This window comes from Oryctolagus cuniculus, chromosome 1, assembly GCF_964237555.1.
Source record: "Oryctolagus cuniculus chromosome 1, mOryCun1.1, whole genome shotgun sequence".
NCBI classification, from domain to species: Eukaryota; Metazoa; Chordata; class Mammalia; order Lagomorpha; family Leporidae; genus Oryctolagus; species Oryctolagus cuniculus.
In genome coordinates, this window is record NC_091432.1 from 131,170,061 (window position 1) to 131,242,149 (window position 72,089).

General features: G+C 43.2%; 2 protein-coding genes, 1 long non-coding RNA gene and 1 pseudogene across 12 annotated transcripts in view; 2 read left to right on the forward strand and 2 right to left on the reverse strand.

Annotated features, from left to right (window-relative positions):
• The first annotated feature begins 10,162 nt into the window (after positions 1 to 10,162).
• LOC138843756 (SRSF protein kinase 2 pseudogene) lies at positions 10,163 to 35,776 on the forward strand (annotated as a pseudogene).
• A 1,869-nt stretch (positions 35,777 to 37,645) lies between these two features.
• Positions 37,646 to 43,080, forward strand: ANOS1 (anosmin 1). Of its 10 annotated transcripts, none has more exons than XR_011378732.1 (9): positions 37,646 to 37,824; positions 39,176 to 39,223; positions 40,196 to 40,258; positions 40,377 to 40,599; positions 40,940 to 41,124; positions 41,242 to 41,371; positions 41,717 to 41,904; positions 42,111 to 42,343; positions 42,528 to 43,080. XR_011378732.1 is itself a non-coding variant. In XM_051833696.2 (8 exons), the coding sequence occupies exons 1-8, from the start codon at positions 37,681 to 37,683 to the stop codon at positions 42,249 to 42,251; spliced, it is 1,122 nt and encodes a 373-aa protein (XP_051689656.2). In that variant the 5' UTR covers positions 37,646 to 37,680; the 3' UTR covers positions 42,252 to 43,080. The 10 variants fall into 10 exon arrangements, 6 of the variants coding, with proteins under 6 accessions (XP_051689656.2, XP_051689658.2, XP_051689659.2 ...); XR_011378740.1 differs by having other exon boundaries at positions 37,664 to 37,824; positions 39,176 to 39,297; XM_051833696.2 differs by having other exon boundaries at positions 42,111 to 43,080.
• Positions 43,081 to 46,647: 3,567 nt separating this feature from the next.
• Positions 46,648 to 47,721, reverse strand: LOC138843764 (steryl-sulfatase-like). The gene is made up of 2 exons (XM_070048695.1): positions 47,576 to 47,721; positions 46,648 to 47,200 (listed from the first exon to the last, which is right to left on the reverse strand). The coding sequence occupies exons 1-2, from the start codon at positions 47,694 to 47,696 to the stop codon at positions 46,773 to 46,775; spliced, it is 549 nt and encodes a 182-aa protein (XP_069904796.1). The 5' UTR covers positions 47,697 to 47,721; the 3' UTR covers positions 46,648 to 46,772.
• A 19,955-nt stretch (positions 47,722 to 67,676) lies between these two features.
• LOC138843765 (uncharacterized) overlaps positions 67,677 to 72,089 on the reverse strand; it is a 12,712-nt gene continuing 8,299 nt past the window's right edge. Inside the window, exon 2 of the long non-coding RNA XR_011378743.1 lies at positions 67,677 to 68,070. This is a non-coding gene — a long non-coding RNA (uncharacterized lncRNA). The remainder of the gene's footprint in view (positions 68,071 to 72,089) is intronic.

Consider the following 72,089-nt stretch of genomic DNA (forward strand, 5'->3'; position numbering starts at 1 on the left):
TTAACATTCATTGAGTACAGAATTTTAATTGAAGGTGAGGAAAAATATTCTGGAGATGGATAAAGGTGATGGTTGTGTAACAATGAATCTATTTAATGCCCCTGAAGTGCATACTTACAAATGGCTAAAATGATAAATTGTATCATGTGTATTTTATAATTGTTTAAAAGAGAGAAAAAAGGAAAACTCTGAGCAAATTTGTTGAAAAGGAAAATGACATGTTTGTCTCACAACTATGAAGTCCATATGTGGATCCACCTGCAGAAGCAGCATGATCCAGGGTGAAAAAGCAAAATACTGGGTCTATGTCTTGACCTTGCATCACCTAAGGCACCTTTGGATAAGAGACAGCCTCCAATATCATCATACACCACTGCCACACTCAAGTAAGTAAGAAAGATTCATTCTTTGTGTAGGCTCAAACAGGGTGCTAAAACATCCTGTCCATTTCTTGAAGCACCAATAGTCCTTATCACACAATTACGGAAATCAGCCACTGCGGCCAGAGTGTAGAATGTGTATCTGAGTTAATTACTTTTAAAATGTGGCTCCAGGAGTTCATGAAAAATTATGGAAGGACTCACTACAGTCTTACATCTCCAAGCATTTGGTCAATGATTGCATTAGTTCTTGACTTTTCTCTGTTGCCTGACTGCACTTGAAAAAATAGGAAGAGTGCCTTGATGTTTGTTACTTTCCCAAGGCTTCCATCACATAGCACCATGCCCTGGATGATTTCACACAACATGTACACTGTCCCCCAGGTCTTGAGTCTGCAGGTCTGAGAGCAAGCTCAGCACATTTACTTATCTCTCCTTAAGCTCCAAATTTAATTAATGGAAATATCATACCACTCATCAGGAAAATATTCTCCCTATTTAGTGAAGGCTTTTTCTCTTTTGTGTTCCTCAATTCAAAGTCATTAATTTTCTATTTTACTAAGGAATTCCTAACCACAATACCCAATTTTTCTTTGATTTAAGCTTTCCTTCCTATAGTAACGTCAATAAAAACCATCTTTTATCCCAGTATCTAAACCTAGAAATAATATATACTTATACCATTCCCTAACATATAATCACTCAGTAAATTTTAGGAGATATTTCTAATATATTGTGAGTGATGTCAGGATCTCAATTTCTCTATTGTAACTTGCCTGATTCAAGATGCCATTACTCTCTCTTGCAGAACTTCTACCCTCTCCTTTTTGTATATTAGCATTTACTTGTAACATCCTACTGTCCAGTCTCAACAAAACAAGTGATTCTTTCAAAACATACATAATAAAAACCCAAGCTTAAAACCTATCAAGAAGGATCCAACATGGGAAGTGAGATACACAGCAGACCCATAGAATGGCAGATGTCCTAAACAGCACTCTGGCCTCAGAATCAGCCCTTAAGGCATGTGGATCTGGCTGAAAAGCCCATGAGAGTGTTTCAGGCATGGAAATCCAAGACACTCTGGGGGAAAAAAAACCTAAAGGAAAGATCTCCGCAAGTGAGATCCCAGTGGAAAGAATGGGTCATCAAAGAAGGAGGTACCTTTCTCTGAAGGGAGGAGAGAACTTCCACTTTGACCATGGCCTTGTCTAAATATGATCAGAGTCAGTGAACTCAGGGGGCTTCCATAGCCTTGGCAGCTCATGACAAGAGCCTAGGGTGATTACTGATGCCATAAACAAGAGTGTCAATTTGTAAAGTCAACAACAGGAGTCATTGTGCACTTACTCCTCATGTAGGATCTCTGTCCTTAGTGTGCTGTACATTGAGATTTAATGCTATAACTAGTACTGAAACAGTATTTTTCACTTTATGTTTCTATATGGGAGCAAACTGTTGAAATCTTTACTTAATGTATGCTAAACTGATCTTCTGTATATAAAGAGAATCAAAAATGAATCTTGATGTGAATGGAAGGGGAGAGGGAGTGGGAAAGGGGAGGGTTGCGGGTGGGAGGGACATTATTGGGGGGAATCCATTGTAATCCATATTCTGTACTTTGGAAATTTATATTCATTAAATAAAAGTTTAAAAAATAACTTTTCATCTTGTTTTTTATTTTCATTTATTTGAAAAATAAAATTAAATTTTTGATTTTGAAAATGAAAAATATATATCATATATATTTTTAACTTTTATTTAATAAATATAAATTTCCAAAGTACAGTTTATGGATTACAGTACTTTATCCCCCCCATAACTTCCCTCCCGCCCACAACCCTCCTATCTCCCACTCCCTCTCCCATTCCATTCACATCAAGATTCATTTTCAATTAGCTTTATATACAGAAGATCGATTTAGTATAGATTAAGTAAAGATTTCAACAGTTTGCACCCACACAGAAACATAAAGTGAAAAATACTGTTTGAGTACTAGTTATAGCATTAATTCACATAGTACAACACATTAAGGACAGAGATCCTACATGAGGAGTAAGTGCACAGTGACTCCTGTTGTTTACGTAACAAATGACACTCTTGTTTATGGCGTCAGTAATCACCCTAGGCTCTTGTCATGGGTTGCCAAGGCTATGGAAGCCTTTTGAGTTTGCCAGCTCCAACCTTATTTAGACAAGGTCATATTCAAAGTGGAAGTTCTCTCTTCCCTTCAGAGAAAGGTACCTCCTTCTTTGATGGCCCGTTCTTTCCACTGGGATCTCACTCACAGAGATCTTTCATTTAGGTTTTTTTCATTTGTTTGTTTTTGCCAGAGTGTCTTGGCTTTCCATATCTCATATATATATATATATATGTATATATATACATATATATATATACACATACACACATATATATTATTAATGAAAATTTTGGAAAGTTTATGGAGAATAAAACTAAAAGGTTAGTTGATTTTGGTGGTAGAAAATATGAAATCAATGCATAGACTGATACTTCAAAAATCATTAACAATGAGTATTATAAAAATATTCATGCATCTCAAGTTTTTGATCAAAAATATGGTATATTTGCAGGAACCATAGCCATTTTGCAGACATGTAAATTGTGGCTGATGTGCTGCATTTACCTGCAAACACAGGTATAAAGAATGTGTCACTAATGGTTGAAGTACTAGTGTACTAATCGCAACAGATGTGTTTCAGGCACAGGAATGGAGATACATGTAGTCTGATGGCTACAGGCACATAGGGATGGAAACACTGGGAGGCCAACAGGGTCTGGACATACAGAGATTGAAAGCATATGTGAGAATAAATAGGCTGCAGATAAATCAATGCACAGAGAAAACATATAGTTTAAATGAATGAATATGTTAGAATAAAATAAAATAAAACTAAAAATCAATCATCACAGCTTCCTTTTAAAGAATTAAAAAGAAAAATAAAACCTGAAAGTATATAGATAAAGGCATTCAAAAATAATAGCATATAACAATGAAATGTTTTTCAAAATGTACCACAAATAGGAATTTTTTAAATGGGAAAAATTAATATACCATGAGTAAAAGTAATTAAGGAAAAAAGAGAAAAGTAACAGTAATATCAAGTTTTAAGAATTAAAATAATTCTTCACTGATCATATATCCTTGTCAAGATGCTAGAAAAATGTGTGACACTCTTAAGAGTAAAAATTTGCTAATCGTTAAAATCCAATATTTTTTGAAAGCCAAATTTCCAAAAACACAAATACAACATAAAATGGGAAAACTCCCACTTAACCAAGCAAGTTAGATCACAATTTGAAAACTACCAACCAACCAATAAAAAATTACAGAAGAAAAATTTTGTCTATAAATGTATATATATATATATGTATATGTATATGTATATGTATATGTATATGTATATGATATTCCAAACACTTAAGGGAGAAAAAAACACACCTAAGTTTCCCAGATGTATCCAAAGTTGAAAAAGCAGGAAATATTTTAAAATTTATTTGGAAACCCAGCATAACATTGATGATGATGCAAGTTAACCAGAACTTGAAATACAAATTAAGTATAAGCATCCCTTTCATAAACAGATACATATCTTCTTAGTAAAACATTATTATAATAAATGAAATCACATATGAAACCATTATGAATTGCAAGTAAGATATTAAAAATGAAAGCTTGGTTAATTTTCATAAATAAGCCATGGAAATTTTCCATATTGGTGAATATTCCAAGAGGGATATCACATGATAATTTAGATTAAATGCTGAACTGCATTTCAAAAATTCAGCAGCTAGTAAAAACTGCTGCTAGCAGTATAGTAAAAAGTTGTGGCTTTCTTATTTGGAAGGCAGCTGTGCTCACCACTATACCACCAACGCTAACAATGACTTCCTTATTTGTATCAAGATTGTTTAAAAGGAGCCTAGAACATACAACACAATTATTACAGGAACGTTGACAGCTATTTCCCTGGAAGTAAACCTAGACCAGGATGCCTCCACTACCTCCAACTTCTTATTGCAGGAGTAGTCAGGAGGGGAAAAGAGCAAAAAGAAAAAATAAGATGTAAAATCAATTTTTAAACAGTAAATTGTCAATATATTGATATTTATATGGAGATAGTCCATAAAGTCTAAAAACAAATACAACCAATGAATGAATTTAATTTGATTGCTGGAAAGATCAATATATAAAATCCACTAGATTACCAGGTACCAGCATGAAACAAATATTAAGCATGAAAGGATAATAAGCACTCTAGAAAAGAACTATCACCATGAGAAGAGAAATAATAGGATTAAACTATGTGAAATAAAAGGATTAAATTATGTGATATATTTAAACATTCTTCAAATCAATATTAAAAACTAACACAAATGACTCAACAGAAAAATGAGCAGAAACACGAGGAAAAAGAAAGGCCCAGAAGCTTACAAATAGAACTATAACTCACTGAAGCACAAATTCCAGGCAGAACCTGCCAGGGAGAAAGGCAGGGGCCACTCAGGGCAATACCAGCAGGTGGCAGGAGCATGGAAGGGAGAGGCCCTCCTGCTGTGAGGAGGTGGAGCCCAGGAAAAAGGCAGTTTCCTACCTGAACCCAGGCCTTGCCTGTCGCTATTCCCATCCTGCACCACCTGAATTTAGGAGCCCATGCTATGGAGGATGCTGATTGGCTGCATCTTTTGTGACATTTTGTGTACTCATGACTATGCAAGCTGCCTAATCAGGCACGGTGACACCCACGCCATGTAATCACACGGGGTCTGAATGTCACAGTAGTCTTAGAGTTCTGCAAGGAAGCGAAGTGGTAGGAGTCACCTGTGCTGCCTGGAGGCTCACAAGGCTAGTTTGGATCTGCTGCTCTCCATCTTTGCTCCCCAGGGGAAACTGGACTCCTAGGAAGCCAAAAACCATAATGTGATGTGTGGGTTAGGGTGTCTGGAGAGGGGAAAGACATAGCCTATGGAAAGTGATAAAGAGTCAGGAGGATATGGGCCTCCCAGAGGTCATCTCTGGAATCTCTGGGCACCCTATTGGTGCTGTCACAGTGCTTCCTTCAGTCCCCTCAGACCCTTGGGTTAGGGAGAGGACTGGCACCTGGGACCCCGATGCCCTGGCCCTTCTCTGCTCAGCTATGTGGCATCTGTCCTGCACCTCAGTGTAGTGAGTCAAGCTGCCTGCTATGACACCAGCACCCCATATGGGCACCATTTAGGTTCAACACCTCCGTTTCAGATCCAGCTCTGTGCTATTGTTTCCAGGAATGCAGTGGAATATGACCCAAGTGCTTAGCCCCTGCATGTATGTGGGAGAACCAAATGGAGATCCTGGCTCTTGGCTTCAGCCTGACCCAGCTCCAACAATTGTGGACATTTGAGGATTGAACCAGTGGATGGCAAATCTCTCTCTGTCTCTATATCTCTTTCTTCCTACTTTTTTTTTTTTTTTGACAGGCAGAGTGGACAGTGAGAGAGAGAGACAGAGAGAAAGGTCTTCCTTTGCCGTTGGTTCACCCTCCAATGGCTGCCACAGCCGGCGCGCTGCGGCCGGTGCACCGCGCTGATCCGATGGCAGGAGCCAGGAGCCAGGTGCTTTTCCTGGTCTCCCATGGGGTGCAGGGCCCAAGCACCTGGGCCATCCTCCACTGCACTCCCTGGCCACAGCAGAGAGCTGGCCTGGAAGAGGGGCAACCGGGACAGAATCCGGCGCCCCGACCGGGACTAGAACCTGGTGTGCCGGCGCCGCTAGGCGGAGGATTAGCCTAGTGAGCCGCGGCGCCGGCCCTCTTTCTTCCTACTTTTGACAGTGGCTTCCAAATTAAAAAATCATTAAAATGTTGAAAAATTAACAAAAATCCTTCCACACCAAGAAGGTCAAATAAGGCTCTACCTGTAAAGGGACGCCCCCTGCCAAACCCCTTGCCCTTGTGGCCTCAATAAATTTCTGATTTGTTGAAAAAAGTATAGAATGAATGCTATGTCTGCATAACATTTATTTTCACATGGGCAGAATAACTTTCAAAGCCAAAGTATAAAGTGGGTGTTCATGCTATGGAATAAATATTTTAAATAATGCACAATATTTAGATTATTTTAGTAAAATTGAGTAACACAAATAACAGAGTGGCAAACTGAAATAGGAGTATTTGGTGTTAAAAGATATTTCTTAACACTTAATGAAATATAGGGACCTGCGTTGTGGTGCAGCATTTAAAGCCCTGGCCTGCAGCATCAGCTTATTGGAGTGCCAGCTGCTCCATTTAAATCCACTCCCTGCTAATGCACCTGGGAAAGTGTAGGAGAATGGTCCAAGTCCTTGCATCATTGAAGCCACATGAGGGACATGGAAGAACCTCCTGGCTCCTGGCTTTGGAATCATCCTAGTATCTAGAAATATCATTTAGCCTTGGCAGCTCATGACAAGAGCCTCAGGTGATTACTGACGCCATAAACAAGAGTGTCAATTGTTAAGTCAACAACAGAAGTCACTGTGCACTTACTCCCCATGTAGGATCTCTGTCCTTAATGTGTTGTACTATGTGAATTAATGCTATAACTAGTACTCAAACAGTATTTTACAGTTTGTGTTTCTGTGTGGGTGCAAACTGTTGAAATCTTTACTTAGTATATACTAAGTTGACTTTCTGTAAATAAAAATATTTAAAAATGAATCTTAATGAAGAATGGGATAGGACAAGGAGTGGGAGATGGGATGGCTTGCAGGTGGGAGGGAGGTTATGGGGGGGAAAACCACTATAACCCAAAAATTGTACTTTCAAAATTAGTATTTATTAAATAAAGTTTAAAAAGGAAAATTTCTAAAGCCAAAGGTTAAGATGCATTCCATAAATTAAACTAAAAAGCCAATAGGGAATTTGTTGAAAATTAATTAATTGCAATTAAATTAGAAGTGAAAGCAAAAATAAAAATCAATGAATGTAAAACAAGTAATGATTATTCTTCCTACTGTAATAATTTTAAGAGAAAGTGTATCTAGGGCTACACTTTGGAAAATTTCCATGAATGATATCTTTGGAATCATAAAAATCAACAAAGTTTAAAATATGTGACTTTGAAAGCATGAAAGATTAAACTTACCCTAGATGGATCAGAGAAAATATGTGAAAGACTAAACTTACCCTAGATAGGCCAGAGGTAGTGTGTACATGAATTTTGCAATGACAACTTTCAGAATTTTGAGTCACATGATCACATCACAATGAAAAAAATCAAGCAAGGTGGCCAGAGGTTCATAGTAGTAGGACTCATTAAACTAGAATATTTGAGAGAAAGAGAAAGAAAAATGGCCATAAATTCAAACACAATGCAAAAAACAAAGAGAAATGCTCATTAAATAAAATATTGTCATAAAGCAGAAAGTAAAATTGAATAACTTGAATAACTTGATTGTAGTAATCATAGAATAATTAGCAGATATAAAGTTATTTGATTAAAAATGTTCCATTATCCATTACAACAAAGTTTAACATTTTTTAGAGCTAGTGCTGTGATGTAGTAGGCTAAACCTCTTCCTGTGGTACTGGCATCCCATACGTGTGCTGGTTCATGTCCTGTCTGCTCCTACACTAATCTATCCTTCTGCTATGGCCTGGGAAAACAATAGAGAGAACGGTTCAAGTACTTGGGCCCCTGAACCCACTTGGGAGACCAAGAAGCTCTTTGCTCATGGTTTTGGATCAGCCCTGCTCCAGCCATTGTGGTCATTTGGGGAAGGAATGAGCAGATATAAGACATTTCTCTGTCTCTCATTCTCTCTGTATGTAACTAAATCTACCTCTTAAATACATAAAAATGCTTAAAATATCTTTTAAATGATGAGTCTTAAATCATGAAGAGACTTTTTCCATTGTAAATGGTATATTATAAGAAATATAGCAATGTCTAGAATGCATCATTAAAAATTTCACACACTAATGATAAAAATCTGAAAAGGTAAAAATATATTAACTGGAATGGAAGGATGAATAAAACTGGTCTAAGACTCTGAATTATATACATGAAATTTTCCAGGAGAACTTACAGAACTTTGAACAAGCTGATGAACTCATAGTGAAAATGCAAACCAATTTGGCACAGGGTCATAGTAGCACCACTGGCTTACTAAGATGTTACTGATCCACAGCTTATAGCTATAGATTAAAAAATAAAAGAAGAATGAAAAGCAGTGAATATTTTATTAAATCATGTGTTGTGATTACAACAAAAATAAAAATGGATACATCAAAAGGCCTGGAAAGATGCCCAAGACATTTATATTGTGAGCAAGATTACAACTTTCACAAGCAGTACCCATCCTCATGGAAAAAAACAAATTGTTCAGAGTATAAAATAATTAAGACCTTTTTAAAAAAGTCAACCATAACTCATAAAAGTGAGAAATTGTATTAAGGTTCAAAAGATAGAAGTTGATTTCAAATTCTTTTTCCCATTTTCCTTGTCTCTTATCTCAACCTCATCAAGCATACCTCTTGCTTCAATCCTGAGGAGAAGTGGGAGTAGGTGGAATAGATGAGGAATGGGATCCTTATTGGCCCTCTCTTCTCCCATGGCCACAGTGCTAGTGCTGCTGGCATCCCTTCCTCTGGAACTGGTCTCTTCTCAGGCAGCAGCTTCTCTGTCTTGGTCTCCATTAAATGAATGTAGGTCAAAATGGTTAATAAGCCACAGAGAACCACATTGATACCTAAGAGACTTCAAAATGTTTGTGGAAACTGGATTCAGGATACATTTATTTTGGCTCAAACTTTTTTGAAATTCATGAGTTTTTTTATAATGTACATTTTCCATGAACTGTTTTGAAAACTGTAATAAAATGTGGTCTGAAGTGTAGACTAAGGAGGAATCAGGCTGGCTGCATATCTCACCCCATGAATTATTTTCTTTGACTTGAGCAAATTAGCTTCACAGTGCCTGAAATTCCTCCTCTATAAGATGGGACAATGGCTTGTTGCAGTTTGTTCTGACAGCCTATTCTCACTGTTGCAATGATAAAATCAACTGCAGTAAGTTAAGTTTCAGTCAAAGTTTGATGCTGGAATTAGTACTAGAAAAAGTCTTTGCAAGATTCTGTTTCCTCTTTACTCTCCACACATCTACCTACCTGTCAGGGGCCAACATGTAAACAGGTCACAATTTTGTGGAAGCCTCCTGTACCAGGAAGCTGTTTTTTTTTTTTTAATCTCCAATCTCTTCCATTCTGTCTATCCCTGTTGGCACATACCAGTTTTGTATATCATCACCAGATTTTATGCACTCTGTATGAAGGAGAAAAAGTGAAACTCTTGGCACCTCCCTATTGCCACATGCTTTCAAAAGTTAAGAGGACTTCCAGAAAGATATTGTAGAAACACAAATTTGCATGAAGATCAGTGAAAAGAGTAATCACTTAAAAAGCAAACTTTCCAGGAGTTGGGCAGATAATTAGCACCACCATAAGTACCACCATTATTTGGGAAATGAGGGGATATTTTTATTATCTTGCAAGGATAAACAGTAATCATGGGGAATTTATTATTATTATCATTATTACTATCACCACCCCTATTTTACAGAGAAGAGAAAGAGGTTGCCCAAGTTCATGCAGCTTCAGAGGCAGGAACCCAGATCTCTCCTATAATGTCAACATTTATGCTTCTAAACACTAGACCACCTTGAAGGCCTCTCAAGATGACTGCACCAGAAGACTGAGGGACAGGGCAGGAAGAAGAGACATGCACAAGGTACATTGGTAAGTCGAGGTTGTCTTAGGTGGGACTCAACCAAAGGGAATCAAGTGAGCTAGCACTGTACAGCTGTGTCTGGATATTACCCTCAGAGTCAGGAGACATTCCCAAAGGATTCAAGCCTGAGAGAAACAATTTGATTCACTTCATGCTGTTTTGGTTGTGGGTGAACAAGTTGCCAAAGATAGGCAGGAAAGGAAGCTAAAAGTCTATGTATGAGGTTGCCAGCTCTGTGGCACACCAGGTTAAAGCCCTGGCCTGTAACACCGGCATCCCATATAGGTGCCAATTCTAGTCCTGGCTGCTCTTCTTCTAATCCAGCTCTCTGCTATATTCTGGGAAAGCAGTAGAAGATGGCCCAAGTTCTTGAGCCCCTGCACTCATGTGGGAGACCCAGAAGAGGCTCCTCACTCCTGGCTTTGTATTTGTGCAGCTCTGGCCATTGTGGTCATTTGGAGAGTGAACCAGCAGATGGGTGACCTCTCTCTCTGTCTCTACTTCTCTCTGTAACTCTGTCTTTCAAATAAATAAAATAAATCTTTAAAAAAGAGACCAAAAATGGAAATGTAGGTAAGACATGAAGATTACTAGGCTCAGGTGGTGGTGAGAATAGTTGAAAGATACCAGTGGCTTTTGGTTCTATTCCTACTAACCAAGTCACTTACTTCCCTGAGTCTGTCTCCTTATGAGTACAGTGGGTTCATGGTACTTACTTCACTGTATTGATGGGAGGAGCAAATGACAGGAAGCTTGAATTGAGAGTTACTACTACTGATTTCAATGTTGGGTTCTCAGGATGTTTTTTTAAACCACAAAGGCTGTGTCCTCTCTGGATTTAGGAATCCAGGACTCCTATGGTAATCTCAGTCTAGAAAGCTGAGGATCCAGTGTTAAAAAGCAGTGGCCCCTAGCAAGCATTTGTCAATCATCTTTAAAATTCAAGGTTCAAATTCAAGTGCTTCATGACTATTTTTTTGACAGGCAGAGTGGAAAATGAGAGAGACAGAGAGAAAGGTCTTCCTTTGCCATTGGTTCACCCTCCAATGGCAGCCGTGGCTGGCGCACCGGGCTGATCCAATGGCAGGAGCCAGGTGCTTCTCCTGGTCTCCCATGGGGTGCAAGGCCCAAGCACTTGGGCCATCCTCCACTGTACTCCCTGGCCACAGCAGAGAGATGGCCTGGAAGAGGGGCAACCGGGACAGAATCTGGCACCCGGACTAGAACCCGGTGTGCCAGCGCTGCTAGGTGGAAGGTTAGCCTGTTTAGCCACAGCGCCGGCCTTTTTTGTTTGTTTGTTTGTTTGTTTGACAGGCAGAGTGGATAGTGAGAGAGAGACAGAGAGAAAGGGTGCTTCATGACTATTAAAATTGATTAGATCCTGCCTTTTACCCAAGATTTCCTAAAAAACAAACAAACAAACAAAACACCAGGCAGATTGAAAATAAAACTAACACCCATATTAAGGCCATGGCCTCCTCCCACACAAGTGCCATCTCAGAACAGTGTTCCATCCCCATTGTATAATGCTTTGCACAAATAGCAGCAAAGGGTTCACACAAAATCAGCCACAGAAATACTAGCACTGCCTCTCTGGAAGAGAACCAATCAGGGATGGGCCAGTTCATTGTCAGATGGTTTGATGGGTACCCTTGTGGTGATAGCCAGTGCTCTAATGTGTCCAGGAGTACTTCTTGGATCTGCAGTCAGATTATCTGAGTGGAAATCCAGGCCCCAACTCTCAGAAGTTGTGGGCCCCTACATCAATCCCTTGACAATTAGAAGATGCTGTTTCTCCCTGTGAAAAATGTGTTTATCACCCAAGCACAATAAGTTTATGATGAGGATTAAATGAGCAACTGTACATGGAGTGTGTAGAATAATAGTTGCAAACCACAAAACTCCATACTGGGGGGTATTTCAGCTCTTTCTGGGCCAGAGCATGCCTCTTTGTAACTTTCTGCTCAGTGCTAATTGCTACCTCTGGCTCAACAGAGGATAGCTCTTCCTTCTGTTCTATGTATCATGTCTTAAAATGTTTGAAAATGACAGTAAGCTTAGATTTTTTTACTCCTCAATTTTCCTTTCTACGTCCATCCCAACACAACACTCTCAGCTGCCAATAAAAATACCAAAGACATTCTTCTCAGATCTGGAAAAAATGATGCTGAAATTCATATGGAGAAACAAGAGACCTCGAATAGCTAAAGCAATCTTGTACTACAAAAACAAAGCCTGAGGCATCACAATACCAGATTTCAGGACATACTACAGGGCAGTTGTAATCAAAAGAGCATGGTACTGGTACAGAAACAGATGGATAGACCAATGGAACAGAATTGAAACACCAGAAATCAATGCAAACATCTACAGCCAACATATTTGTTCAAGGATCCAAAACCAATTCCTGGAGTAAGGACAGTCTATTCAATAAATGGCACTGGAAAAACTGGATTTCCATGTGCAGAAGCATGAAGCAAGACCCCTACCTTACACCTTACACAAAAATTCACTCAACATGGATTAAAGACTTAAATCTATGACCCAACACCATCAAATTATTAGAGAACATTGGAGAAACCCTGATAGATATAGGTACCAGCAAAGACTTCTTGGAAAATACCCCGGAAGCACAGGCAGTCAAAGCCAAAATTAACATTTGGGATCGCATCAAATTGAGAAGTTTCTGTACTGAAAAAGAAACAGGAAAGTGAAGAGGCAACCAACAGAATGGGAAAAAAATATTTGCAAACTATGCAACAGATAAAGGGTTAATAACCAGAATCTACAAAGAGATAAAGAAACTCCACAACATCAAAACAAACATCCCACTTAAGAGATGGGCCAAGGACCTCAATAGACACTGTTCAAAAGAAGAAATCCAAATGGCCAACAGACACATGAAAAATGTTCAAGATCACTAGCGATCAGGGAAATGCAAATCAAAACCACAAGGAATTTTCATCTCACCCCGGTTAGAAAGGCTCACATTCGGAAATCTACCAACAACAGATGCTGGCAAGGATGTGGGGGAAAAGGGACACTAACCCACTGTTGGTGGGAATTAATACTGGTTAAGCCACTATGGAAGTCAGTCTGGAGATTCCTCAGAAACTTGAATATAACCCTACCATTCAACCCAGCCATCCCACTCCTTGGAATTTACCCAAAGGAAATTAAATTGGCAAACCAAAAAGATGTCTGCACCTTAATGTTTATTGCAGCTCAATTCACAATAGCTAAGACCTGGAATCAACCCAAATGCCCATCAACAGTAGACTGGATAAAGAAATTATGGAACATGTACTCTATAGAACACTGTACAGCCATCAAAAACAATGAAATCCAGTCATTTGCAACAAAATGGAGGAATCTGGAAAACATCATGCTGAGTGAATTAAGCCAGTCCCAAAGGGACAAATATCATATGTTCTCCCTGATCAGTGACAACTAACCAAGTACCAAAGGGGAAACCTATTAGAGTGAAATGGACACTATGAGGAACAGTGACTTGATCAGCCCTTGTCCCGACTGTTGACATACAATATAATACTTTATCCCTTTTAGTATTTCTTTGTTCTACTTAATACCATTGGTTGAACTCTGTAATTAACACACAATTATTATTAGGTGTTTAAATTTAACTGAAAAGTGATCTCTGTTAAATATGAGTGGGAATAAGAGAGGGAAGAGATGTACAATTTGGGACATGCTCAATCTGACTTTCCCCAAAATGTGGAGTTAGAAATGTGCCAGGGGATTCCAATTCAATCCCATCAAGGTGGCATGTACCAATGCCACCTCACTAGTCCAAGTGATCAATTTCAGTTCACAATTGATCATAATGATAGGTCTAAGAGTCAAAGGGATCACACAAACAAGACTAGTGTCTGCTAATACTAACTGATAGAATAAAAAAGGGAGAGAACGATCCAACATGGGAAGCGGGATACACAGCAGACTCATAGAATGGCAGATGTCCTAAAGAGCACTCTGGCCATGGAATCAGCCCTTAAGACATTCATATCTGGCTGAAGAGCCCATGAGAGTATTTTAGGCATGAAAAGCCAAGACACTCTGGCAAAAACAAAACAAAACAAAACAAAACAAAACAAAACAAACAAACAAACCCTACCTAAATGAAAGATCTCTGTGAGTGAGATCCCAGTAGAAAGAGCAGGTCATCAAAGAAGGAGGTACCTTTCTCTGAAGGGAGGAGAGAACTTCCACTTTGACTATGACCTTGTCAAAATGAGATCGAAGTCGGCGAACTCAAAAGGCTTTCATAGCCTTGGCAACTCATGACTAGAGCCTAGGGAGATTACTGATGCCATAAACAAGAGTGTCAATTTGTTAAGTCAACAACAGGAGTCACTGTGCATTTACTCCCCATGTAAGATCTCTGTCCTTAATGTGTTGTACTATGTGAATTAATGCTATAACTAGTACTCAAACAGTATTGTACACTTTATGTTCTGTGTGGGTGCAAACTGATGAAATCTTTACCTAATATATACTAAATCCATCTTCTGTATATAAAGCTAATTGAAAATGAATCTTGATGTAAATGGAATGGGAGAGGGAATGGGAGATGGTAGGGTTGCGAATGGGCGGGAAGTTATGGGGGGAAGCCATTGTAATCCATAAACTGTACTTTGGAAATTTAAATTTACTAAATAAAAGTTAAAAAATTAAAGTTTAAAAAAAGTTTCAAAAATTATTTTCATGCATCAAGATTTTTAAGGAACTATATAGTTATCTGGTGACCAAATGAAGACATGGGTTGATGTGTCATGTGTGAGGTAGACAAGGATAGTGTCTGTGATGGAATGATTGGAATACGCTCTCCCTGGTGCTGGATACTCTATTGTTCTCTTCACCATTGCTCTGCTAGGTGTATGTCATCTTCCTCCCTGTACTAATGAGGAAGGTAAGGCTCAGAGCTGTTGCCTACCCAAGGACACTTCTGGTAAGTTCAGACTTTTACAGGAGAGAAAGAGTCTTGGGACTGTTTGTGCAGAGCTCTTGTGTTTCCCATACTCATGAGCTTGATCAAAAACAGCTACAGCAACCTGGCCTTCTGAGTATCTTGACATCTAACTTATCAATGAAATTCTTATCAGATTTGCTTTCTAGCTCAGACCTTCTTCCTGGCAAGGCTCATCAAATGCTAGAGATTGCAAGAGGGGCCCCTTTGTTCTCTCTACATTTTATTCATTCCTTCTCTGACTCCTTTCAAGAGGAAAGCACAGAAATCTAACATAATTTAAATATTCTATAAAATTAGGGCTAAGTCTATAAAGCATGGTGTTTCCCAGTTGCAAAGAAAAAGCAGCTTATGAGGGAACTTTTCCTAGTTAAAAGATGAAAACTCCATTATGAATAAAGTCCCTCATTTATTGAAGTAATAAATTAATAAGCCAAAGTAACATGCCCATTCATAGATAAAACTTCAAAATACATAGGACAAGAGCATAATTAAAAGATGACTTATTCCTTCCTTCCTTCCTTCCTTCCTTCCTTCCTTCCTTCCTTCCTTCCTTTCTTTCTTTCTTTCTTTCTTTTTTTTTGGACAGGCAGAGTTAGACAGTGAGAAAGAGAGAGAGAGAGAGAGACAAAGGTCTTCCTTCCATTGGTTCACCCCCCAAATGACCACTACGGCTGGTGCTGGACTGATCCGAAGCCAGGAGCCAGGTGCTTCCTCCTGGCTCCCTGGTCTCCCAAGCAGGTGCAGGGCCCAAACACTTGGGCCATCCTCCACTGCCTTCCCAGGCCACAGCAGAGACCTGGACTGGAAGAGGAATGACCGGGACTAGAACCCGGTGCCCAAATGGGATGCTGGCACCACAGGTGGACAATTAACCAAGTTTGCCATGCACCAGCCCAAAAGATGATTTCATATAGCCCTTGCCAAAAAGTGACTCTAAAACCATGGGTAAACTAACTATTAATTGACTAAATAAAAGCAGTGCACCAGGGAAGAGAATGTCATATTTTTACTGATTCATGGACAATGATAGATGGCTACATGGAAGCCTATTTAAAAGGAAAAAATAGAAAATTCATGGACAAAAATTATGAAAATGATGATAAAATACATGGGGCAGTGCTTAAAATAGTATTATCTCAGTTTTTCATGTATATGCCCATGCTGCTATGAATTTGCCTGAACATGAATACAATGCACAAATTGACAGATGGGCTAAAATCACATCAAATATGGCCAAACAACCAGAATAATATTTCCTGGAAAAATGGGCTCATCATTTTTCAGGTCACCTTGGAGTCCAAGCTATGCCAAGGTGGGCCTTTGCCATAGAATTGTTACTTTACCTATCTCTTTCAAAGCAAGTTAAAAATGTAAAATATTTCAAAGTGATTTGTAAATATCCCATTCAAAAGAAGACCCTGCAAAGGAATATCTAAAGCCCCAAATGTCACCATAAGCTAGGAATTTATTCTACCAATATTAAATTAAGCCAAAAGTTTGGATAAAGAGGCATGATGAATATAATCTTAAGGCCACTGAAGTAGTTACTGTAAATAAAATGAATGAATGAATTAATTAATTAAATTGTAATAGTCCCTTATTCAGGTCAAGATAAAATATTGCCTACTGCTCAATTATTTTTTAAAAGCTTTATTTTATTTGAGATGTAGAGGTACAGACAGTGAGAGGGAGAGACAGGAGAGTAAGGTCTTCTTTCCATTTGTTCACTCCCAAAATGTCAGAGCCATGCTGATCTGAAGCCAGCAGCCAGGCACATCTTCCCCATCTCCCACATGGGTTCAGGGGCTCATGGTCTTGGGCCATATTCTATTGCTTTCCCAGGCCTTAGCAGAGAGCTGGATTGGAAGTGGAGCAGCTGGGGCTAGAACCAGCGTCCATATGGGATGCTGGCACCACGGCTGGAGGATTAACCTACTGCACCTCTGTGCCAGCCCCAACTACTGCTCAATTCTTTACTCATGAATAGAAAGTATTTTTGCAGGACTTCTCTTTATGAGTTAGAATTTTGATTTGCAGATATGGACAATGAAAATTCTCTTCATTTCCTGTCATAATATGAGATGTTTTCAGGATGAATTGGCTCTTCCAGGACCAGACAAAAGAAACTTAATTGCAATGATCACTAAATTTGTTATGTTTTAAATATGGCCCTGAAAAAAAGTAACATTAACTAGGAGAAAAGTTCTTCATGCATCTATGAAACATGTTTTATGGCTGAAGAAAATATTACTGTAACTGTAGAGTCTCAATGTTGCAGTGGATTTGTTTCTGAGAGGAGCAGCATGGTGGGGGCAAGAGGCGTGGAGTCACCACACAGACCCCGGGAGTCGGGTGAAAGCAGGCTTGAGGCGAGCAGCTGGCAGACTCATTTATTTCAGTTGGTACAACAGCTTATATAGCCAAGACCAGCCAATCTGGTCAAGGGGCGGTCTATGCCCCAACCAATCACAGCCTGTTGCCAGGCAGTTTCCAAAGCCAGGTGGGTTTCAAAGCCATTCCTGAGTAACTGACATTCACTTGCCAGTGGCCACCTTGGCATGGCCTTCTCATTCCACCACATATCAATACCATCTGCTGCAATTATACTTCACAGATTGGTTTTTTCAAATACACCTTGAAAAGCAGATATTACCTTTAAACAACAATGTCAAATAGTTCCAACAATGTTTAATTTTATTTTTGTATATTATAATTCTCAGTTGTCATTTTGCTTTGAAACATGTTCTTTTATAAGATGGGCAGATCACATTAAATTATGCTTCCCCTAAAATACAGGAGCATTCTATTATTCAGATCCCCAAATCATATGTAAATACAATTCAAAATGTACAAAAATAGATTTGAAGCATGTATAAATAGCCACTATGACATTGCCTAAAATTTTCTAAAATCTTGTAATAAAAACAAAAGAACTAGTACAATACTTTTTTGGTGGAGCAAAAACAGATTTATGTATAGTTAATTCTGTAAAGTTTGAAAGCCAGGCCAATAGGCTGTGCAGTGTTGGACAGGATGTTACTCAAGTTTTGGTAGTTAGTGCCCAATAGTTGCCCATGATGATTATTCTCCACTAAAGTAACCTTAACATTGAAAAAGACTTTCTAACTATTTGTCCATCCCATAATAGCCAATCTGGAAATAACTACTAATTTTACTAAAGTTTCTCAATTTTATGATGTGTTCCCTACTAAATATGCCTATGTTAATTCACAATAAAGTGCATAATACCTGTTAACCACCAGGACAGGTGTTAAATGAAAAAAAAAATATTTTTCTAATATATACCTGCAGAGGATTTGTTAACTTTAGATAATAAACAGGAAAATTATATTGGATTTTTTTTGTATAGGGACCATATAACATTGCTGTGTATACTCAACCCAAGTACTGTGTCAATTTCATGTTATTTCTTTTATATTACTTCAATATTTTCACTTTACCCCACATAATTGGAACATATACGGGCCCTGATAATCTTAATAACTATCTCAGTGTACAGCAATCTGATCATGGATTGACATGTGAATGACATAGTAGACAAATTACAACATACTTATTAATGCATTCTTCTAATCTATGTGTTTTACATTGTATCCTAATACTAACTTTTCTGTGCTATATAAAATATCTCCTCAATAGTTTTTTATAAGTAATAACAAAAGAAAGCAAAGGATCAAGGTAAAGTAGTTCCTTTTGTTGGGTGTCTGCTGCACCTTGAAATTCTCCACTGGCAAGAATCTTTTTATACCTCCCCTGATTAGGTAGATGGTGTCATTTCCTGGACCTCTAAATCCTCACCCCTTTGTAATATTTAATGTTTCATTATGATCCCTTGCAAATATATTATGGAATGCTTCTCTGGTATCTGCCTTCAGCTAATAGCAATTAAATTAATTATAAGTTAGAACTCACATAATTGCCAAAAAACTAAGATATTTCACCCTTAGTTATTAATGACAATAATTCTCATTGGTATGATTTCCTTTTTTAAATCACCTACTGAAAAAAAATTTCTTTTCAATCTTTAATTCTTTAATTCTTTTTGTTAAACTTGTTATTTTTTGTAATGTTTATCCATACACCAAAATGAATATATATATGTATATATATATATGCATCCAACTGCAGCACCAGCATCCCATACGGCTGCTGGTTCAAGTCTTGGGTGCTCCTCTTTCAATCCAGATCTCTGCTTATGGCCTGGGAAGACAGTAGAGGATGGCTCAAGCACTTCAGCCCATGCACCCATGTGGGAGACCCAAAAGAAGCACCTGGCTCCTAGCTTCAGATTGGCTCTGCTCCATCCATTGTAGCCATTTGGGGAATGAACCAGTGGATGAAAGACATTTCTCTCTTTCCCTCTCTCTGTCTATAACTCTGCTACTTAAATAAACAAATAAAATTTTAAAATGTTTAGCTCAAAGTTATGTCTGTCCTATGCAATGAACCTCTCTGATCTTAAAGGTTAGTGGAGGGTTAATATTAAATTAAGGATCTTGGGTGGTGCTGTGTTGTAGTGGGTAAAAGCCACCACCTCCAGTGTCAGCATCCCATATGGGCACTGGTTGCAGTCCTGGGGCTGCTGCATTTCCAATCCTGCTCTCTGCTTTTTTTTTTTTTTTTTTTTTTGGACAGGCAGAGTGGTTAAGGTCAGGTAAGGAATTACATAAGGATATAAAAGTAAGAATTAAAACAAATGAAGGTGGGGTGGAACTGATTGCTTTCCAAATGCTACATGTGTTGCCCATGATGCTTTATTCCAGTGCTGTGGTTGTATCTAATGGATGAGAGTCTTTGTAAATAAATCTTATCTTTCCACTTTCATGGGTACATGGATGTTTGTTCATGAATCAAGCCTCTAATATTGAAGTCTGTGCACAACTCTTGGCCAGATCACTATCTGGTCAAAACAAGCAGAGAGGCTGGTGCCACGGCTCAATAGGCTAATCCTCTGCCTTGTGGCACCAGCACACCGGGTTCTAGTCCCTGTTGGGGCTCTGGATTTTGTCCCGGTTGCCCCTCTTTCAGGCCAGCTCTCTGCTGTGGCCAGGGAGTGCAGTGGAGGATGGCCCAAGTGCTTGGGCCCTGCACCCCATGGGAGATCAGGAGAAGCACCTGGCTCCTGCCTTCAGATCAGTGCAGTGCGCCAGCCGCAGCAGCCATTGGAGGGTGAATCAACGGCAAAGGAAGACCTTTCTCTCTGTCTCTCTCTCTCACTGTCCACTCTGCCTGTCAAAAAGAAAAGAAAAGAAAAAAAATATCAGAAATGAAGATTCTGGAGATAGTACACAGAAGAGACTTGATAGGAGAAGAGTTAGCATGGGTACTTAGGGAAATGTCCAGGACACAGAAGACACACAAAAGTGATGGCACTGGAAGATGCCTGCTGGATTTAAAGCAAAGAATTGTCATAAAAATTTAAGTGGGCCAGGGTCCAATTTGCTAGGCACAAGACCCCTGGTGATGTCATGGTTAGCCACAAGCCTGTGGTTAGAGCCAGAAGTCCAATAATAGCCCTACTCACAGCCTTGGCATAAAATGTCAACATCATCTGGTCTTAGAAAAAAGTCTTTATTTTTTCCAAGAATTTTTTTTTCAAAATTCATTTATTTGGGGTGGTGGTGCATGGAGACAGAGACACTTGGAGAGGCTTCCACCAGCTTGCTTAATCTCCAAGTGTACAGATTGGCTGAAGCTGTGTTTGGGTCTGGCTGGAATTAGGATCCAGGAATTCAATCCAGGGCTCCCATGTGGATGGAAGGGACCCAAATATTTAAACCATCACCTGCTGCCCCCAGGGGTTTTATTAGCAGAAAGAAGGAAATTGAACCCAAACACTCTGATGTGAGCATCTTAACTGCTAGGCTAAAAATCCTCCCCTATAAGAAATCTTGTCTTGACCAAAAGAATAACAGGATAGTGTTCATCACCCTCCCCTGCTGTGCCAGATTTTCCCATCTGTCTTCAGAGGCAGCTGTAAGGATGAAACAAGGCAGGGGAAGGGAAGCAGTGTTGTGTTGGTGACAGGTGAGTGGAGTCAGTAGCGATGGAGTTGAGTGTTTTTCTAATTGACTATTGGCCAGGTGTAGGCCCTAGATCACAATCTAAATGAATTCCATCATCCACCTCTTAGAAGGCTCAGTCAGCACCCCAGTCTGTGGGTTTGCCTTCTAGGAGTCAACCAACCACAGATCAAAAACATAAAAACATCGTGTTTTGGTTATTATTCCATAAATAGTAGAGCATAATGACTGTTTATAAAGCATTCACATTGCACTATAATAATTTAGAGCTGATTAAAGTATATGGGAGTATGTGTACAGGATATGTGCAAATGCTAAGCCCTTCCAAACAAGGTACCTGAGCATCCATAGGTCTGGTGCTAGTCTGTAGCCTGAGAAGCAGCTTGTGAAGGGCTTGTAAGGATGGCATCTCCCAAGCAGTAGTGTCATAAGATACTGGCCTGTGCTCCCAACTCATTGCAGCATGATTTAGCTAAAAATATTCTCAAAGTTCTGTAACAGAAAAGGCAGAAAAAGAGAGTTTTATCATCAAATTTTGAAAATGGATTCTAAGATGGTGGAATAAGGAAAAATGTTCTGCACTAGGCTAGAGAAAATAATAAGAAATGTAGGAAGTGAACTCTAAGGGGAGAATTGAGAGAAAACCCCAGTGGGAATTCTATTGAAGGAAGAGGAATGCTGTAGACCTGTGTGGAAGGTGCAGATGTGCAGCATGAACATGGACACAATACACTAAGCATCTGAAAGCCAGAGCAGTTAGCAGCTTAGAGACAGAGGTGAGACCAAACTGCAGCAGCCCTTGGTGATATAGTTGGAGGGAGACCATGATGTGAGTCCATCTGCAGCCTTAGGGGCTAATGGATACTCATGGATTCAGTGGGAAAAAGGGGGCATGTTTCTCTCACCCCATCCTTTCCACAGCAGCACCCAGTTGGGGGAGGGCAGGTGCCATTTGGGGCTTGGGAAGCAGCTGTGGTAGGCCTTGCATGCAAGCACAGCAACTGGCTCAGGCAGGGCGCCATCTTCTCAGCAGTACTGGTGATGGTGGTGGAGAGAGGGCCATGTGTGGCACTTATGCATGCATGTGATCCAGAGATTCCAGCAGATGGAAAAGTATGTGGCCCCACTGACTTTGAGCCTGGCTGGGAGGATAGATAGGGGGCTGAGTACCCATGTAGGACTGCAAGGTTCCCCCAGTCTTCCAACACACCACAAGCTCTGGGTCTCAAGCCCATGGACAGCTGATTCAGGGAACATCTGGCTCTCTGTGGACTGAACAGACTGGCAGGGCAGAGCAGAACCTCTGCATTCAGCAACTGTGGGAGCCTTGTGTGCTGAAGCTGTGGGACTCTGTGGCTGCATGAGAGGGTGCAGGGTATAACTGGCCTTCTGGACAATCATTGTGCAGTGAAGGCAAAAAACCTGCCAGTAAAATTACAAAAGAAATCCATATAAATAATAGGAATATTTTGCAAAAAAATGGCAGGGCCAAGTCATTATTTATTAATAGTAATATCTAAAGTAAATGGCCTCATGGGACTGGCTCTGTGGTGCAGCAGGTTAATGCCCTTGCCTGAAGTAGCGGCATCCCCTATGGGCACCAGTTCAAGACCCAGCAGCTCCACTTCTGATCCAGCTCTCTGCAATGGCCTGGGAAAGCAGTGGAAGATAGCCCAAGTCCTTGGGCCCCTGCACCCGTGTGGGAGACCTGGAAGAACCTCCTAGCTCCTGGCTTTGGATCAGTGCAGCTCCAGCCATTGTGGCCAATTGGGGAGTGAACCATCAGATGAAAGACCTCTCTCTCTCTCTCTCTCTCTCTCTCTCTGCCTCTCCTCTTTCTATGTAACACTGACTTTCAAATAAATAAATAAATCTAAAAAAAGAGAAAGTAGATAGCCTCAAAAATCCAGTTACAGGACACAGAAAAGCTGAATGAATTGAAAAACATGACCCATCTATTTTCTGCCTACAAGAAACAGATCTCACCAACAAAGATACACACAGATGGAAGTGAAAAGATTCAAAAGACATCCCATGCTATCAGAAAGCATAAAAGGTCAGGTATTGCCATAATATTATCAGACAAAATAAACTTAACACAAAAACTGTTTAAAAAGACAAAGAAGGGCATGGCATAATCATTAAGGTATCAACTCACAGGAAGGTGTGACTATAATAAATGTATATGTACCTAATTACAGAATTTTGGATATTTAAATTAAATGTTAGTTAACTTATAGGGAAGCATAGACATTAATATAACAGCAATGGGGGACCTCAGTACCCCACTTTCATCAATAGATGATCTAAACAGAAAGTCAACAAAGAAACAAGAGTTAGTGAGCATTATGGACCAACTTGACCTAACTGATATCTACAGAACTTTTCATCCCACAAATGAAGACAATACCTCATATCAAACATATGGGATACAACAGAAGCAATGTTAGGAGGAAAGTTTATAGCAATTGGTCCCTACATGAAGAAATTCAAAAGGTACCAAATATATGAGCTATTGATGCATCTCAAAGACCTAGAAAAAAAATAATAAACCAAACTCAAATTAATAGAATTAAAGAAATAATAAACATTAGAGAATAAATAAAAATACTGAAGCAAAAATCAATATTGATCACCAGTGGAAAAACAGAGCTTTTTTTAAAACGGTAAATATAAGTGATACACTTTTTACCAAACCAACCAAAAAAAGAGGGAGAAGACTCAAATTAATAAATTTAGAGATGAAAAATGAAGTGAAACAACAGATACCACAGATAATTCATCAGGAATTAGAACAAAGAGCTGCATGTCAACAAATTGGGAAACTCAGAACAAAATGGGTAGATTACTAGACAAATAGTCTGCCAAAATTGAGTCATGAATATATAGAAAACCTAACCAGACCAAAAACCAAGATGGAGACTGAATCAGTAATAGAGACACTCCCAGCAAATAAAAGCCCAGGACCAGATGGCTTCACTGCTGAATTCTACCAGACATTTAAAGAAAAACTAATTCCAATTCTTCTCAAGCTGTTCAAAGCAACTGAAAGGAACAGAATCTTCCCAAATTCTTTCTATGCAGCCAGAATCACATTAATTCCTAAATCTGAAAAAGATACAACACAGATAGAGAACTACAGACCTATACCCCTGCTGAACATAGTTGCAAAAATCCTCAGCAATAGAGTAGCAAATTGAATCCAATAACACACATAAAAGATGATTCACTGGACCAAGTGGGAATTATCCTTGGTATGCATGGATGATTCAACATTTCACAAACCAATCAATGTGATTCATCACATTAATAAACTGAAAAACAAAAACCATATGATAATCTCAATAGATGCAGAGAAAGCAGTTGATAAAATACAACACCCTTTCAGGATGAAAACCTTAAGCAAATTGGGTATAGGCAAATCCTCTTCCAGGATCTTATTGAATAGAAAAAATTTGGGAGCATCACCACTAAAATCCACAACCAGACAAGAACTTCCACTCTCAAAACTGCTACACAATATAGTCCTTGAATTTTAGTGAGAGCCAATAGGTAAGAAAAATAAGTCAAAAGTGTAGAAATTGAAAAGAAACAATTCAAACTATTCCTATTGTAGATGATATGATTCTATGTATAGCCTGGATGTTTGAGCCAGAGCTACTAGACAAGAAAAAGAAACCAAAGGGATAAAAATTATAAAGGAGTAATTCAAATTATCTGTACGTGTAGAAGGCATACTACAATATATTGGGGAACCAAAAGACTCTAGTAAGAGACTATTGGAACCCATGAAAGAGTTATGTAAAATGGCAGGATATAAAGCGAACATACAAAAATCAATAGCCTTTGTATACACAGACAATACCGTGCCTGAGAGAGAACTTTTAAAATCAATCCCATTCACAATAGCTACAAAAATAATTAAATACCTTGTAGTAAATTTAGCCAAAGATGTCAAAGTTCTCTAATGGAAAAAAATCATCTATATTAATGGATCGGAAGAATCACTATCATCAAAATGTCCATACTACTGAAAACAATTCACAGATTCCATGTGATCCCTATCAATATACGAATAACATTCTTTTCAGATCTAGAAAAAAATGATGCTGAAATTCATATACCAACACAAGAGACCCTGAATAGCTAAAGCAATATATTATGATAGAAACAAAGCGGGAGGCCTCACAATACCAGATTTCAAGACATGCTACAGGGAAGTTATATTCAAAACAACCTGGTTCTGGCATAAACATAGATGTGTAGACCAATGGAACAGAATAGAAACTCCAGAAACTGGTCCATGCATCTACAACCAACTTAAATTTGACAATGGACCTAAAATCAATCCCTGGAGCAAGCGCAGTCTATTCAACAAATGAGGCCAGGAAAACTGGATTACCACATGCAGAAATAAGAAATACAATCCTTACCTGACATCTTACATAAAAATCCACTGAAATCCGGTGCTGTGGCTCAATAGGCTAATCCTCCACCTGCGGTGCCAGCACACCAGGTTCTAGTCCCGGTTGGGGCACGAGATTATGTCCCGGTTGCCCCTCTTCCAGTCTAGCTCTCTGCTGTGGCCTGGGAAGGCAGTGGAGGATGGCCCAAGTGCTTGGGCCCTGCACCCCATGGGAGACCAGGAGAAGCACCTGGCTCCTGGCTTTGGATCAGCCTGGTACACTGGCCACAGCATACCAGTCACAGCGGCCATTGTGGGGTGAACCAACGGAAAAGGAAGACCTTTCTCTCTGTCTCTCTCACTGTCCACTCTGCCTGTCAAAAAAAATCCAGTGAAAATGGATCAAACATCTAAATCTATGACCCAATACCATCAAATCACTAGAGAATATTGGAAAAATTCTGCTCAACATTTTTATAGGCAAAGACTTCTTGGAAAAGATCCCAGAAGCATAGGCAAGCAAACTTGAAATTGAGAAATGGGATTGCATCAAGCTGAGATGCTTCTGCACTGCAAAAGAAGCAGCAAAGTGAAGAGACAACTGACAGAATGGGAGAAATATTAGTAAACTATGTATCTGATAAAGGGTTAATATCCAGAATCTATAAGTAGTTCAAGAAATTCTACAAAAACAAAACAAAGAATCCAGTTATGAAATGGGCAAAGGACTTGAACAGGTATTTTTCAAGAGCGAATACCAAATGGCCAACAGATACTTGAAAAAATGTTCAAGATCACTAGCCATTATGGAAATGCAAATCAAAATGACAATGCAGTTTCAACTCACCCCAATTAGAATGACTCCTTTACAGAAATCAATAACATCAAATGCTTCTGTGGATGTGAAGAAAAGGTATCCTAATTCACTGCTGGTGTTAATGTAAATTGATGCAGCCACTGTAGAAGACCATATGGAGATATAGAAATCTGAACAGAGACCTACCATTTGCTCTGTCCATCCCACTCCTGAGAATTATCCAAAGCAAAAGAAAGAAATCATCATTTGAAAGAGCTAATTATACCCCCAAGTTCATTGCAGCTCAATTCATAATAGCTAACATATGTCCATCAACTGAAGACTGGATAAAGAAACTGTGGTATATATACACTAATGGAGTACTACTCAGCTGCAAACAAATGAAATCCTGTCTTTGCAATAAAATGGATGCAACTAGAAACCATTATACTTAGTGAAATAAGCCAGCCCCCAAAAGAAAGATATCATATATTCCATGATCAAGGGTAGCTAATAGAGTACCTAAATGGTAATGTATAGAACTGAAATTGACATTTTCAGATTTGATGATTGTTTACAGTCCTGGTCTCTTCTGTTGAGGAAGTGTTTTTTTCTTCATACTATTTGTTAAACTCTTTTACTTAGAGTAGGGTTAACCTTATGGTAATTAAGTAAATTGAAAGTAGCCTGGCGCCGCGGCTCAACAGGCTAATCCTCCACCTTGCAGCGCCGGCACACGGGGTTCTAGTCCTGGTCGGGGCAACGGATTCTGTCCCGGTTGCCCCTCTTCCAGGCCAGCTCTCTGCTGTGGCCAGGGAGTGCAGTGGAGGATGGCCCAAGTGCTTGGGCCCTGCACCCCATGGGAGACCAGGAGAAGCACCTGGCTCCTGCCTTCAGATCAGCGTGGTGCGCTGGCTGCAGCGCACCGGCCGTGGTGGCCATTGGAGGGTGAACCAACAGCAATGGAAGACCTTTCTCTCTGTCTCTCTCTCTCTCACTGTCCACTCTGCCTGTTAAAAAAAAAAGAAAGCAGATCTTTGTAAAAATTAAGATTGGGAATGTTAGAGGTAGGAGGAAGAACAGTTGGAGCATGGGTGGGAATGAAGGAACTATCACTATGTTCCTAAATCTGTATATATTAAATACATCAAATTTCTGTAGCTTAAATAAAATTTTAAAAAATAATAAAAGAAATAGTAATGAAGAAGAAATCAAATAAAAATGAATAAAATGGCCTAAACTCTGTGAATTCACTTCTTTTTGCCCTATTTTACTGGCAAGGTATCCATAAATTGACAAAGCCAAGCATCTTTACTCTCTTTGCTTTATTTTCTGGTTGGGAGAGAAAGCTGTAACCTGATATTTGTTTTCAATACTTTCCTGGTCTCTTCAGAGTTCTGGACTAACATTTTAGCCTAAAAAGGAGAGACATACTTAAATGGAAACATGGTTTCCTGAAGTCAGAATGAGAAACGCTTCTTCCAATGAAGCCAGTGTTCCCTCCATCTTCCAGGCATTGTGCTTACAGAACTCACTGTCTTCAACTGAGGTTCTTTCCTAAAGATCATGCTAAAGGATGCTGGCAAGAGGGTGAAGAAAGGCATTGAAAAGTTCATTGGAAATTCTTCATGTGCACAAGCTCTGTACCTGGGAGACATGCAGAAATGAGTACTCTACTCTTAGCTTAGCTGCCACCGCCAGCACCTTCCCCACATCTGCCAGACCCCACACCCCCAGAGTCAGAGGAAGAGATCCTGGGATCAGAGGATGAGAAGCAAGAGGACCCCAAGGACTGATGAAAAGGTGCCTATCATTCAGTGAAAATTGGAGACCTCTTCAATGGCTGCTCTCATGTTATTAGGAAGCCTGGATGGAGGCACTTCTCTACTGTGTGGTTGTGTTGGGATACGCAGGGGAAAAGATCTATTGTTATGAAAGTTGTGAAAGGTGCCCAGCATTATACAGAAACAGCTTTGAGTGAAATAAAATTGTTCAAATGTGTTTGAGAAAGTATTTTCAGTGACCCACAGACATGGTGGCCCAGCTCATCAAGGACTTAAAGATTTCAGGAATGAATGGAATGCATATCTGCATAGTATTTGAAGTGCTTGGCCACCATCTCCTTGAGTAGATCAGCAAGTCCAACTATCAAGGCCTCCCAGTGTGCTGTGTGAAGAGTATCATTTGACAGGTCCTTCAAGGGTTAGTTTATCTGCACAGTAAATGCAAGATCATTCACACTGACATAAAGCCGAAAAACATACTGATGTGTGTGGATGATTCCTATGTGAGAAGAATGGCTGCCGAGTCCACTGAATGGCAGAAAGCAGATACTCCTCCTCCTTCAGGGTCTACAGTAAGTACGTCTCCACAGCAAAAACCTATAGGAAAAATAACTAAAAACAAAAAGAAAAAGCTTAAAAAGAAGCAGGAGAGGCAGGCAGAATTATTGGAGAAACGCCTGCAGGAGATAGAAGAATTGGAGCACAGAGCTGAAAGGAAAATAATAGAAGAAAACATCACCTCAGCTGTATCTTCCAATGAGCAAGATAGTGAATACCACCCAGAAGTGCAACTAAAAGTGGCAGAATTGGAGGAGGCCACTGAGGAGGAGACCGCGAAGGACAGTGGTAAAGCTGAGGACCAAGGCAAGAAAGAAGACACCAAAAAAGGAAACATTGAGAAAGATGAAGATGTCAAACAGGAACTTGCAAACCTAGATCCCACATGGATAGAGTCCCTGAAAACCAACTGTATAGAGAATGGACCCTCTCACTGGAGCAGCAGCTGGAGGAGGAGGAAGGTGATGAAGATGACTGCCCAAATCTCAAGGAGTATAACCCTGATAAGCCAAATGCAGAAAGCGATTACACATATGCACATATAGCAGCTCTCACAAACAGTTCAATGGTGAATTGCCAAATGGGTGATACAAAATTCCCGAGTCACAGCTTCCCGAGTTTTCTACTTAGCTGTTCTCAAGGTACTAAGAACCTGTGGTCTGTGGCTCTGTCCTGACAGAGGTATCACCACTGGCCAAGCAAGAGGAAAGCAGTCCATCCCATGACAGAAACAGGACTGTTTCAGCGTCCAGTACTGGGGATTTGCCAAAAACAAAAACTCAGGCAGCTGACTTGTTGGTGAACCTCTGGATCCTTGGAAAGCTGGATCCTTGGAAAGTTGTTAATCTAGGAAATGCTTGTTGGGTGTATAAACACTTCGTAGAAGACATCTAGACATGGTAGTATAGGTCCATAGAGGTTTTGATAGGCACAGGTTACAGTACACCTGCTGACATTTGGAGTACAGCATGCATGGAGAACTGTGGCACTTCACCAGGCTGAAGCCCTGGAGCCTGTTTGATGTACTTGTGGAAGGGTATGGCTGGCACCATGAAGATGCTGCACAGTTCACAGATTTCCTGATCCCAATGTTAGAAATGGTTCCAGAAAAGCAAGGTGAATGCCTTTGGCATCTGTGGTTGAATTCTTAGCAAATTCTACGAATATAGCATTCTGTGCTAGCAAATGCTTTCCAGTACGTTGAACCTAAATGATGACTCTCATTCTTTAACAGGATTGCAAGTGAGCTGGCTTCATCCTCAGACCTTTATTTTGCTTTGAGGTACTGTTGTTTGAGATTTTTCTTTTTGTGCACTGTGGTCCTGGGGAAGGGTAGTCTTTTGTCTTCAGCTAAGTAGTTCACTGCCCACTCTCTTCTGGTCTCTAAGCATTGTTTCCTGTGTTGTGTGACATTCAGGTGTCATTTATTTGAATAAAAAATATTTTCCCATTTGTGTGTTGGCAGGTTTTGTAACTATTTATGAAGAAATATTTTAGCTGAGTACTCTATAACTTAAATCATAAGATATTATCAAGTTGGAACCAAAAAATAGCAAAGGAATGTACAATTTTACCTTCTGCCAAAGGGACATCACTCCTATATTATAGTGTATGTAAATGCACTCTGTAAATGTTAATTTTCATTAGAAATGGGATGGGGACTCAAATGCAGAAAAGCTACCAAGTCTTGAGTGCTTTATAGCCTGAGTTGCATATAGCAGATTTTAACTGCTCCAAGGCATTGTGCAGACTTTCATTCCATAACAGTCCTTTTACCTTGGACTTGAAACAAAGTGGCTCTGGGTTACAAGATGCCATTCCCCATATGGCACTTTAAAGAGGGAAAAGACATGATTCTCATTCTAAAATATGCATTAAGATTTAGCAGCCCTATTTGTATGTTTTTGCATATTTCTAAAAGTACTTTTAAAGGTGATTTTCCTTTAAAAATATGATGACCGTGTACCATGTGGTGTGCCTCCTCCAAACACTATAAGGTTAATTTAATGTTGTAATCAATTATGATGTCATAAACCACCAATAGGATGCTAACATCAGTCATATTATAAAAACCAGTGTGGTTTCATAAACCAACATTATAGCCAGCTCCATGACTTACTTGGCTAATCCTCCACCTGAGGCAACAGCACCCTGGGTTCTAGTCCTGGGTTGGGGCTCCCGGTACTAATCCTGGTTGCTTTTCTTCCAGTCCAGCTCTCTGCTGTGGCCTGTGAGGGCAGTGGAGGATGGCCCAAGTGTTTGGGTCCCTGCACCTGCATGGGAGACCAGGAGGAAGTACCCAGCTCTTGGCTTTGGATCAGTGCAGCGCCAGCCGTAGCGGCCATTAGGGGAGTGAACCAATGGAAGGAAGATCTTTCTCTGTTTCTCTCTCAGTGTCTATAACTCTGTCTCTCTCTCTCACTGTCTAACTCTGCCTGGCAAAATAAATAAATAAATAAATAAATAAATAAATAAATAAACTAACATTATATCATAAAAACATTGTGATATAATAAAGCTATCATGGGGACATCACAATCAATTATGATGTCACAACAATCATTGTGATGCCATAAAGCAGTACTATGATCTCATATATATATAAATTGTAGTGTCAAATCAATCATGGACTCATTAAAATTGTTACACTATAACCTATTATGCTGTCATAAACCACCACTGTGACTTCATGGTTAATTGTGATGTGATAAAATCATTTTGATATCAAACAGCTATCATAGTTGTATCATAACCAGTTGCCATCTCATAAATTACCATTGGTTTTAAAATAAAATCAATTTTGACATCATAAAATAATTGTTATTTCAAAGTCTGTTGTGATGTCATAAAAATGCAATGTGATATCATAAAACTACCATTGTTATGTCATAATAATTTGTGATGCAGGACACTTTTGATCTCATAATTTATTGAGATGTAACAAACTGCCATTGTGATATCATAAGCCTAACACTATAATGTCATAATCAATTGTGATGTCATAAACACCACTGTGAAGTTAAAATCTATTGTGATGGCATAAATGATCACAGTGATTTCAAAATCAAGTATGAAATTAAAAAAAAATCAGTGTATCATAAACCACAATTTGTAGTAGATTTGCAAGTCATAATCAATTGTAATGGCATAAGCCACTATTATTATGTTATATTCTATTGTGATGTCATAAGACCCACTGTGATTTTTTTTTTTTTGACAGGCAGAGTGGACAGTGAGAGAGACAGAGAGAGAAAGGTCTTCCTTTGTCGTTGGTTCACCCTCCAATGGCTGCTGTGGCTGGCGCACTGCAGCCGGCGCATCGTGCTGATCTGAAGCCAGGAACCAGGTGCTTCTCCTGGTTTCCCATGCGGGTGCAGGGCCCAAGCACTTGGGCCATCCTCCATTGCACTCCAGGTCCACAGCAGAGAGCTGGCCTGGAAGAGGGGCAACCGGGACAGAATCCAGTGCCCTGACTGGGACTAGAACCTGGTGTGCCAGCGTCACAGGCAGAGGATTAGCCTATTGAGCAGTGGCGCCAGCCCCCATCATGATTTTATAAACCAGTATTATGACATAAAATCAAGTCACCATTCTTATTTATTAATCAATTGTGAGGTTGAAAAATCAGCTGAGATGTTATAAATCATGATTGTGCCATAAAACTATCATTGTGATGTCACAATCATTTATGAAATCATAAAAAACATTATAGGGGCCGGTGCTGTGGTGCAGTGAGTTAAAGCCCTGGCCTGAAGCACACAGCATCCCATATGGGTGCCGTTTCTAGTCCTACCTGCTCCTCTTGCAATCCAGCTCTCTGCTATGGCCTTGGATAGCAGTGGAAGATGGCCCAAGTCCTTGGGCCCCTGCAACCACGTGGGAGATAGGAAGGAACTCCCTGCTCCTGGCTTCAGATCAGCTCAGCTCTGGCCATTGCGGCTATCTGGAGAGTGAACCAGCAGATGGAAGATCTCTCACTCTACCTCTCTCTGTGACTCTCTGTCAAATAAATAAAATAAATCTTTAAAAAAACACTACAACATTATAAACAAGCATAATGAAGTCAAAATCAATTGTGATGCCATACACCATCATTGTGATCACAAAAACAATGACTAGAAGACTACTATTGCGAGGTCATAATTAATCGCAAAGCTGTTAAAATAATTGTGGTGTCATAAACCTACCACTGTGGTATAGTAATAAATTGTGATGTCATGAATAACTTTTGTGTTGTTACAATGATCTTTGTGATATTATAAAACTACCTCTGTGGTGAAAAAGGGGCACTAACCCACTGTTGGTGGGAATACAAACTGGTTAAGCCACTATGGAAGTCAGTCTGGAGATTCCTCAGAAACCTGAATATAACCCTACCATACAACCCAGCCATCCCACTCCTTGGAATTTACCCAAAGGAAATTAAATGAGCAAACACAAAAGCTGCCTGCACCTTAATGTTTATTGGAGCTCAATTCACAATAGCTAAGACCTGGAATCAACCCAAATGCCCATCAGCAGTAGACTGGATAAAGAAATGGGACATGTACTCTATTGAATACTATACAGCCATCAAAAACAATGAAATCTGGTCATTTGAAACAAAATGGAGGAACCTGGAAAACATCATGCTGAGTGAATTAAGCCAGTCCCAAAGGGACAAATATCATATGTTTGCCCTGATTGGTGACAACTAACTGAGCATCAAAAAGGAAACCTGATAAAGTGAAATGGACACTATGAGAAACAATGACTTGATCAGCCCTTATCATCACTGTTGATCTACAACTTAATACTATATCCCTTTTAGTATTTTTGTTTGTTCTACTTAATACCATTGGTTGAGCCATGTAATTAACACACAATTATTCTTAAGTATTGAAATTTAACTGAAAAGTGATCTCTGTTAAATATAAGAGTGGGAATAAGAGAGAGTGGGGATCTACAATTTGGGACATGCTCAATCTGACTTGTCTCAAGTGGTGGAGTTAGAAATGTGACAGGGGATTCCAATTCAATCCCATCAAGGTGGCATGTACCAATGCCACCTCACTAGTCCAAGTGATCAATTTCAGTTCACAATTGATCATAATGATAGGCCTAAGAGTCAAAGGGATCACACAAACAAGACTAGTGTCTGCTAATACTAACTGATAGAATAAAAAAGGGAGAGAACGATCCAACATGGGAAGCGGGATACACAGCAGACTCATAGAATGGCAGATGTCCTAAACAGCACTCTGGCCTCAGAATCGGACCTTGATGCATTCGTATCTGGCTGAAGAGCCCATGGGAGTATTTTAGGCATGAAAAGCCAAGACACTCAGGCAAAACAACAACAACAACAACAACAACAACAAACACCTAAATTAAAGATCTCTGTGAGTGAGATCCCAGTGGAAAGAATGGGCCATCAAAGAAGGAGGTACCTTTCTCTGAAGGGAGGAGAGAACTTCCACCTTGACTATGGCCTTTTTATGATGACCTATTATCAATTCACCTAGTGATCTTATAGTTAGCCTTACTCTAAGTAGAGTATTTCAGCAAATAGTGTAAAGATAAAGAAAACAAAACAAAATAAAGCAAAACTGAAGATTGTTCATAAATGGAAGAAACCAGGGCTATAAACAATCACCCATTCTCCAAATGACTATCTTGCTTGAATACATTACATTTCAGGTATTCTGTTAGTTGAATCAGATCAGGGAAAACATATGGAATTTCTTTTTTGGGGGGACTTGCACATTTCACTAAGTATAATGGTCTAAGTGGTGATCATCTTGTTGCAAAATAAAGGATTTCATTTTTTTGTTTGCTTTTACAGCTGAGTAGTACTCCATAGTGCATATATACAATATATGTATATGGACAGCTGGGTTGATTCCACATCTTAGCTATTGTAAATTGGTCTGCAATGAACTTGGGGGTACAGGTATCTCTTTCATGTACTAATCTTTTGATTTGGTTAAATTTCAGGCATGAAATGGCAGGATAATACGGAAGGTCTATACTCAGGTTTCTGAGTTATCTCCATACTGTCTTCCACAGTGGTTGCACCAGTTTACATTCCCATGAGCAGTGGATCAGAGTACCTTTTTTGCCACATCCTTGCCAGCATTTGTTGATTATTGTTTTCTGTATGAGAGGCATTCTAACTGGAGTGAGACCAACTTCATTGTGCTTTTGATTTGCATTTCCCTGATGGTTGTGAACCTGAGCATTTTCCCAAGTGTCTCTTTCCCATATAAATTTCCTCTCTTGAAAAACACCTGTGTATGTTCCTTGCCCATTTCTTTATTGGATTGTTTATTGTGTTGTTGTTGAATTCCTTGAGCTCTTTATATAATCTGGATGTTACCCTTTATCAGTTGCACAGTTTGCAAATATTTTCTCCCATTCTGTCAACTGCCTCTTCATTTTGCTGAGTACTCCTTTGCAGAGCAGAAGCTTTTCAGCTAGATTAATCCTATTTGTTGATTTTGGTTTAGATTGCCTGTGCTTCTGGGGTCTATCCAAGAAGTCTTTGCCTATGCCAATGATTTGCAGAGTTTACTCACTGTTCAATAATAATTTGATGATATTGGGTCATAGATTTAATTCCTTTATCCATTTTGAGTGGATTTTTGTGTAGGGCATAAATTAGGAGTCCAATTTCCTACTTCTGCACTTGGAGGTCCAGTTTTTCCAGCATCATTTGTTAAAGAGACTGTCCCTGTACATGGATTGATTTTGCTATTTTATTAAACCTAATAACATCACAGCTTTCTGTAGACACATGGATTGAATTTGGGAGTTTCTATTCTGTCCCATTAATCTATACTTCTGTTTTTCTCCCAGTACCAGGCTATATTGATTATCCTGTAGTTTGTTTTGAAATCTAGAATTGTGAGGTCTCTAGCTTTGTTTTTGTTGTACAAGATTGCTTTAGCTATCCAGGTTCTCTTGTGTTTCCATATGAATTCTAGCATCATTTTTTTCTGGATCTGAAAAGAATGTCATTGAAATTTTGATTGATATCTTATTGAATCTCTAAATTGATTTTGTAAGTATGGATATTTTGGTGATGTTGATTCTTCCAATCCATGAATATGGGAGATTTTTCCATTTTTAATGTCTTCTTCTATTTCTTTCTTTAGTGTTTTATAATTTTCATCATAGTAATCTTTGAATTCCTTGGTTAAGTTTATTCCAAGATATTTGATAAATTTGATTCTTTATGGAGCTACTGTGAATGGCACTGATCTCATAAGTTCTTTTTCAGCCATGGCATTGTCTGTGCATACAAAGGCTCTTGATTTTTCTGTGTTGATTTCATATAGCACCGCTTTACCAGCTCTTTTATGAGTTCCAATAGTCTGAGTGAAGATTTTTGGATCTTCTAAGTATAGGATCATGTCATCTGCAAATAAGAATAAAATAAGAATAACTTGAGTTCCTCTTTTCTAATTTCTACCCCTTTGATTTTTTTTCTTGTCTGATGGCTCTAATTAAAACCTCCAGAACTATATTAAATAACAATAGTGAAGGCCGGCGCAGTGGCTCACTAGGCTAATCCCCCACGTGCAGCTCTGGCTCCCTGGGTTCTAGTCCCGGTTGGGGCACCAGATTCTGTCCTGGTTGCTCTTCTTCCAGTCCAGCTCTCTATTGTGGCCCGGGAGTGCAGTGGAGGATGGCCCAAGTGCTTGGGCCCTGCACCTGCATGGGAGACCAGGAGAAGCACCTGCTCCTGGCTTCAGATCAGCGCGGTGCACTGGCCACAGTGGCCACTGGGGGGTGAACCAAGGAAAGGAAGACCTTTCTCTCTGTCTCTCTGTCTCTCTCACTTACTCTGCCTGCAAAAAAAAAAAAAAAAAAAAGAGTCGACATCCTTTTCTGGTGTCAGTTCTGGGGGGTGGGATGTTGACAGTTTTTCTCCATTCAATAGGATGCTTGCCATGGGTTTGTCTTATGCTGCCTTGATTGTGCTGAAAAAGGTTCCTTCTATACCCATTGTTCTTGAGGTTTTCAATCATAAAAGATGTTGTATTTTATCAGACGCTTTCTCTGAAACTATTGATATTATCATATGATTTTTATTCTTATTATTTGTGAATGTGGTTTATCACATTGATTGATTTGTGAATATTGAACTATCGCTGCCTTCCGGGGACAAATCCCATGGGGTCAGGGTGCATTATCTTTGTGATGTGTTGCTGGATTCGACTAGCTAATATTTTGTTGAGGAGTTTTGTGTCTACGTTCATGAAAGAAATTGTTCTATAGTTCTCTTTGTTGCATATAGTTTCCAGGTTAAGTATTAGGATAATGCAGGCTTTGTAGAAGCAGTTTGGGAGGATTGCCACCCTTTCAATTGTTTTGAATAGCTTGGGAAGAATTTAAATTAATTTAGTCCCTGCATCCAATGGCGCGGCCTCCTCTGGGCGCCGGCCCCGCCCCCGAACCTGTCACTCAAATCTCTGCAGCCAATGGCACAGCTGCCTGTCACTCACACTCCCAGCGCCCGCCTCCAGAACTGTCACTCAAGCCCCTTCAGGCGATAGTGTAGCCGTCAGTCACTCCCAGCCGCTGCGCCCGCCCCCTGACCCGTCCAGCCCCTCCGACCGATACCCCGGGGCCTGCGCACTGTCCCCACCTCTTCCCTGTCACTCAAGTCCCTCCAGCCAATGGCACAGCCGTCTGTCACTCACACTCCCGGCGCCCGCCCCTGCCTGTCAATCAAGCTTCTCCAGACAATGCCCCTGCGCGTTTGTCCCGCCTTTGGCTGTCACTCAAGCCCCTCTGGCCAATGCCTTGGCCCCTGTATTCTTTTCCCGCCCCTGATGTCATTCAAGTATCTCCAGTCAATGCTGCGGACCTTACGCTGGTCCCGCCCAGGAATTAGATTGACAGCCCCTCCAGCCAATGTCCCGGCGCCCTGGCGCGGGCCCGCCCCCAGCGCAGACGGACTACCGTGCCCATCATGGCTGCCAGCGCGGTGCTGGCGATGTATGCGGTGCTGGCCGCCGGCGCGGGTCCCGGGGCGGTAGGCGCGGGGTCGCTGCAGGCCGGGGGCGTCCAGGGCTCGCGCTGCGCGGCCCGGTGCCTGAGTCTGCGGCTGTTGCAGGTACGCGGGGCCCCGCCAGGGGGGTGCGCGACGCGGAAATCCGCCCGGAACGCGATCGCGGGGCTCCCCCGGCGCCCCCAGACCCCCAGGGACCCCCGCGGGTCTTTCTACCAGCGGCGTTCCAAACGTGCCCGGCCGTCGGCCGTCGGTGTCCCCTTAGAGGAGCCCCGGCCCCCAACCTGGAGGCTTCCAGACGCGAAAATGCGCTCGGGACTCGATCTCGGGGCTCCTCCAGCGCCCCCAGAACCCCAGGGACCCCCGCGGGTCTTCTTCAACCAGCGGCGTTGCAAAAGTGCCCGGGTGTCGGCCGTCGGCCATCTGTGTCATCTCAGAGGAGTCTCAGCCCCCAACCAGGGGATTCCCAACGCGAAAATCCTCCCGGGACGCGATCGCGGGACTCCCCCAGCGCCCCAGACCCCCACGGAACCCAGAAACCCTCAGGGACCCCCGCGGGTTTCCTTAAACCAGCGGCGTTGCAAAAGTGTCCTGGCGTCGGCCATCTGTGTCCCCCTCAGAGGAGCCCTGGCCCCCAACCAGGGGATTCCAGAGGCAGAAATCGGCCAGGACTCGGTCTCGCGGTTCCCCTGGTGCCCCCAGACGCCCACAGACCTCCGAGACCCCCACGGATCCCCGGAGATCCCCATGGGTCTCAGTAAACCGGCGGTGTTGCAAAGGTGCCCGGGCGTCGGCCTTGGTGTCCCCCTAGAGAAGACCTGGCTTTCACCAAGGGGGGGATCCCGACATGGAAATCAGGCCAGGACGTGATTGCGGGGCTCCCCCTGCGCCTGGAACCCTCCAGGTCCTCAGGGACCCCCACGGATCCCCAAGACTCCCGTAAACCGGCGTCATTGCAAAAGTGCCCTGGCATTGGCCCTTGGTATCCCCTTAGAGGTGTACTGGAGGTGAAAATCTGCCCTAAAGGCTATTGCTGGGCTCCTCCAGACCCCCAAGGCTCCACAGAGACCCCCAGCGACCCCTGAGACCCCTGGGCAGCAGCAGCTTTGAAAAAGTGCCCGGGCCTCGGCCATCGCTGCCCCCCACGCAGGGCCCCCAGAGTCTCCAGGGTTCCAGGCCTTTCTGTGGGGGCTGGGGACCAGGGGCATGGGGAGGCTCTGACTAGAGGAGACTTGAGAACCCCCCTAGGGTCCTAAGGAGATGGGGGGGCGGGTAGAAAATAAAGGAAAAAAATCACTGTAGGGTGCTGTGCCTGGGGGATGTGAATGTGTGTGTCTATTGGTTAATACTTAATGGGGTCCTGAACCTTGGAAAAAAATCACTGTGGGGTGCTGTGCCTGGGGATGGGGGGTGTGAATGTGTGCCTGTTTTTTTTTTTTTTTCTTCCCCCTCGCAGAACAACGGTTCCCTGGTTTGGTGCCAGAATGACAAGCAGTGTTCGACGGTAGGATTCCTAGACGTGGATGCAATCCATGTATGAAACACACGTGTTGGACACGGGAACTCCACAGGGAGCAGGTGCACAGTTGCCCAGGTTATTGATAGACATTCTAATGTACGATGTCAGGGATCAGCCCAGCATCTTGTCATTGACTCGGGGACCCCGTGCACCTGCTGAAGACGCAAATGGAGTCCCCGGGGACCCCGTGGACCTGCTGGAGACCAGGATGGGGCTCCTGGGAGACCCAGATGGAGTTCCTGGCGCAGGCTCAGGGCCCTGTGTACCTGCTAGAGACCCGACGGAGCTCCTGGGGGCTCCGTGCACCTGCTGGAGACTGGGATGGAGCTCCTGCTGCAGGGACAGGGTCCCGTGAACCTGCTGGAGACCCGGATGGAGCTCTTGGGGATCTGTGCACCTGCTGGGAGACCCGGATGGAGCTCCTAGGGGCCTCGTGCTCCTGCTGGAGACCAGGATGGAGCTCCTGGTGTAGGCTCATGGCCCCGTGCACCTGCTGGAGACCCGGATGAGCTCCTGGTGCAGGCTATGGACCCCGTGCACCTGCTGGAGACCCGGATGGAGCTCCTGGTGCAGGCTCAGGGCCCTGTGTACCTGCTAGAGACCCGATGGAGCTCCTGGGGGCTCCGTGCACCTACTGGAGACTGGGATGGAGCTCCTGCTGCAGGGACAGGGTCCCGTGAACCTGCTGGAGACCCGGATGGAGCACTTGGGGATCTGTGCACCTGCTGGAGACCCGGATGGAGCTCCTGGTGTAGGCTCATGGCCCCGTGCACCTGCTGGAGACCCGGATGAGCTCCTGGTGCAGGCTATGGACCCCGTGCACCTGCTGGAGACCCGGATGGAGTTCTGGGGACACTGTACACTTGCTGAGCCCCGGATGGTACTCCTGGTGCACCTGCTGAGCCCCAGATGGACTCCTGTTGCCATCTGATTAACCTCCTTCTTCTCTCCCAACAGTGTCTGGAGCCCTGCAAGCACCCGGGGGAACTGGAGACACAGCCATGTCAGAGTTTCTGTGAGGTGAGTATGTCGGTTTCTGCCCCCCCCCCCCCCCCCAGCGGCTGACTGCGGGTTTCAAAGCCTCTCATGGCCAGCTCTGCCGGTTTCAAGGCCCGCCGTCTTTCTCCCCTCCCCCCAGCCGCTGTTCCCTGTGTGGAGCCACGAGTGCCTGAGCAGCTGCACCTTCGTCCGCTCGGCGCTGGCGGCCAAGCAGGGGACGTGTCCGGCCCCTACCCAAGCCAGCGGCTTTGCCGCGGCCTGCGTGGTCAGCTGTGAGGCCGATGCCGAGTGCCCCGGGGGCCGGAAGTGCTGCCCCAACGGCTGTGGGCGCACCTGCCAGGCGCCCCGGGGGGCCTTCCGAGGTCAGCAGGGCTGTCAATCACGGTGGGGGCGGGGCGGGGTTGCTGTGAGCTCCAGGGGTCTCAGGGGTCTCCAGGGGTCTCTGTGACTCCCAGGGGTCTGTGATGGTCCCAGGGGGTCTCTGGGGGGTCCCTGGGGTTCTCTGAGGGTCTCTCTGACTCCCAGGGGTCTCTGGGGGTCTGCAAGGGACCCAGGGGTTCTAAGGGATCCCTAGGGGTCTCCGAGGGTCCCAGGAGTTCTCAGGGGTCTCTGTGAGCTCCAGGGGTCTCAGGGGTCCTTGGGGGTCTCTGTGACTCCCAGGGGTCCCCTGGGGTCTCCCTGACCCGGGCTCCTCCACCCTAGGGGTCCCCCTAAAACCCCGGAGGCAGCTACGGCTCAGGCAGCTGGGGTCAGGGCCCCTGGAGGTCCGGTGGTCGTCCAGGTTCAACGTTTCCCTGGAGCCCGTGGTGTACGTGGTGCAGCGCCGGTGGAATTATGGGATGGCGCCCAGTGAGCGTGGGGCCACTGCATGGGAGACAGTGGCCCAGGTCAGTTATTGAAATATTTAGATTGGTGGGAGGGGCCTGGTGGCCATCTTGGGTCCCCATCCATCATTTTTAATTTCCGGTTCACATCTGGGCCATTTTCTGTATCCCCTGTTCCAGACCACAGACCAGCGAGTCTGGCTGCCCGATGTCCGGCCCGGCCGCTGGTACCAGTTCCGAGTGGCCGCCGTCAACGTGCACGGTACCCGGGGCTTCACCACTCCTGGCAGGCACTTCCAGTCATCCAGAGGTCAGTGAAGGGCCCCACCCCTCCAGGCTCCTCCATGCCTGGTCGATCAGGGGCTCCGTGGCTGTGGCTTCCCCAGCCGTGGCTCCGTGGCCTCGGCCCCTGTGGCTCCCCACACCTGGTCCATGAAGCTCCTGTTGTCCGTGGCCCGCTCCATGACCCTGGCTCCCATGGGGGCCATGGGCCCCCAAACCCGGTCCACCGGAGGCTTCTGTGGCCGTGGCTCCCATGGCGTGGCTCCCCCACATCCGGTCCCTGTGGCCATGGCTCCATGGCCCATGCCCACGCTCAGACCAGCCCCCGGGTGGCTTTGTCATGCCTCACAGGCCCCTTTCCACTGGGTTGCAGCTCCGTCGGCCCCACCGGCCCCGGCCGACCTGCGTGTGCTGAACTCCACCGTGCGCGACGCCGACGGGACCGTGGCCGCCACCGTGATCTGGGAGCCCCCCGAGGACCCCGACGTCCCTGTGCACCACTACAGGGTCTCCTGGGGCCACGCGACCGAGGGGCAGTGGCGGAGGAAGACGGTGGACGGGGTGAGCGTGGTGGGGGCGGGGCTGCGGCCCCCTCGCAGGGGTCCCGGTAACCTGAGGGATCCCAGTGATCTTATCCCTGAGATCACTGGGATCCCAGGTAATCTAAGGAATCTCTAAGGAATCCCAGTATTCGGACGGATCCCACTGAGGGATTCATGTAATCTGAGGGACCCCTGGGATCTGAGGGACCTCCCCCCATTCCGCAGCGCCAGAGTTCAGTGACCCTGCAGCGCCTGCGCCCCAGTAGCGTCTACACCGTGCAGCTGCAGGCTGTGAGCCACTGGGGGCCGACGCGGCTGCGGGGCCCCAAAGCTGCCCTGCACTTCACGGCCGCCGGTGGTGAGTGACCTTTCCGGACACCGGAAGTCCTGCCCACTCCCGCTCACGGTGAGTGGCATTTCTGGACACCAGAAATCCTGTCCACGTACTTCTGCTTACGGTGAGTGACGTTTTCTGCAGTAGTCCCGCCCACTCCCGCTCACGGTCAGTGACGGTCCGGACACTGGAAGTCCCACCCACTCACTTCTGCACACTGGAAGTCCCTGTGACACCTCCTGACTCTTTTAGAGCTGTCGTCAGATGTGAATGTCATTCTGATTGACATGTGTCTATTACCTTCACAGATGTATTGTTCCCATAGGGCCCCAGCTCCAGTGCAAGTTATTGACAGAGTCAGCATCACTTGGACTTCCCAGGAACCTTTGCAGTGAGCGCTCCTGTCAATCATGGGTCATCAGCATTTTGAACGGACTTCCCAGAAGCCTTTGCAGTTGGGGCTCCTGTCAATCATACGTCATCATGGAAACGCCAAGAGGACTTCCTAGAAGCCTTTGCAGCAAGTGCTCCTATCAGTCATGCGTCATCTGTGTGCCTAATAGACATCCCAGAAGCCTTTGCGGTCGAGGCTCCTGTCAATTGGTACACAGTTCCAACTCACACACGCATGACTGCCACACCCATGAACATGCATGTGCGAACCTGGCTACATACGTGTGCACCCACACGGCAGCCACACACAGGTCCGGGATCACAACCTTTGATGGACAGGCAGCTGCATGACCATGTGACTTTTTTTATTTAATTCTCATCCCTCCCAGTTGGGCCATGTGGAAAATTGCAAGATGGCTTTCCTGTCACCCGGTTATTTATTGACTGAAATAAACGTGGTCAGGGGTTTTGGGGGTCTTTCTGTGCGGTGGCCATGTTGTCCTGAGGGTCCGGGCTGCCCCATCCATCAAATCCGGGGGTGGGTGGAACCTTCAGTTTCCTGGAGTTCACCCTTGGGCCCCTAGACTGGGGTTACTGGTTCTGAGCTGCTGCTCCATACTTGCCAAGTCATGTTTCTATACCTGCTAAGTCATGGTTTCATACCTGCCAAGTCATGATTTCTATATCTGCTGTCATGCTGAGTCATGTTTCCATATCTGCTGAGTCATATACTTGCTGAATCACCCTTCCATGCCTGCTGAGTCATGCTTTCCATACATGCTGTCATGTTTCTACACCTGCTGAGTCATGGTTTTACACCTGCCAAGTCATGCAGCTATCAGCTCTTGTGGTGACTCAGCAGAAAGTGCTCAGTGCCAGGGACTGACTCTGCTGTGCAGTGACTGACAGCATGGCTTCTCTGTGACTGACAGCTGCTCCAAGAGACCTGGGGTCTCCACCTGGGCCCCTGAAGATCCTCTGAGGGCCACCCCTGATACCTGCTCCATTCTGCACAACCAGGGCTGGATTGACGGTTTCCCAGTCCAGTCAGGGGCGGGCTCTGAGGGTGAGTGACAGGTTCCTGGTACAGTTGGGGGCAGGCTCTGAGGCAGACGGACAGGTTCCCAGTTGGTTCATCTGCATCTATAAGGAACACCTGTTGCTTCGTTTGTGATGAACACTTTATGGGAGTCATTGTGGACCCTGAGCCCAGGTTCATGTCTGTGTCAAAGATGGCCGACTGATCCATGGATGGAGCCACAGGTTCATGTCCAGGATAAAGATGGCCGACCGAGCCACACGTGGCCCCAGGACCATGTCCAAGATAAAGATGGCCAACAGCCACGGATGGAGCCAGATTTGTGTGTGTGACAAAGATGGCCAACAGCCATGTTGGGAGTGGCCCCAGCTGCCCAGCAGGTGCATGGCTACGGCCCTGAGGCCCCAGCCGCCCAGAGCTTCAGCCATGGCTTCCAGACCATGTGGGGCCAGCTGGTTGGGGACATTGGACACAGAGCCCCGGTGCTCTGCCACCACCTCTAGGATGGCCCCCAGGATTGCCTGGTGGTGCGGCTCGGTGTGTGGTGTGAGGGGCGCAGCCTCGCCAGGGTCACGGGCCAGGTTGAAGAGCAGGGGTGGGTCATAGCTCGTCATGTGGGTGGGACCCTGGCACAGGCACACGTGGGTGGGGAAGCAGCTGTTGGCGCCAGCTGGGCGGAACTTGGGCGTGAAGAAGGCCTTGAACACGGCTGAGCCTGGGGGCGGATCCAGGCTGTCAGTCATGGGGAGGGATGGGGCTGGGCTGTCAGGGTTGCGGGTGGGGCCTGGTCTGTCAGTCACAGGGAAGGGCTGGGCCAGGACTATCAGTCATGGAGGACCTGTCAATCAACTATGGATGACCTGTCAATCATGGGGATGACCTGTCAATCAATAAATCACGGGGCTGACATCTACCTCTATCCAGCATGCCCCAGGGTCCATGACCGCCCTTCCCAGCATGCCCTGGGATGCACACTCACTGTTGTATGGCAGCCAGCGCACGGCCTGCAGGTAGGCGTTGCAGTAGTGGAACAGGAACTCATGGGCCAACCGCTGGCTCTGCCCCCAGAGGAGGAGCATCAGGTCCCACCCATCAATCACCCTGGGGGAGTGGGGGCTTGTGCGTGACTGACTTTGGGGTCCCTGGGGGAGTCTTCCTTGAATCCCAGGTCCCATATGTCAACCACCCTGGGGGCAGGGCTTGCATCTGTCAATCACCCTGAGAGGAAGGCTTGTGTGAGATTGACTTTGGGGGTCCCATGTCCCATCTGTCAATCACCCTGGGGCAGAGCCTGCATCTGGCAATCACCTGTTGTGGGGCAGCAGCGCCCCTGTGAGCTCAGCCACGGTGGGGAAGATGTCCATGTTGCTTGTGGCCGCATCCACCTCGCATCCGGCAGGGATGACCCCAGGCCAGCACAGAATGCCCAGCACCCAGATGCCGCCCTCCCAGTTGTTGGCTTTGCCACCTGCAGGGGACAGATGGGGGAGAAGGCAGCTGCTGGATCAGCCTTATCCATGGGGTCTCATTATGACATGGTCTGGTTCCATCCTATAGGTTCAATGATTCTATGTTGAACATGACGGACTCTTATTATGACAGAGTTCCCTCTCTGACCTCATAGATGCTATCTGGACCATGGGGGACTTTTATATTGACAGTTTGCTCTAGGAGGTACTCTTATTATGACACAGACCCCTCCATGATGACCCAGAAGCCTGCAGCTCGACCCTGGGGACTTTTATTATGACACGGCCCTCTCCATAACATCTTAGGTTCAATATTGACCAGGAGGGACTTTTATTGTGATAGGATCAGCTCTAGGGGAAACTTTTATTGTGACATGACTACCCAGATGCCTGTACTTCAACCACAGGGGACTCTTATTATAATAGTGTCCTTTTCATGACATCATAGGTTTGAGCTGGACCATGGGGGAATTTTATGACAGGATCTGCTCTAGGAGGGACTGTTATTATGACACGGTCCTCTCCAGGACAAACCAGATGCCTCCATTTTGACCGTGAGGGACTTTTATTATAACGGGGCCTGCTCTGGCAGAGACACTTATTATGACAGCGTCCCCTCCAGGATGCCCCAGATGTCTCCATTTTGACCATGGGGGCTTTTATTGTGACACGGTCCCCTCCAGGATGCACCTGATGCCTCCCCCTGGGCCTTGGGGGACTCTTATTGTGACACTGTGACCCTGAGACTGGTCTGTACCCCTGCTGACCCCTGTAGATGCCATTGCTGCCCCCGTGGACCTCGCCTGTGGCCATCACCTCCTCCACGTGGGCGCCCTGGTCAGATGAGAAGTAGACGAGGGTGCAGCCAGCCAGGCCCAGCTTGTCCAGGACCTGCAGGATCCTGCCTGGACCAGAAAAAAAACAAATTATCCGGTGCCAACCAGCTCGGGGACCAAGATGGCCTACAGGGACAAATTCACATTGCAATTTGAGATTTGGCCACCTGTGGCGCCAAATTCACGTTGCAATATGAGATTCAGCGCCAGAGACACATGCGCATACCCACGCTCCAGTCTAACTCCTCCACTGCGTCGCCATAAGCCCCATGCCAGCTTCTGTGGGCAAACTCTGGGGAGGCGAACAGGGCTGTGTGCACATGGATATAGGACAGCAGCAGCAGAAAGGGCTTCTGGGAGTTCCTGGAGGGAGGTGGGCAAAAAAAAAAAAAAAAAAAAGGGCGAAATACTTGAACAGGTAATTTTTTGGTTCATAGAAGGCAATGCAAAATAGACCGGAAATAGGCAAGAGGGGTTCAGAGTATATCTAAAATGGCTGCAGGAAATGGGTATAAAACACTTACAGCCAATCTGGAATGGCCACTGGAAGTAGATGAAAAAGCATTTAGAGCCGATCCAAAGTGGGCACTGGAAGTAGGCATAAAACGCTCAGACCCTACCCAAAATGGCCACCTGAGGTGGGTGTAAAAGCCCTCAGACCCGACCCAAAATGGCCTCTGAAAGTGGGCTGAAAAGCACTCTGAGCTAATTCAAAATGGCCACCGGAATTGGGTAAAGAAGCTCAGAGCTGATCCAAAATGGTCACTGGAAGTGGGCATACAGCATGCAGATCCACTCAAAATGGCCACCGCGGACTCACCACCGTATGAACCCCGTGGCCTCCTCCGTGAGCCTCTGTGTGAGGTTCCCATAGTCCAGAGGCTGCTGGGCCACTTCGAAGTCGCACATGAGGAAGCAGTGGAGTGGCCGGAAGTAGCGTCGGAACAGGAAATGGCCACCCAGCAAGATGACCACGGGCAGCAGGAGGCCCAGGAAGGCAGCAGGCGGCAGCCGGGCCAAGCCGAGGCAGTGCAGGGCGGCCAGGGTCAGGGCAGCGGCACCCAGGGCCTGCATGGGGACCACCACGATCCAGCACACGGCGCCCTCAAACACTGTGCCAGCCCCCGGCTTGCAGTCCCGCAGGTTGGTGGCTGGGAGCCCGAAGAACTGGTCAAAGCCGTGGACCCGCGGGTGGTGGCAGAAGTCGCGCGGGTGCAGGCAGCTCAGGCCCAGGTGCCACTTCCCTGGGACCGGAAGTTCATTGGTGACAGACAGCCTGGTCCCACCCTGAGGCTCAACTTCCTGTCACGTGACTGGAAGTGCCTTCTCCTGCCTTCCCTGTCTGCATTTGACAGGGGTGAGGGCCGGTGATTGACAGCCTAAGCCCACCCCCGATGGCCAACTTCCAGTCACGTGACCGGAATGCCTTCTGCTGCCTTCCCCTGGATGGGGTCCATCCTTGCATGTTGCTGCTACTTGACCGCATTTTGCCTGCCTTTTTTATAAACGGAATTCCCGCCTACACCGGAAGTCCCGCCCACCCCAGAAGTCCCACTTCGGAAGTTCTGCCCACCCTGGAAGTCCTGCCCCCGCCCTGGGCATTCCAGAACCTTCTGTACCGACAAGCACTGTGGTGTAGCCGCGGGCTTTGGCCAGCCTAGCGAACGTGACCTCGGTGGCTGGGAGACCCCCAGATGAAGCCGGGAACAGGAAGACACCCACCCGCGACTGCGCAGCCATGCCTGGGGGGTGGGGAAGAGATGAAGCCCCACCTCCTATACCCCTGCCACGCCCCCACCTCAGAGGACAAGCCCAACCCTCCCCGGCCCTTCCCCCCACCCCAGGGCAAGCCCCACCTTTTCCCAGCCCCACCCCCGTGAGCCACAGACCCGAGCGCACCGGGTAGTGTCCAGTCAGGCTGCGAGCCTGGTGTGCACAGTGGAGCTGCAGCCAAGTGCTGGGTCAGTTTCACGCCATCACGTGCCAGCTGGTCAATGTTCGGGGTTCTAGAGGGCGGAAGAGACCCAGATGAGCCGTGGAGGCTTCAAGATGGCTAAGGGACCCGGATGACTGTGCTACAAGCTGGCCGCCATGGAGGTACAAGCTGGCCACCTGAGAGACCCAGATGAGCCCCTGAGGCTACAAAATGGCTACCAAGAGACCTGGATGAGCCCTGGAGGCTAGAAGATGGCCGCCTGAGAGACCCAGATGACAGTGTCACAAGATGGCTGCCCGAGAGACCTGGATGTCCGACCTGAGTGTCCTGTTGCCATAGCAGCCGAGGTCACCAATGCCGAGGTCATCGGCCAGAAGCAGGACGATGTTGGGGGCCGTGGTGGCAGTGTGGGTGTGGCCTTGGCTGGGACCCAGGAAGAGGAGGAGGAGGAGCACAGAGAGACAGCGGTGTCAAGGCTCCCTGCCCCTCTCCGTTTCAAGGCTCACCCTCTTGTCTTCTTCAAAGCTCTCCGCAATGACTTTCACTACAATAAAACAGGGCGTGGCTCTCAACCTTGAGTGGCGGGCTCTCCATTCCAATGATTGTCAGGAGGAGACAGGGCTTTGAGTTGATTGGTTTTCTGGCTTGCATCAGTGATGGGCGGGTCACTGAGTAGCTATGGACTACTTATTGAGTGCTTATTGTTTAATGACCAATTATTGGTTATTGATAAACTATGGACTATTGATTGGTTATAGATTATTGATTGGTTGTCGGTTATTGGTCATTGGCTGATTATTGGTGATTAATTACTGGTTATTGATTAGTTTTTAAGTTTATTTTTCATTGATCTCTGAAATTGAGGCTTAAATTTTATTCATTTTTCTGTGAGAGACCAATATCAGAAACCAATAACTGATCAATGGGTGACTGATAAGCACCAGCCACCAACCAATAGCTAATCAATAATAACTAATCTATAATTGATAACTGATGAACAGTCAATGCCCAACAGCGATAACTAAGAGCTAACCAATAACCGATAGCTAATCAACAACTAAATAATAATCGATAACTAATCAACAACTAGCCAATACCCAATAAGTAAGCAATAAGAACTAAGCAATAAGAACTAACCAATAATCAATAGCTAATCAACAGCTAAACAACGATCAATAACTTGCTAATAACTAATCAATAAGCAATCAATAGCTAATCAATAAATAAACAATAATTTGCCAATAACTAATCAATAACTAACCGATAACTGCTAATCAAAAACCAATCGCTGACCAATAAGGAATAGCTGATCAATAACCAACCAATAACTGACCAATAACCAATAACTAAGCAATGGCTGATCAATAACTCAGTGATCACCAACCCATCACTGATCCATAACTAACCAATCACGGACAAAAAACCAATCACTGATCCATAACGAACTAATCACGGACCAATAAACAATCACTGACCAATCAGCCATAGCTAATTGATAACCCGATCCAGACACGTCTTCACCGGCGGTCCTGTTATCCACAGTGGTCAGACATGGTCAGACTCGAATGCCCATTTCCTGGGTTCTAGAACCTTCTGCACTGGCCCTGGCCAGAATCTTCTGCTTCTTGGGCTGCTAATTTTACTTCTGTGATAGATGGTACTATGTTTGCTATAACTATATTGGATTTTTTAACATTATTTTTTCAATTCAGTTGAAATGGTCTGTGCTGTCATTTGGTCTATATTAACTTATTTTTATTTTTCCTCCCAAGTCATTCATTTTTTCTTACAGTGATAATAGACTTTTCACAATTGCTTGACTTTTTCAATTATATCTATTACCTGTGTGTGTGTGTGTGTGTGTGTATACACACACATATTTATTTGAAGATCAGAATTATACAGAGAGAAGAGAGGCAGAGAGGGAGAAAGAGAGAGAGAGAGGTCCTCCATCAACTGATTGTCTCCAACTGGCTGTGACTGCTGGAGCCAGGAGCCAGGAGCTTCTTCTTGGTCTCCCACATGGGTGCAGGGACCCAAGGACTTGAGCCAACTTCTGTTGCTTTCCCAGGCCATAGCAGAGAGCTGGATCAGAAGTGGAGCAGCTGGGGCTGGCACCATGGCTCAATAGGCTAATCCTCCACCTGTGGTGCCAGCACACTTGGGTTCTAGTCCTGGTCAGGGCACTGGATTCTGTCCTGGTTGCTCCTCTTCCAGTCCAGCTCTCTGCTGTGGCCCGGGAGTGCAGTGGAGGATGGCCCAAGTCTTTGGGCCCTGCACCCACATGGGAGACCAGGAGGAAGCACCTGGCTCCTGGCTTCAGATCAGCGCTGTGTGCTGATTGCAGCAGCTATTGTGGGGTGAACCAGTGGAAAAGGAAGACCTTTCTCTCTGTCTCTCTCTCTCACTGCCCACTCTGCCTGTCAAATAAATAAATAAATAATAATAAATAAAAAAATAGAAGTTGAGCAGCTGGGACATGAACTGGCGACCATACAGAATGCAGCACTGCAGGCAGCAGTTTTAACCACTATGCCATAGAATCAGCCCCACCAGTGTATATTTTTAATATCTTAGTCTGAGCCAGCACAACACTATGTGTTTAGCCTGGTTAGCTTTTTTTGAAGGCATCAGCACAAAATCTGTAGGTTTTCTGAAAACTGTCATGTACACAGTTTCTCACAGTCATGTTATTTCATTTAGCAGGTAACATGTTTTATACTTTTTGCATATTTATGAAACTCTCAATTTTGCCTTTGATTTTTAAAACTTCCACGCTATAATCCAAAATATGTAAATCTGTCCTTTCATACATATATTATAGAACATAACATGATCTTTGTATTATTTAAATTTCTGAGATTTTTTCATATTTTTAATATTAATGAAATTGTGTTGAACTATTTATCAATAACTTCTGTTATTGATAAAAAACTTTGTTTTTCAAACAATTATTTCCCCTTTCAAATGACTTATTACTTCTCACAGTAATCATATCTTATTTCATAATGTGTATGTCCATTTTTATTTTTGTCAGTAATCACACACATGTTTTTATAACAGATGTATAACCTGTGTATCACTAACATCCTAGTAAGACAGGGGTGATACTATGATCCCATGCCAATCTTGGTTTACATTTTCATTGCTAGTTCATCAGATTGCTCAAAGTTCTGTAAGATCTGGAATATTTCATGTATATACTTCAGAGTCTTGGATCAGTTGTATTCATTCTTCCTTTCCAATTAGCACATTTTACCTTTTCCAGATCTTTACCACTTGTGTATGAAATTTTCTATCATGCATTTTAGACACTGCTATAATTCCTGTACCATTCCATGTAAAATGGAAACATCATGATTTAAGGGACTCCAGTTAAGAATATTTTTAAAAGATTTTCATTCATTTTAGAGGTAGCTTTAGTTACATACAGATAGAGGGAGAGACAGAGATAAAGTTTTTCAATCCACTAGTTCACTTCCCAAATCGCTGTTACAGCTGGAGCAGGGCAAATCCAAAGCCAAGGGCAGAGATTTTCTGGGACTCCCAAGCAGGTTTGGGGCCTAAGTACTTGGCCCATTCTCTCTACTGCATTCCCAGGCCATAGCAGAAGGCTGGATTGGAAGAGGAGCAGCCAGGACATGAACCAGCACACATCTGGAATGCCAATACCACAGGCAGGGCTTAGCCTACTACACCACAGCATCAGGCCCTAAAAAATATGTTAAACTTTGCTGTAATGAACTATTTTTCATCAAATACCTTTATGTTTGCTAATTTCTCTATTATTACTCCACCAAGTTTTTCACTTTTTCTTATAGACTTAGGACAATATTTAATGTACATCTCTCTCTCTCTCTTTCTGGCCAGGAGCCAGAAGCTTCTGCCAGGTCTCCCACATTGTTGCAATGAACCAATGACTTGGGCCATTCGCTGCTACTTTATTAGGGTCAATAGCAGGAATCTGGATTAGAAGTGGAGCACCCAGGAATTCATTTGCTCCCTATATGGGATGCCATTACCAGTCCTGCAGTTTCTAATTCTGCCCTTACAGTGCACTGCCTACCCTTTTATTTTTTAACTATTAATCCCTAATCAAGTGTGGTACATCATTCCCTATTCCACCTTCATCCAGTCATCCATTAATGAACATGAAGATTGATTCCATATATTAGATATTGTGAATAGAGTGCTATAAAAATCGGGTACAGAAAGCCCTTTCTTATACCAATGTCATTTTGTTTGGGTAAATTCCCAGGAGTGGGATGGCTGTGTTATATGGTACATCTGTAGATTTCTTAGAAATCTTCATATCGTCTATAATGGTTTACATGCCCACCAACAGGGTATTAGAGTCCACTTATTCCCATATCCTCACCAGAATTTTTGATTGTGTGGAAGATAGACATTCTAATCAGGGTGATATGATACATAATTGTGTCTTACTTGCATAACTATCCTGAACATTTCATGAGTCTGTTGGCCTTTTGTATTTCATCTGTTGAAAAATGTCTTTTCATGTCCCTCACCCATTTCTTACCTGTGTTGTTTATTTTGTTGTTGTTGAGTTTCCTGTGCTTCTTATTTATCATGGATGTTAATCTTTCTTCACATGTATGAGTAATAAAAATTTTCTACCACTCTGGCTGTTCTTATTAAAACCATCCTATATGTCTTGAAGTCTGATATTTTGCCTCTGGCTTTGTTTAGTGTTTAAGATTGTTTTAGCTTTTTTTTTTTTTTTTTGACAGGCAGAATGGACAGTGTGAGAGACAGAGAAAGGTCTTCCTTTTGCCGTTGGTTCACCCTCCAATGGCCACCGTGGCAGGTGCTCAGCGGCCGGCGCACCGCGCTGATCCAGAGGCAGGAGCCAGGTGCTTCTCCTGGTCTCCCATGGGGTGCAGGGCCAAGCACTTGGGCCATCCTCCACTGCACTCCCAGGCCACAGCAGAGAGCTGGCCTGGAAGAGGGGCAACCGGGACAGAATCCAGTGCCCGGACCGGGACTAGAACCCAGGGTGCCAGCGCCACAGGTGGAGGATTAGCCAATTGAGCCACGGCTCCGGCCTGTTTTAGCTATTTGGAGCCTCTTATATTTCCATATCAGTTTTAGGATTTTTGAACTAGATATATGAAGAATGCCCTTGGTATGTTAATTGGGATTACATTAAATCTGTAAAATGCTTTGGGTATTATGGGCATTTTGATGATATGAATTCTTACAATCCACATAGAAATTCTTTTCATTTTTTTGTGTCTTTTATTTCTTTCCTTAATGTTTTGTAATTTTCATTGTAGAGATCTTTCACATCTTGGTTAAATTTATACCAAGCTATTTTAATTTTTATCTCTATTGTGAGTTGGACTGATCTTAGAAGTTCTTTCTCAGCAATGGCATTGTTTGTTTATACAAATATTATTGATTTTTGAGTATTGATTTTATAATTTGCAACTTTACCACACTCTGAGTTACAAAATTGTCTTAGTGGATTCTTTTGTTTTCCCAACAACAAAACGGGGATAATTAGATGGTATCCCTTTTATTTGTTTTTGTTTTCCAATGTAGCCAAATCCAAAACTATATTGGATAGCAATGGTGGATATAGGCATACTTTTCTGGTTCTGGATATTAATGGAAATGCTTCCAATTATTTCCCGTTCAATGTGATGCAGGCTGTTTTGTTCCTTCTGTACTCATTTTGCTTAAGGTTTTTTATCATGAAAGGAAGATGTATTTTATCAAATGCTTTTCTCTGTGTTGAGATAACCCTGCAGTTCTTATTCATCAATTTGATAATGAGATGCATCATGCTTATTGATTTCTGTGTCATGAACCATTGTTATATACTTGTTTCTCTGGGATAAATTCCACTTGCTCTGGGTGGATGATCTTTTTGACTTGTTGGATTTTTTAGCTAGGATCTTGTTGAGGAACTTTGTGCCAGTGTTCATCAGGCATATCAGTTTATTGTTCTCTTTTTATTGTATCTTTTTCCAGTTTTGGAATTATGATGATGCTGGCCTGATAGTAGTTTGGCAGGTTTCCTTCCCTTTTAAACTGTTTTAAATAGTTTAAGATGAATTTAAATTAGCTTTTTAAAAGTTTGGTAGAATTCAGCACTGAAGCCATCCAGTCCTGGGCTTTTCATTGTTGGGAGGGTCTTTATTACTGATGCGGCCTCCACTTTGGTCATTTGTCTATTCAAAATTTCTGTGTCTTCATGCCTTAATTTTGGTAGATTGTATGTACCCAGAAATCTATCCATTTCTTCTAAGTGTTCCAATTTGCTGCCATGTAGCTATTTGTAATGATTTTAATGATTCTTTTTGTTTCAGCACCATCAGTTAAAAGAACTCTTTTACATTTCTATTATTATTAATTTGGGTCTTCTGCCATTTTTCATTAGTTGGGCCAGTGCTTTATTGATTTTGCTTATTTTTTTCCAGAGGACAGACTCTTTGTTTCACTGATCTGCATCATTTTTGGTTTTCACTTTTTAAAAAATTTTCTCTAATTTTTATTATTTTCTTCTGATTTGTGCTTATTTTTCCATGTCCATGAGATTTGTTCTTAGGTTAATACTTGATGTATTTCCAAATTCTTGATGTGGATAGTAATTGCTATAATCTTTTCCCTTAATACTGTTTTTGCTGTATCACAAATATTTGCTATGCTATTTTATTGACATTCATTTCAATTTTAAACTTAAAATTTCTCTCTTTGTTTTTTTTTTCTATGACCCTTTATTTATTCAGGAGCTTTCTGTTCAGCCTTCATGTGTTTTTATACTTTCTTTTTTTTTTCATATTTTTTGACAGGCAGAGTGGACAGTGAGAGAGAGAGAGAGACAGAGAGAAAGGTCTTCCTTTACTGTTGGTTCACCCTCCAATGGCCGCTACAGCCGGTGCACTGCAGCCAGCACACCACACTGATCTGAAGCCAGGAGCCAGGTGCTTCTCCTGGTCTCCCATGTGGTTGCAGGGCCCAAGGACTTGGGCCATCCTCCACTGCACTCCCGGGCCACAGCAGAGAGCTGGCCTGGAAGAGGGGTAACCAGGACACAATCCGGTGCCCTGACCGGGACTAGAACCCAGGGTGCCAGTGCCACAGGTGGAGGATTAGCCTATTGAGCTGCGGCACCGGCCAGTGTTTTTATACTTTCTAGAGTGTCTTATTTTAGTATTTTCCAGCTTCATTCTATTGTGATAAGAAATGATACATGATGTGACTTCATTTTAAAAAATTGAGATTTGCAGCTGGAACCGTGGCTCAACAGGCTAATCCTCTGCTTTGCTGTGCCGGCATACCGGGTTCTAGTCCCGGTCGGGGTACTGGATTCTGTCCCGGTTGCCCCTCTTTCAGGCCAGCTCTCTGCTGTGGCCAGGGAGTGCAGTGGAGGATGGCCCAAGTGCTTGGGCCCTGCACCCCATGGGAGACCAGGAGAAGCACCTGGCTCCTGCCATTGGAGGGTGAACCAACAAAAGGAATACCTTTCTCTTTGTCTCTCTCTCTCACTGTCCACTCTGCCTGTCAAAAAAAAAATTGAGATTTGCGTTATTTATTAGTATAGAGTTTATCCTATAGAATGTTCAATTTACAGACGAAAACTGTGTATTCTGTGGCGGTTGGATGAAACATCCTAGATATCAGATCCATTTTGTCTATAGTGTAGATGATCTCTTTGCTTTTTGATTTTTCACTTTGTTGATCTATGCACCATGAAACTCAGGTGTTGGAGCCCTCCATTATTATCACCGTGGAGCCTCTATTTCCCTTAAATCCATTAACATTGTTGTAAGTAACTGGGTGCTCTAGCATTGAGTGGATATTCACTTAGTATAGTCACATCTTCTGTTGAGTTGATCTTTCTATTATGACATAATGGCTGCTTTCCCTCTTTTAACAGTTCTAGTTTCAAATTCTATTTTGTCTCATATTAAAAGAGTTACTCCTGCTCATTCTTGATTTACAGTTGCATGGAGCATCATTTCTCATCCTTTCACTTTTAGTATGTGTATGTTTGTGAGGTGTGTTTCTTGTAGGCAGCATATAAATGGATCTGGCTTTTTAATCCAAGCACCCTGTCTTTATATTTAAAATGGAGCATTCAGTCCATTTACATTCAAGGTTATTATTGATAAGTGGTGATTTGGTCTTGTCATTTTTCTGTACATATTCATGTTATCTACTTTGGATCTCCTTTATACTATTATTAGATTTTTCTACCTTCAAATTCTTCCAAGAAACTATCTTTATCTATTTCTGTGTGTAAGACAACCTTAACTATGATTTGTAAGTCTGGATCAACCATGACAAATTCAATTTGTTTGTTCTGGAAGGTCTTTATTTCATCTTCATTTATAAATGAGAACTTTTCTGTGTATAGCATTTTGGGTTGACAGTTTCTTATTTTTTTAGACTTGAACTATCACTCCATTCTCTTCTCACCTGTACAATTATTGATGAGAAATCTACTGTCAATCTAAATAAAGATCCTTTAAAGATAATCTGCTGGTACTGTGGTGCAGTGGGTTAAAGCCCTGCCCTGAAGCGCTGGAATCCAGTATGGGCGCCAGTTCTGGTCCCGGCTTGCTCCTCTTCCAGTCCAGCTCTATGCTGTGGCCTGGGAAAGCAGTAGAAGATGTCCCATGTCCTTGGGCCCCTGCACCCACATGGGAGACCTGGAGGAGGCTCCTGGCTCCTGGATTTGGATTGATGCAGCTCTGGCTGTTGCAGCCATCTGGGGATTAAACCAGCAGATAGAAGACATCTTTCTCTATCTCTACCTCTCTCTGTAACTCTTTAAAATAAATAAAATAAATGTTTATAAAAATTAAGATAATCTGGCAGTTCTCTAGCACATGTTAGGACAATTCAGTTTCTTTGTGTTTTAATTTTGAAAGTTTGAATATAATGTGTAGTGTTGAAGATCTACTCTGATCTGGATGTATGGGATTCTGTGTGCTTCCTGTTCTTGGTTGTCCATGTCATTGTGCAAATTACAGAAATTTTGAAATGTTCTGCTTTTATTTCACTAAATATATTTTCTGAGTCATTCTGCCTGTCCACTCCTTCAGGAATGGCCAAGAAATGTGTACTTTGTTGCTTGATGGTGCCCCATAAATCACAAACACTTTTTTCCCCCAGTTTTTTCTTGTGCTTTATTGTCTGAGAGATTTCAGAAATGTTGTCTTCCAGCTCAGCTCTTCTTCAGCCTGAGTCTGTTGTTCAGGCTTTCCCTGTGTTTTCTCTTTGACATGTTGAATTCTTCATTTCTAATATTTCAGTTAGATTTTTAACATCTTATTAGCAGAATTCCTCATCCATATAATTCACAGATTTAGCTGATGTAATTTCTCCTCTGTTTTTGAATTATCTTTCAATCTTTTGACTCCATTTCCATGCATTTCATCAGTTTCCTCATGTTCACAGTCTAATACTGAAGTCTTATGATGTTCCTTTTTGGAACCAGATTGTATTCCTTATTTACGTTTCTTATATTTCTATTCTAATTTTTATGAATCTGGATAAGCAGTTGTTGATATTTCCTGTGAATTCTTTGTTTTTGGAAATGTTCCTCTAGGCATAGTGGGATGTCAGCAACTTTGGGAGATATCTAGAAGTGTGTACTAGGTGGAGCAGGAGCTCTGGCCAACATTTGTGGTTGTGGCAGAATTCAGTGATAGCTCTCTGTAACAAGTGAGGTTGAAGAGATCATTACCCTGGCTTGTGTGATCATGCCTGTGCCCTTCTCTTTGCCAAGGTGACCCCTTTGTGCCTGCACCCCCATCGCTAAGGCACATGAACTACATAATCTGTGCATTCTGTAGTGTGAACGTTGAGCCATCTTCATTGTCCATTCCCAGCACTGTGTGAATTCTAAACTTCTGAAATTGGACTTGGTAATTGCCCAAAGACCCAGCCACACCCTATTAACTTATTGATCCCCCCACCTATTGCACAGTCACAGCATTCCCACAGTCACAGGGTGCAGTATTCCTGCAGTCACAGACTTCATGGAATCCACTCTACCCTGCAAGCCTCCCCATCCAGAGAGCCACCCCATACCTGATCTAGTCCCTGATCCAGGAGTGAAGCAACATGGCCTCTGTTCCCAGAGTTAAGTGGGCACATTGCCCTCTGCCAGCTAGTGTTCCTGCACTCAAAGTCAGTGTGGATTATGGATTTCACATTCTGACAAAATTCACCAGATATGCTTGGGCTGCTGCAGCCTTATTCTGGTAAAATGGAGCTGTCCCATCTAGCTGATGCATAACCTGGTTGAGGGGTGAAGAGAAAATAAATATGCCCCCCATTCAAAAATTTTAGAACTCTTTCCACTGCCAACTCCTCTGCCTGGATCCAGTGGTCATTTTCCATGCATGTCCTGACCAGTTCTCAGCTACAGTACTCCAGGGTACTCCTACTCATCTCAGGTCTACTCAGTGTGCACATAATTCCTTTTTGGGGGCACATTTAAATCTGCCTTCATTTTCATTTTCATTTCTTTTTTTATTTTTATTTTTGCCAAGCAGAGTAGTGAGAGAAACAGAGAGAGAGTTATAGACAGTGAGAGAGAGACAGAGAGGAAGGTCTTTCTTCTATTGGTTCACTCCCCTAATGGCCACTATGGATGGCGTGCTGCACCCATCTAAAGCCAGGAGCTGGGTACTTCCTCCCGGTCTCCCATGTGGGTGCAGGGACCTAAGTACTTGGGCCATCCTCTGCTGCCCTCCCGGGCCTCAGCAGAGAGCTGGACTAGAAGAGGAGCAACCGGGACTAGAACCTGGGGTGCTGGTGCCGCAGGCAGAGGATTAGCCTAGTGAGCCATGGCACCAGCGCATTTTCACTTCATTGATTGTAAAAGTTGCTTTTTTATTTTGGATAATGCATATATTCTTTATCATAAATGACTTTTGTGAGTATTTTCTTTCAGTTTTGACCCTTTTTCCTTGACATTGTCTGTAAGAAGAGATGTTTCTCATTTTCATAATGTCCAGTTAGTAATAATTTATTTCATATATTATGCCTTCAGTGTTGTATCAAACCTCAACATCACACCTAAATTTTTCTACAAAATTATTTTTTGGATAGATTTTCATTGAATTATACGGTCAATGTTTGTAGCAAGATTATTTCTGATCCATTATTTTGTATTCACTCCTTTGTCAGTTTACTACCTACACTTGGAAAGGTCAGGAAGCCATGACTGGGAGTGGAGCAATATATTAAATTCCAGCCCCTCCAATATAGGATGTAGGCATTTTAACCAATGCAAAACACACACCACTTTATTCATTTCCTTTAAGATATAGGCCTATTCAGAATGCATACTTTTTCTGGTGTGAGTTGAAACACATAGTTTTTCTAGGAACTTGTGTGTTTCTTCTAGGTTACAAATCTAATACCTTAAAGGGCAATTTAATACCATTAATCCAGGATTATATATGCTTTAAGTGGGAAGGCTGGTCAGTGCTACTCCAGCATAACCAAAGGGAATAGACAGCTTTCTTTGCCTCCTGTGTTTACATTTGTTCTTATAAGCCATCTTGTCTGAACAAATCTGGGCTTATTTAGTGTTGATTTCCAAAGTATTTTAGTAAGTTATAAAATAAGTCTGCTTACTGCTAATATAAAAACTTCCATGATCTCATTTAGATGCCTTTAGTGTTAACAATATGTTAACAATGTCTTTGTTGGGTTAGACTTCAGATAATCCCTAAACTAAATATCTTGTAATCTAGCTGTTCTCCTCCATCCCAATAAGTTCACTCCATTGAGCCTCATGTAGTTCACCTGATCCATGCCCATCCACCCCTTGATCATGGACTTGTAGGGACTCAAGCTTTCATCTTTGATGTTTCCCCCTCTTTAACTTATTTCCTGTACAGATTAGAGATATATTAGCTGCCCCAAAATTTGACAGCTTCTGCAGTTCTGTACTGACAAGTTGTGCCTGAAATCCAGCCCATTGTGCAGTAGGAAGCTGTTTTCCCAGAATTACCCAAAAAAGCTATATTACCTGATTTGAAATTTTCTGCCCAGTTGCCCCAAACATATATTTCCTGCTGTCATGCTGTTATGGCAGGAGATTACAACTAGGCATTGAAAATAAAATTATCTGATATGATTTCTACATCCATATTTTGATCCATTGAGAGTATATGCTGGTTTGTCATATGAGAAAACATGTATTTTTTCAAATATATTTTGATACAATTTAAGATTCTAAAATCTTAGTTTTATGAATTTTAACTCTTGAAAATTTGACAGAAGTTAGATGATTTCTAGTTTGGGAGGGGGCTTTAGTTGTTTCTGTATACTTTTTAGCATTCTTTAGATTTTTAATTATGTATTATTTTAATTATTCAAAAGTAATATAATGCAGTGGTTAAGAACATAAAATGAGGTATTACTACCGTGAAATACAACTTTGCCTACCACCAAAATTCATGTTAAACTTCTAACCTAAACAGGGATGCTGTTTGGTATCGAGGCCTTTGCGGGAGAGATAATTAGTTTTAGATGAAATCATGGAGGCTCCATGATGAAATTAATGATTTTTTTGAGAGGACAATGGAGACAATGGTTTATTCTGTACCCCATGAGGATATGGAAAGCAGTTGTCTGCAAGCCAGGGAGCAATAATTTATCAAGAACAGAATCTGCCAACATCATGACCTTGTACTTCCCAGTCTCCACAGCTGTGAGATAATTGTCTATTTCTTAAGCCACCCAGTCTATGGTATTTTGTTATAACAGCCAGAACTGACTCATGGAGATTTTTATAAAGGGTTTCACATGGTATCCAGTTAGGAGATCCAGATGCTTCTGTGATCAATTACAATAATGAATTCTGTTCTTATTTAATAATTATCCCCTTTAGACCATGAACTCCCACAAGCACAATCTATGTCTGTCTCATTCATAGAACAGTGCTGTCAAAGTAAAGCCACATCAAAAGTTACCTGATAAATGAGTGAATGAACCAGTTAAAGGAGTAGGAAGAGACACACATGCACACATGCACACATGCACACACACACACACATGCACCTTGAAAGTTTATATGTGATAAGGAAGTAGTTGTGCCATCTGTTGTTTCTTCTAAACTCTTCCATGGGATGAAGGGAGCCAGCCAGGAGCTTCCACCCCACTCTCAGCTCAGAAAGAACCCCTATTCTTTCTAGGAGCTGCCACTCACCTCCCACCCCGGATGAGTCCTAGAGCTCATATGAACATTTTAAAACAATATAGCAATTTCCTAATTGAACACTTTCTATTCTTCAGTCTTAAGACAAAATCCAAATAATTAATATGATCATGTAAAGTTGTCAGATCCAGTCATGGTCCACCTCAGTTTCCTCCATTCTTGCCCCACCCCAGCCCCATCTGAAGTATTGTTCTACGTCATATTGAGGGGCAGGACTTGTGCATTGAGTCTTCACTCTGCCTTAGACAGTACAGACCCCAGAGCTTGATATTAGTACTGCTTCTTCTTAAAAGACTTGCAGATCACACACGTAATCTTCCCAACCTGGAAGCACGCTGGGCCCCCTTGATTTACTCTTTCAAAAAACCTGGACTTCTTTTCCAAACAGTAATAATTATACACTCTTTCATGCAGTAATTTGTGTGATGTCTGTCTCCTCTAGCAAGCCACTAGCTCAATTATAGCTCCAACTCAGAGTATGGCACATTTGCATGTGCTCAGTTATGGCTGGTAGAATGAACAGAAATGTCCATTAGAGATGTGTCCCTAAAGCTGTCCCAGCCTGGGAAATGCAGTGTTAAATGAGCCATAGTGGCCCTCTGGAGCAGCTCAGGTTTTAGGATGACAACAAAAACAGGCTTCATGGGACAGTGGTGTAGTGCAGTAGGTTAAGCCACCATCTGCAGTGCTGGCATCCCATGTCATAGTTCCAGTGTTAGCACTGGCTGCTTTGCTTTCAATACATCTTCCTGTGAATGTTGGAGAAAGCAGTGAAATATGGCCTAATCCTTGGGCCATAGCTCCCAATGGAGAGACCTGAATGGAGTTCCAGGATCTTGGCTTTGGCCTGGTCAAACCCTGCTGTTGCGACCATTTTGGGAAAGAATCAGTGGATGGAAATCTCTTTCTCATTTCCTTTCTATCCACTTCATGATTCTACCATTCAAATAAATAAAATAAATGTTAAAAAAATCAACACTGTAATAATGGAGACCAAAGTCATTTCTAAAAGAGTCTTAACATGTGTGTGACTGTGGAGGAAGTCTAGAGATAAGGTGAATCAGGTAAGGCCATTGGAGCTGAGGAAGTTATTTTCTTTACATTTGGGGGCTAGAGGCAAACAAATTGAATTTGTCCTATGTACTCTTGAAAGGCCAGAGCTTTTCAGGCTTTCCAGATTAGGCTCATGAATGGCAAACATTTTAAGCCTATAGCATATGCACATATAAATATGCATATGCTATTTACTAACTTCATCTGTACACATTAAAAATCAATAGAGGTGTGGGTGCTGTGGCATAATAGTTTAAGCATCTTTCTGTGGTGCCAGCATACCATGTGGGCATTAGTTTGAGTCCCAGTTGCTCCACTTCCAATCCAGCTCCCTGCTGATGATCTGAGGAAATACTGTGGTATGGCCCAAATTCTTAGGCACTTGCATCCACACAGAAGACACAGAAGAAACTCCTGGCTTTGAAATGGCCCAGGTCTAGCCATTTCAGCCATTTGGGAGTGGGCCAACAGATGGGGAGTCTCTCTCCCTCTCTCTGTAACTCTGCCTCTCAAACACATAAAATAAATGTTAAATAAAGAAAAGGCACTGCAGTGATGGTGAAGGAGAAAGCCTAGGCTATTGCACAGCATGCAGTGTGTGTGTGAGGGTGGGAGTTGGGTGGGGTGGGAGCAAGGGACCTGCACAACTTCCATGGTGACAGTAAAGTCAAAGCAATTTGGTGTTGCAGAACATTGTAGAAATAAAGATAGGAAATGGAAGGACAATTGGCAAGAAGGTAAGTGGGAGAGACAACTAGGGACAACTGTGCATGGAATGAAAGGATGCCATAGCAAAGTCTGCAGGAGTTTGGCTGTGTCCCACAGGACCTGTGAAGAAGTGATCACATGACAAAAGGTGACTGGTCTTCACCCAGATTGCCTGTAGGCTAGTAGTCCCACTTCAAGCCATAGGGTATTTTGTCAGCCTAAACAGTGGAGAATGGATGAGTCAGGCACTTTGACTGACGTGCCTGAGCAGCTTTACCTACTTCAACTGAGTGAGCTTAATAAACTTGCAGTGTGGCACGTGTGGATGAGCCATGCCACTGAGCCTGGGTGGGGAGCTGTAAAGCTGTCTCCCTGAATTGCTGGAGAGAGCATGAGCTGGAGAACAACAATCCTGTCATGGTGGGAACCGAGGGTCCTGTTTGGAGAATTAATTCACTAGGGATGGGTTATTTGGTCTGGGGGCTTTTGAAATCAGTGGACCAGCATGTTAGGTGCCAGGGTCAAGGTCAATGTTGGTGTTTGGAAGGGAGCAGATGGGAGACTCAGTAAACAACCAGGACTATTATTGTATGAAGCATGCAGCTCAAAACCACCTACCATTAAAAGGCTGGGAACTGAGTGCTTAGTTGGCCCCACAGGCCCAGAGGATGGGGTCTCACCTCTATGCTGGTTTCAGATTTTTGCAGGTGGTTACTAGGTGGCACCAGTATGGGACAGCACAGTTGGTCTAAAACTGACTACAAAAGCTTTGAGCTGAGTTGTAGCCTTTAGCTCAGAGTTCTTGGAAGATGGGTGATGAGGGGCTGGGGTTGCGGTGAGAGTTGGGGGTGGGGTGGGTGCAGAGAGATTCTTCCCTAGAACTCCAAGGACTTCAACCTGGACATATGCTGCAGGCAGAGGGTCTCACCCCATTAGATATCCACCTGCAAAAGGCAACTGTGGCTTGCATTGGCACTGACAATTGTCCACATGCTGACTAGCCCCAGGAAAAGGTTCCCCTGGCTTCTATGCAAAAGACTTCCTGGCCCCAAGGAAGTATGTCTTCCCACAGGCTTTCTGAAGATCTTGGCATTGCATTGTGTACCCATAGATCCCAGATATCCTGTTTGGTGGCTAGCATGTGTAGCTTCCCCTGGCCCAACACCTTAAACTCCACTCCATCCAGTTTTGACTCCTTGGGCCTCAGAAACCTAAGGCTCCAATCCTGTCCAAGTTGTTCCCCTCCCCTACACAGACCTCTCCCCCCTTTCCCTCACACACAAGCTTCCAACCTTCACAGGATCTCTGACACTACTTTGGCCAGTTTCTTGAGCCCAAACGCACATCTGCTTACACCATTACAACTCTCAACTCTTCTGTATGAAATGCAGCCTGACAAAAATCCAGGAGCTGATGAGAGATTGGAGCCTGCAAAGTTTAGCACGACCCCGGGGTGGGGCTGCATGCACTGTCTCACCTTGTCCCCCTCAGAAAGAGAACACAAAAGTGCAGGCAATGGGCTCAGGGAACTTGCTGCCAGCCCAGATGAAATGAGACATCTTGCCAATACCCTACACATTGCCCCTCTCCCCGCCAAAGTCCCTGGAACAGTGGTGACCATGCCTTCCTGCAGCTTGATGGTGGGACCCAGGATGTTCTCAGGGTGTATCCTAAAAGGGGATAGGGGAAGATGCAGATGCTGGAATGCCACCAAATCTTCCATGTAACATGTCATTGACATGACATGGGAAGACATCTTCCTGGAAAGGGATGCATGTCAACAAACAAAAAGTGTGATGCAAGCAGTTATGGTCAATTGGTTCATGACAGGTTTTTCTCACTGACACACTGGGGTACCTCTATTATGCTTGCCCATCATATTTTGTCCACTTTGGTTGTGCAAGGTGTTAATCCATTCTGGAAGGCTCAACAGTGTTCTCGATGAGTTCATTGGATCCTTCCATGAGAAGCATTGTGAGTCCTGAGCACATGCCCAACACCTACTCCCATTTATAGACAATACTCTGGGTGGTAATGCATCCCTTCTTGTGAGCTACTAGCATTGACCCCTTGATCATGCCCCTCCAGGCAGGCCACCTGGATACCAAGAAATAACACTGTGCCCTTGTGGATCCTGACAACCCAGAGCCCTGGCCCCAGGCTGGTTCTAGGCCAACCTGGCCACAGAACCCCTAGTTGAGTATGATTATGGGAAGGAAATGCTGAACATTCTTTGGTATTGAGGTCAGCCACTGGGCTCTGGGTCCATTCTCTGTGGGATCTGGCCTGGAATGCTGGAGGCCAGCCAGTGTGGCAGGGACCAGGTAATGCCTACATATGTTCAAAGCCACCCAAACCCACTGTGGACTCTGAAGGCAACTGTTTGTGGCCCAAGCCTTGAGTGCTTTTCCCCAACTCAGCATGGCATGGACAGGACAGTTGGATATATTCCTTTTTCCCAGTGCCCTATATTAATAGATCACCCTACCTCCCCTTGCAGTTGATGAAGCAGGGCATTGCATCTCTGACTGGAATGCCTGTTGACCAAAGCTTGCCACAGTTTTGAGGTCTGCGGAAGTTCAATTAGAGCCTGGAATAAATCTTAACTAAGGAATGGTTCTTCTGTTGGGGGTCCCCCTTCTAGACACCTAGATTCCCAAAGGTTGGTGCCTTCTCACAGAACCCCAGACTGGACAGCAGTTAGTCAGCAGGTTTGATGCTTCCACTGAGTGCTGGGATTCTTGCCTAGGTGGCTGAGAGCACTGCTGGCATGTTGTTGCCCTTGTCTGCCATTGCAATATGTGTGCCTGTGCAGGCAAATGAGGCACCCATTGGGTGGGTGTCCATTACAACATAAGACCCTGGGGCCCTTGATCCTATCCTTGATAGAAGTACAAACCTGACATGGGTTGCTTGGAATATGTGCAACGGGGGCAAGTAGAGTCCCTAAGTATAATAGAGTAGTATGTGTGAATCAGTCTCCTTAGTGTGGGAGCCATAAATGTGTCAGTGTGAAAGAGAATCAGCTGCTCTTGTGGGTAGGGGAGAAATGGAAATGTGGCATGCTGGTATGGCCTGAGAGGTAGGTTGACCTTGAATACAGGTAACAGGTTCCCACATAATAAATTGTGATTTTATATGATTTATAGAGGTCATAATCATTTGCAAAATAATAAAAACTATTAGATGTCATAATTGTAGCACTGACATCATAATCAATGTTGATATCACCATTGAGATGTGATAAAATATACCATTGTGGTTTTATAAAATCCATTGTAATCCCATTTTATATACCATTGTGATATCATAAACCAGCATTGTATAATAAAGTGTGGTGACAAAAAAATTGTGATATCACAATAAATTTTAGTGTCAATATCATTGTGATGTCATAAACCCAAGATTATGATGCAGTAATCAATCATAGTTTCATCAACCACCAATGTGAATTCATAATTTATTGCATCATAAAATTTATGATTTCATAATTGATTGGTATGTCATAGGTTCCATAGATATATTAAGATGAATTGTTATAAAAACAATTTTGATGCCCTAAAACCCAATGTGAAGCAATAAACCTAACTTGTGACATTATAACCAACTGTGATGTAAAAGAAATGCAGATGATATCATAATCTATGGTGATGAGATAAGCCAAAATTTTGATAGCATAATCCTACCATGTGGTGTTATAAAAAACTGAGATGTCAGGCTGGCACCATGGCTCACTTGGCTAATCCTTGGCCTGTGGTGCCGGTACCCCGGGGTTCTAGTCCTGGTTGGGGTGCTGGTTCTGTCCCAGTTGCTCCTCTTCCAGTCCAGCTCTCTGTTGTGGCCCGGGAAGGCAGTGGAGGATGACCCAAGTGCTTGGGCCCTGCACCCACATGGAAGACCAGGAGGAAGCACCTGGCTCCTGCTTTGGATTGGTGCAGGTGCTGGCCATAGTAGCCATTTGGGGAGTGAACCAATGGAAAGGAAGACCTTTCTCTCTCTCTCTCCCTCTCACTAACTTAGCCTGTCAAAAAAAAAAAATAAAAAAAAAAAACAAAAAACTGAGATGTCATAATCCACCATGTGATGTCACTTTCTTCATGGTGTTATAGATTTTATTGTGATATCATAATAAACCTTAGGTCATGAAATATTGTGGTATCATTAACATTTTATAGATGTCATGAACTTATCATTGTTACATTATAAACCAGCAATTTTGTTATAATAATTTCTATGACATAAACCTGTGGAAAAAAAAAACCATCCTTGTGATGTCATAATTATTGTCATAAAGGCACTGCAATGTCATAATCATTGGATGTGATTAACTACAACATTCTTATCATAATTCAGTCCTTGTGATGCTATAATTTTATATCATAAAAACCTTCACTGTGTCATAATTTTATATGATAAAACATGCTAGGCTCATAAAAAACAATGTGATGTCATAAGCCACCCTTGTGAAATCATAATTTCAGTGTTATTAAAAGCATTTGATGTCAACTGTGATGTCATAAAATCCATTGTGATGACATAGGTCAATATTTAGTCTTAATGAATTGTGGTAACATACAGCACTATAATGATGTCATAATTTTTGTAATGACATGTACAAGTCTAAAAACCACTGCGAATAAAAACATTGGTATGCTATCAACCTACCATTGTGATGTCATAAACCATTGTTTTGTCATAATCATTTGTAATGTCATAAACCACCTTTGTGAAGTCTATCAATTTTGATGTCATGAAAACAGTTTGATGTTATAGGCCAACACTGTGATTATAAAACAAACCACTGTGATCTCATAAAGCAACCATTATTTTTTATTTTATTTTTCATTTTTCAATTTTTTATTACTCATTTTGAAGTGAGTACACAAAATAACACAACAGTTAAGAGAGTTTGAAAATATGACAATTGGGGGGGCTAGAAACATACATTTTGGTATTATTACAAGCTAAAGTTAGAAATATTGTTTACTTTTATTTGAAAGGCACAGAGAATGAGAATGAGAGGAATAGACACAGAATTTCTCAGTTTGTTCACTCTCCAAATGCCTGCATCAGAAAGGGAATGGCTGCACCAGACTAAAGCCAGGTGCCTGGAACTGAATATGCATCTCCCACGTGGGTAGCAGGGATCCAGGTATTTGAGTCATCACCTGCTGTCTCCTATGGTCAGCATTACTCACGGGAAGCTGAAATTAGAAGCAGAATTAAGGCTCAAGCACACACACTCAAAAAGGGATTCAGGAGAGGCAGCAGGTGCATTTGTCAACATTGTTATTTATTTTCATTTTATTTGAAAGGCAAAGAAACACACACAGAGATCTTCCATCTTCTGACTCACTTTCCAAATGCCCACTTCAGCCAGACCTGGGACATGAGTCGACCTTGATTGGCCTCTCATGCGCGTGGCAGGGAATCATCAAAGATGGATGATGAGAAACAGTAGTGAGAACCCAAATCAGGTATTCTGATATGGAATGCAGGCATCCTAAGCAGCAAGCTCAGCTTTTATACAAAGGTCCAACCATGAAGAGGCATTTTGGCCACTGTGTCAAATACTCAACACAAGAAAAATTATTAAATCTGTGTTGCCTGACTTTTTTCTTCATGTAGCTTTCCTTTGACTCTGGTTCACAAATATGCTCTTAATTTCTGAGTGTTTTCTCATACTCCTATGCCTGTCACAATTTAGGAGGGATAAAAGCTTACCACTGATCTAACAGACTCTCTTAAAGAGTTTTTTCAAGAGTGACATTTCTCACATAAAAATGATTTTTTGTTTAAGTTTATTTTATTTGAGAGGTGAGGTAGAATTACAGAGACAGGACAGAGAAAGGCCTTCCACCCACTGGTTTACTCCTCAAAGGTGGACACAGTGGCCATAGCTCAGATCAGGAGCTTCTTCCAGGTTTCCCACATGGGTGCAGGGGTCCAAGCACTTGGTCCATCTTCCACTGCTTTCCCAAACCACAGAGAGTTGGATCAGAAAGGGCACAGCCAGGACATGAACCAGCCCTCATATGGGAGGCCGGCGCCACAGGTGGAGGCTTAGCCTACTATGCCACAGCACCAGCCTCAATGACTTTGTTTTTAATGAATAGCACCTCTTCTTTTACACACTGCATAAAACATTGAAAAACAGAAACAGAAACAAAAGTAGCAATATTTGACACCAGATGAAATTAAACATGAGAAAGTTGCAGAAGACTAGGAAAAAAATTCTATTTTGTGATTTGGCCAAGGCTTGCTGATAATAACCCCTTAAACAAGTAAATGGAGAAATTAATGATGTAGTTTTAATTTTAGACTTGTTGATCTTGAGTTGAAAATTGCATAGCTACAAAGAAACATCCAACAAGAAGTACAGACTGTAGTCTGAAGGCTGTGGAAGAGGCCCATGATGTAGGGAAACAGGATTTTCAGAGCACAAAGGGTCAGATTCGTTAAGGAGAATTACAGAAATTTATGAATGAGAGATCACATGGGATACTTGCATGAGTGATGATGAGAAATAGAAGAATTCAAGAAAAAGAAACCATCAGTGGTATCATGACAAAGAAAAAATTTTCGGGGCCAGCGCTGTGGTGCAGCAGGTTAACACCCTGGCATGAAGCGCTGGCATCCCACATGGGTGCCAGTTCTAGTCCTGGCTGCTCCTCCTCTGATCCAGCTCTCTGCTATGGCCTGGGATAGCAGTGGAAGATGGCCCAAGTCCTTGGGCCCCTGCACCCATGTGGGAGACCCGGAAGAACCTCCTGGCTCCTGGCTTCGGATCAGCGCAGCTCCAGCATTTGGGGCCATCTGGGGAGTGAACCAGCAGATGGAAGAACTCTCCTTCTCTCTCTGTGTAACTCTTTCAAGTAAATAAAATAAATCTTTTTTTTTTTAACAGGCAGAGTGGACAGTGAGAGAGAGAGAGAGACAGAGAGACAGGTCTTCCTTTGCCGTTGCTTTACCCCACAGTGGCCACTGCAGCCGGCACGCTGCAGCCGGTGCACCATCCTAATCCGAAGGCAGGAGCCAGGTGCTTTTCCTGGTCTCCCATGCGGATGCAGGGCCCAAGCACTTGGGCCATCCTCCACTGCACTCCCGGGCCCAGCAGAGAGCTGGCCTGGAAGAGGAGCAACTGGGACAGAATCCGGTGCCCTGACCAGGGCTAGAACCCGGTGTGCTGGCACCACTGGCGGAGGATTAGCCTATTGAGCCGCAGCACCGGCCAAATAAAATAACTCTTTTAAAAAAAAGAAAAAACAATTTTCAGGAGAAGATCATGTATAGCAGTTCAGAAAAGCAGTTTAAATCAGACATGAATTTAGCCTTTTGTTTATGATGCCAGTCAAGATAACAATCATATTACAGAGTGCCTTGATTTGATTTCCAGGTCTGGCCCTTGAGTCCAGGTTTCTACTAATGCTGCAATCTTTCTACTTCTGAAATATGTAAGTTCAAAATGTGGTAAAGATTCAGTAAGGCAAAGTCTAGAGAATAGTCTTCAGCTTAGACTATACTTGACAGTATTGATACATTTAATAATTGAATTAAGGAGTCAGCTCTGTGGCTCAGGGATTAAAGCAACCACCTGCAGTGCTGGCATCCCATATGGGCACCAGTTCAAGTCCTCGATGCTCCACTTCCAATCAAGCTCACTGGTAATGTGCCTGGGAAAGCAGAGGAGGGTGGTCCAAGTCCTTGGGCCCCTGGACCCATGTGGGGGACCCACAGGAAGCTCCTGGCTCCTGGATTTGGATCAGCTCTGCTCTGGCCATTGTAGCCATTTGGGTAATGGACTAGGATGAAAGATCAATCGCAATCTCTCTCTCGATCTCTCTCTCTCTCTGTCTCTGCCCTCTGTAATTCTGCCTTCCAAATAAACAAATCTTTAAAAATAATTGAATTAAGACTACTTTGAGTAGCTTAAAGTGCAAATGTAGAATGAAATTATTTGCCTGAGTATATACTTTAGGATAGTCTGCACCACAACCTGCTGGGAAAAATATATGGAGAGTTAAGAACATCCAAATGCAGTAAAGAGTTAGGAAACAGCTTGAATAGATATTTCTCAGAAGAAGAAATACAAATAAATGGTCAACAAGTATGTTGAAAAATGCTCAGTATCACTAGTCATAAAGGAAATGCCTATTAAAACATACTGAGGGGGGAGGGTTGATGCCATGGTGTAGTGGGCCAAGCCTCCATCTGCAGTGCCAGCATCTCAGATGGGCATGGGTTCTAGTCCTGGCTGCTGCTCTTCCAATTCAGCTCTCAACTATGGCTTGGGAAAGCAGTGGGAGATGGCCTAAGACCTTGGGCCCCTGCACCCATGTGGGAGACCTGGAAGTAGCACATGGCTCCTGGCTTCAGATCAGCCCAGCTCCAGCCATTGTGCCCATTTGGGGAGTGAACCAGTGGACAGAATACCTTTCTCTCTGTTTCTCCCTCTCTCTTTCTAAAACTCCATCTCTCAAATAAATAAATAAAATCTTAACACACACACACACACACACACACACACACACACTGGAATATCATCTTACTCCAAAAAGACAAAAAAAGGGGGGGGTCTAGTGATCATGTAGATTTTTAAAAATCATTATATATTGTTAATGGGAATGGAAATTAGTACAGGAATTATGGAAAACAGTATGGTCCTTCATAAAAGAAAAAAAAAACTAAAATTCTATCTACTACTCTATTCCCAGGTAAAAAGGAAATGAAATCAGCATATCAAAGAATTACCTGCACTACTGTATTGACTAAACACTGCTGACAATAGTCAAGATAATTCAGTCATAAAGGAATGAAATATTGTTTACTGCAAAATGAATGGAACTGGAGATCATTAAGTCAACTGAAATAAGCCAGATACAGAAAAAAAGTGTTCTCTACATTAAACAATAATGGGTCAAAATACAGGATAATGTAGTTGATACTATATGCACCTTGAGTTAAGCCATTGCCTGTAGCACCAGCATCCCACATGGACACTAATTCAAATCCTGGATATTCCACTTTACTTTAAAAAAAAAAAAGATTTATTTATTTATTTGAAAGGCAGAGGGACACACACACACACACACACAGGTGTCTTCCATCCCCTGGTTTACTTCCAGAATGGCCACAATGGTAGGATTGGGTCAATCTGAAGCCAGGATCTTCTTTTGGATCTCCCATGTGGATGCAGAGGCCCAAGGACTTGGGCCATCTTCTA

Coding starts and splice junctions, on each gene's coding strand:
- ANOS1 (XM_070048672.1), top strand. CDS start 39,885: ATGGAGCTCCTGCTGCAGGGACAGGGTCCCGTGAACCTGCTGGAGACC. Junction 40,259..40,376: donor CATGTCAGAGTTTCTGTGAG/GTGAGTATGTCG, acceptor CCCTCCCCCCAG/CCGCTGTTCCCTGTGTGGAG. Junction 41,125..41,241: donor CATGGGAGACAGTGGCCCAG/GTCAGTTATTGA, acceptor CCCCTGTTCCAG/ACCACAGACCAGCGAGTCTG.
- LOC138843764 (XM_070048695.1), bottom strand. CDS start 47,696: ATGGCTGCGCAGTCGCGGGTGGGTGTCTTCCTGTTCCCGGCTTCATCT. Junction 47,201..47,575: donor CTACACCACAGTGCTTGTCG/GTACAGAAGGTT, acceptor TTCCGGTCCCAG/GGAAGTGGCACCTGGGCCTG.